Here is a 72,089-nt window from a genome sequence, read left to right on the forward strand (position 1 = left end):
TGGTGGACTGACGACGCGGTTGGGCAAGCATGCTCATGGGAAACAGAGGAAATTTTTGCCATCCACACCATTGCAAGTTCTGTCAATGGTGGGCCCACAAAAATTTGACCATGATAGCAATGTTTTCTCTACTGGAGTTCAGTCGTTAACTATTTCTCAAGCTCGGAGCCTGGTATCTGCTTCTGTTTGTACCACTTCTCATTTCAGCTTGGAGGCGCAGTTGGGCAGGCTTGCGCGTGATGGACAAAGGACGAATCTGCAATCATCCCTTATTATTTTTTCCTCTAGACACTGACTATCTGGTTATCAATCTTATTGCGTTTAATGCTAGAACCAACCTAGCAATCAGATACATGGTGCTTAGCTCCTCGGTTTCGCGTCCTCCCCCTATATCGTATTATGTCTTTGAGGTTTTTTCTTCTACCAAATCTTTTGGTCTTTCGCCAAACGAGATCTCATCCAGTAGTCTAGCACGAGGTCAGGGTAGCCACCTGTTTATGCCTTTGCTTCAGCAGCATCCTGGTCCACAACCCCTGGGTGTCACAGTTGTCGATGCAGCTAAGTTGTTGGATATCTCTCTCTCCTCTTCGCAGCTGCAAGCTATAGCTGTTGATATGGATTCTACGATTTCAGCTATCTCTGTTATTATTGGGGACTCTCTTTGCCACTCAGGTGGAGCAGACTGCGAGCAGTTGGGCATTTTCGATGGTCACTTGAGGCTGTCTGTCAGTGCTGGTGGTCAGCAAAAAAGAAGGAGGCCTTCATCAATTGTTTCGGCTACCGATGCTAGGTCCCCAAGAAGGTCGTCTCGGTGCCACCAACCCCGGGGTTTTCCAGATTTTGTTTCATGAAGACTGATTGTTGGAATGTTAGGGGCTTAAATTGTCCCACGAAATGCCTATTTCTGGCTAATTGGGTTAGGGAGCAAAAGCTCGACCTTCTTGCTTTATGTGAAACTAAAATGAAGGTCATCATGCTCGTGGTCGTCTCTAGCATCTGGCAGAGAGCTGACTATTTCTTTAAGCCAGCGGTAAATCATGCAGGAGGTATCCTTATCTTGTGAAAGCGGTCTTTAAATTTATCTCAGTTGGATGTTGGTCTTTTCTCTCTGTCTGTTGCTTTCAATTTGCAGGCAGTTGATAGAATGATAGTGGTTTCTGTTGTTTATGGCCCTAATCTTGCTGTCATGAGGTCTGCAATTTGGGATGATTTGGATAGGGTTGTCGTTTCCAGTGCAGATTGTAACCTTCTTATGGGGGATTTCAATTGTTTGCTATTTATTCATGACTCTAATAAGCTCGTAATTCCTAATCCCTCTATACAAGGTTTCCAAGACTTTGTTCATCGACATTTTCTCTACCCTATTCCTTTAACCGAAGAGCGCTTCTCTTGGTCGAATAGGCGGTCTCGTACGTGTTGTAGGGTCCTTGATAGAGTCTTTGTCACCCCTAATTTATTGGACCTCATTCTCGACATTAAGTGTGTGTTGTCTGCTCTCTCTATCTCGGATCATGGGCAGATCATCACTTATTGGGGGGATGACTTTCAACCCACCAGGAGCTTTGCGTTTGAAGAATGGTGGCTTTAGGAGCCAAATTTTCTCTCGGTTATTGCTAATTCTTGGAACAAACCTATTGATGAGCATTGGGCCGCACTCCGGGTTCAAAATAAGCTTTCTCGTCTAGCTAAGGATATCAAAGCTTGGCTTCATAGTCGTAAGGTGGAGAAATTTCAGCAAATGGCCGCATGGGATCAAGAGATTTCTATGTTGCATCAGTCTATGTCTTCTCCAGGCTCTTTTTCTGTTTTGCAACTTCTCAGTCTTCAGGCCAGATTCTTAGAATTAACTATGCTCTTGAAAAGTTGGAGGGTCAAAGAGGAAATTCGTTGGAAGCAGAGGTCTAGGGTGAAATGGCTTGCGGTTGGTGATGACAACACTAAATGTTTTCACTCATATGCTTCCCATCGACATAGGAGGAAGGTCATTCCTTCTATCTCCATTGAGGGTGTTTCATATCTCAATCAATACGTTAATCTGGCAGTCTCGCTATATTTTAAGGACTTATATTCTGCTTCATTAACTGCGGAGGGTGTCTTTGGTAATATCCTAGTTGGGTCAATTCAATCTGAGCAAGCCAGATCTATGCAAAGGAGGTTCTTTGACAATGAGATTTTTAGGGCCATTAAGGATCTGTCGGGTTGGAAAGCACTTGGCATTGACGGGTTTCATGTCGACTTTTTTAGAATCTTTTGGGACTGTGTTAAATCAGACGTGGTGAGCATGTTTGATGAGTTCCATTGTAACTTTAGACTGCCTTATCATTTTCATGTTGCAATTATTTCGCTCATTCCGAAAGATGATAAGGCCACTGATATTTCATGATTCTGCCCAATCTCAGTTATGAGTGCTCTCTATCGGATGTTTGCCAAGGTTTTGGCGAATAGGCTGAAATCAGTAACTAACCAAATTTTTTCAGACTCTCAGTTCACCTTTATCCGTAATAAGAGGGTCCAACACTTGTTCATCATGGCGTCCGAGGTTGTTCATTTCTTGCAGCATAGCGGTCAACCTTACTTTGTCCTTAAATTAGAGTTTCATAAAGCTTTTGACTCTGTGCATTGGTCATTCTTATTTCAAATGTTAGCAAATTTCGGTATTGGTCATTGTTTTTCTGGTTGGGTGAGAGAGTTGGTCTCAAATGCTCAGGCCATGTTAAATATCAATGGTGTTAGAGGAGACCGGTTCAAGCTGGGGTGGGGTTTGCGGCAAGAGTGCCCCCTATTGCCTTTGTTGTTCAATACAGTTGTTGAGGGTCTTGTGGTCTTGCTTAAGCGGGCTGTTGTATCGTGTTTCATTGATCCTTTGCAGGTTTCCGACTTCTCGGGTCATATTCTTACTTATGCTGATGATATGATCATTTTTGGTCATGCAAATGTTCAACAGATGCTTAGGTTCAAGCTTATCATTCAATTCTTTCTCTTCCTATCTGGGCTTTCTCTAAATGAGACCAAATGCTCTATTACCATGTTCAATGTTAATGCCAATATGCTTGCAGTTGGAAAAAGAATTTTTATTTACACTATTTCTGACTTGCCTATTATGTACCTGGGTTTGCCATTACAAGTGGAGCACCTCTCTTCTGCTGTTTGGGCTTCGATGCTTCAAGAAGTGAAACGCAAATTGCTTTTGTGGCAGTCGTCTTATCTCTCCATCACTGACCGTCTAACCTTAGTCAGACTTGTTCTTTCAACTATTCCAGAATTTTTCATGTCTATGTTTGTGATGCATGTGGGAGTAGAGAAGTAGCTGACACACTTGCTAGCAGGTTTTCTATGGTCTGGGTGTCAACTCAAGGGTAAGTGTCACTTGATTGGTTGGCGTTCGGTGGTCTTACCTTGGCGTATGGTTGGTTTAGGCATTCCTGCGCCCAGACTAAGAAGCATTGTTCTTGTCACCAAGCAATGTTGGTTGGCCCACCAACCGGATAACCCTTGTACTAGTTTGCTTCTTGCTAAATATGGGACTCTTGCTCTTATCCTGGTTCGTCTGAGAACCCAGGGTTTGGCGCTCTCGCACTTGCGTAAATCATGGTTGAGAGCTTTAGCCTGCTTTAGAGACCATTTTGAGGACTCCGGAAATCTTGGTCAGTGGTTGCAGTGGGCGTTGGCGCCAAGCAAAGAGTTCCTCACAAAAAAATCTATAGATCGTTGCTCCCCCCGGGGGCTGATTGGTTGCCCGAGGATGTGCTTTGGGAGAATGGTCCTTCTCCCCGTTCTCGAGTCCTGGCTTGGTTAATTTTGCATGATAGGATCTAGACCCACAGTAATTTAAAGAAGTGGGGCATTCATCTCCCGAGTTGGTGTGTGCTTTGTCAAGCTGTAGAAGAATCTACTTTTCACTTGTTCTGGTCTTGCCCAATATTTGTGGATCTCTTTAGCAGGACCTGGAGGCATCTGAAAGTGTTTGTTAAGGAGGAGTCTTTTGCGCTAGATCTGATCTTGGGGCCGGTTTGTATTAGGCGCAACAAGAGGTGGAGGTTCATCTGGCGGACATGGTTGCTTACTTCTTGGTGGTTTGTTTGGATGGCACGAAATGATGTTTATTTTCATCAAATTCCGGTTAACATTAAAAAACTGCTGCATAAAATCTTGGTAGATGTTTATGCGATCTTGTGTATGCATCTTAGTGATCTTCTGCTCCCTTCTGCTGACGCTTTTTGCCGCAATCTGGGCAAGCGGCTCCAGCGTGAGCCCATTTTATCTGTTTGGTGTTCTTTTCTCTTCTGCTTTCTTTATTTGTTTTGGCTTTTGCTCTTGTTCAGTTCATGGGTTCAACATTTTGTTGATCTTCATGAGTGGTAATGTTGAATTACTTTCGGCTCTCTCTCCACATTGTTCAAATTAAGACAAAGATGCAATTGAGTTCACTTTCACAATACTCTCTCTCTAATTTTGGTATGGTCGTGGTCAAAAGAAAGAGATCAATTGGTTCTTTCTTTTCTTTTCTTTTCTTTTCTTTTCTTTTCTTTTCTTTTCTTATGCAATATGAAAGGAAAGAAAAAAAACCATTGTTGCAACTGACAATAAATTACATTGTCATCTTATACCATCATTGCAACTCAAGAATAAAATTTGAAGGCAAAAATATCTATCCTCCATGGCAAAAGAAATATTCAAGCCCTTTTTTAATATAAACAATTTGAAGTGCATATACAATGGATTCAACGATTTGATTGACAACAAGAAACCGACTATACTAGTGCCAAAGCTGACCAATTTATTCAATGTTTTCCATCTGCATGGATGAAGTCTTGTTGCTCTATTCTCTTCTTTTTCATTTTTTGCAATAAGGAAAGCTACTTTAATTTTTTGGGAAATTTGTATTTTTATTTAAAGACCCACTCTTTGTCTGATATTCTAAAAAAGGTTTATTTTTTCTTAAAAAACATATTGAAACCCAACTTTTCACTGAAACTGCCAAATAGAGACCTAAAGTTAAAACTTCAACGTTAAGATTCATATAAAATATCATTTTTAGACATCGGGATTGAAAAGGGTTATTTTTTTTATTTTATTATGCAATAGCGGCAGTTTTAGTAATTTTATTATGACTGGCTCACAGATAACATACTCCAACTTTGGTCTTTGTTTGATAGTTTCAGTGAAAAGTTAAGTCATGAAGTATCTTTTCAGAAAACATAAAGCTTCTTTTGGAAAATTTCCCTAGTTTTTTCCTTATTGAGGAAAGGGCACACTTCTTCCAGCATGGGCTTTTACAAATTCACCTTCAAAGAATTATAGGGAAAACCATCAGTTGGTCAGCCGGCGACTCCAACATTCCTTAAGAGGGTGTTTGGGAACTTCGAGTCTCATAACTAAGGATCAGATGCAGGATGGAGCTGGCTGATGGCGCATGGAGCCCACGGTAAGATCTAATGTTTCTCCCTCATATAAAGAGAAATGAGATCTTGAATCTGATAACAGATGGGAGCATTGGGCATATGGGTTTTTCCCAAATCTACAAGAAATATAATTAGCATGGTGATGGTCCACATTACTTTTAGAGGCACTCATCGATTCTCTTTTTTTCTCAGAAGAAAGCGATCTTATTCGGATGGGTGATGATTACGTGGGATGACTCACCAACTCTCTCTCTCTCTCTCTCTCTCTCTCTCTCTCTCTCTCTCTCTCTCTCTCTCTCTCTCTCTCTCTTGAAGGTCGTGGCTCACCAAATTTTTTTGAACTCTCAGTTTGCTTTTATCTACAATAAGAGGATTCACCATTCATTCATCTTGGCCTCTGAAGTCATTCACTTCTTACATCTTAGTGGTCAGCCTTATTTTTCTCTTAAATTAGATTTTTATAAAGCCTTTGATTTTGTGCATTGGCCCTTCTTATTTCTAATGTTATCTAATTTTGGCATTGGTCGTCATTTTTTTGGGTGGGTAAGGGAATTGGTCTCTAATGCTTAGGCCATGATTAAGATTAACAACATTAGAGGTGGCCAGATCAAGTTGGGGCATGGATTAAGGCAAGGCCGCCCTCTCTCACCTCTGCTATTCAATGTCATTGCTGCGGGTCTCGTGGTGTTGCTCAAGCGTGTTGCGGAGAAGCGCCTGATAGATCCTCTAGATGTTCCAGATTTCTCGGACCATATTCTTATTTATGTTGATGATATGATTATTTTTTGGCGAGCAAATGTGCAACAGATGCTTAGATTCAAGCTTATTCTCCAGTTCTTTTTTTCTCTTTCTAGGTTTTCCCTAAATGATAGCAAATGCTCTCTTACTATATTCAATGTTGAGTCTTCTATGCTTGTAGTGGGTCAATGGATTTTTAATTGCCCAATCTCTGAGTTGTCGATGGCGTATTTGGACTTGCCATTACAAGTAAAGCGTCTCTCTTCCACTGCTTGGTCTCTAACTATTCAAAAAGTGAAAAACAAGCTTTTTTTGTGGCACGCATCTTATCTCTCCATTGTTGGTTGTCTGACTTTAATCAGATATGTTCTTTCTTCTATCCCGGAATTCTTCATGTCAATGTTCGTGATGCTTGTGGGTGTGGAGAAGCGGATTTGTCGTTTAATGGCGGATTTTTTTTGGTCTGGGTGTCAACTTAAGAGTAAGTGCCATTTGGTTGGTTGGCGAACGGTGGTGTTACCTAGGCGTATGGTTGGCTTAGGTGTTTTTGCTCTAAGACAGAGGAGTATTGCTCTTGTGGCCAAGCAATGTTGGATGGCCCATCAACCAGGTTCTTCATGTGCTCGTTTGCTTCATGCTAAATATGGTGCTCCTGATTTATCTCTTTTTCGTCAAGAAACCCGGGGGTTGGCAATCTCTCACTTGCAAAGCATGTGGTTGAAAGTCTTATCGTTCTTCAGAGATCAAATTGGGGATGCAGGAAATTATGATCAGTGGTTGCAATGGGTGATTGCACCAAATGGTGCATTCCACACCCACAAAGTGTATAGATCGTTGCTCCCCCTAGGGGCAGATTGGTTCAACATTTTGTTGATCTTCATGAGTGATAATGTTGATCTTCTCTCTCTCTCTCTCTTTCTCTCTCTCTCTCTCTCTCTCTCTCTCTCTCTCTCTCTCTCTATATATATATATATATATATATATATATATATATATATATATATATATGTATATATATATATATACATATATATATATATATATATATATATATATACAACAACAACAACTACACCTTCATCCCAAAACAATTGGGATCGGCGATATGAACCAAAAAAAAAATCATTTTGGGTCTTCCATATGAATCCTTCTTCTCCAATCATTTTTATCCAATGTCATGTCCTCGGTGAGGTTCAAAGCATTCATATCATTTCCTATCATCTCCATCCATGTCTTCCTAGGCCTACTTCGACCTCTTTTAACTAATATATTTTCTCATTTCTCCATCCTTCTAACTGGAACATCATTAGGCCTTCACCGAATATGTCCAAATCACCGTAAATGATTCTCTCTTATCTTATTTTCAATGGGTGCAATGCCTACCTTCTTATGTATCTCCTTGTTCTGAATCTTATCTTTTATTGTATTTTCACACATCCATCTAAGCATACGTATCTCAGCTACACTCATTTTTTTAATATGATGTCTCTTGGCAGCCCAACATTCCGTACCATATAGTAAAGCGGGCCTAATAGTCATCCTATAAAACTTTCTCTTAAACAACAATGGCATTCTACAATCGCACAACACTCCAGTTGCACTTTTCCATTTCATCCACCCAACATTTATCCTATGATTTACATCTCCATCAATTTCTCCATACTTTTGAATGATAGATCTCAAATATTTGAAACAATCATCCACCAGTATTTCTTGCTCACCAAGCTTCACTACACTCCCATCACTACTTCGTTGCTTACTAAACCGACATTTCATATATTATGTCTTACTCTTACTCAATTTAAAACCTCTTGCTTCTAATGTTTGTCTCCATAATTCTAACTTAGCATTAACCCCAGCTCTAGACTCATCAATCAAAACAATATCATCAGCAAACAACATACACCACGGCACATTTTCTTGAATTGATCTCGTAAGCTCATCCATCACTATAGCAAATAGGAAAAGGCTTAAAGCAGATCCTTGATGTAACCCAACCGTTATAGGAAAATTTGTTGTCACCCCTCCACAAGTGCGAACATTGGTTACTACTCCTTCATACATATCTTTAATTATACTAATGTACTTGAGAGAAACACCTTTCTTCATTATTGTCCACCAGAGAACGTCCCTAGGTACTCTATCGTATGCCTTCTCCAAATCAATAAAAACCATATGCAAATCTTTGTTCCTCTCTCCTAAGAAGATATATAGCTTCCATAGTTGATCTTCCAGGCATAAAACCAAATTGATTCTCCGATGTCATGAAAACCTTCCTCAACCTAGACTCAATCACCCTCTCCCAAAGTTTCATAGTATGACTCATGAGTTTTATACCACGATAGTTTGTGCAATCTTGTATATCACCCTTATTCTTATATAGAGGCACCAAAGTATTCTTCCTCCACTCATTAGGCATCTTATTTGTCTGCCAAATCTTGTTAAAAAGATTTGTCAACCATTCTAAACCTTTCTCTCCCAAGCATTTTCAAGCCTCAATAGGTATACCATCTGGGTCAACTGCCCTTTTTTATTTCATTTTCTTCAAAGCCTCTGCGATTTCTTTCTTTTGAATCTTGCGCATGAAGTCATGATTCATCTCATGAAAATTAATGGAGAAGTCTCCAAGATCCTGAGCATGACTTTCATTAAATAGCTTATCAAAATAATATTTTCATCTCTCCTTAATCTCATCTTTGACTAAAACCCTTTATGTTTCATCTTTGATACATCTAACCATGCCCAGATCCCTCGATTTCCTATCTCTCATCTTTGCAAGCCTATAAATATCCTTCTTGCCCTCTTTGGTATCCAACTTGTCATAAACCTCCTTATATACCTTATCCATCGCGTTTTGAACTACTTTTTTAGCTTCCTTCTTTGTTATCATATACTTCTCCAAATTCTCATTATCACGACTCTTACTTAGATTTCTATAACACTGTCTTTTAATCTTAATAGCTAATTTGGCATCCTCGTTCCACCATGATGTATCCTCACCTAGTGGTGCACCGCCTTTAGACTCACCCAATACCTCCTTAGCCACCTTTCTCATGCCATCCGCTATCTTATTCCACATTGATTCTGAATCTTCCTCGAGACACCAATCAACTTCCTTAACTACCTGCTCTACAAACATTCCTTGTTTAGCTCCTTTCAGTGCCCACCACTTAATTCTAGGATCTATCCTATGTCTATCCATTTTGCGGCATTGTCTAATTCTAAGATCTAAAATTACGACTCTATGTTGTGTAGCTACACTTTCTCCCAGTATAACCTTACAATCGATGCAACAACCCCTATCTATCTTTCTAAGTAGGAAAAAATCTATCTAACTTGTATTAACCCCACTTTTAAATGTTACTAGGTGAGACTCTCTCTTCCTAAACCAAGTGTTTGCTAAGATCATATCATAGGATAAACCAAAATCTAAAATCCTTTCTCCACTTTCGTTTCTTTCTCCTATATCATAGCCTCCATGGATAATCTCAAATTCATCCCTACTAATGTCTGCATGTCCATTAAGGTCACCGCCGTTGAAAAGCTTTTCTCCATAAGATATCCCTTACACTACGCCATCTAAATCTTTCCAAAATTGACGCTTAATGGAATCATCTAAACCTACTTGAGGTGCATAAACACTAATAATATTAATAATATTCGTACCTAATACTAATTTAATAAGTAAAATCCTATCACCCTTCCTACGGACCTCAACTACATTATCTATAAACTCACGACTAATAACAATCCCTACTCCATTCCTATTCTTATTTATTCATGTATACCAAATCTTATATCCCCAAGGTTCTATCACTTTTGCTTTCTCACCTACCCATTTGGTCTCTTGTAGACATAAAATATTCATCTTTCTCCTACACATAACATCTACTGACTCTACCAGCTTATCAATTAAAGACCCTATGTTCCAAGTGGCTAACCTAATTTTATGGTCTTGAACTATCTTCTTTACCCCCACCCGTCCAACAAAGTGAGGAAACCCTTGCCTATTTGACACCACACTCGGGCGTCGGTGTGATGCATCGCTTCTGGGTGACGACCTAGCAACCCTTGCCCATTTATCACTGCCTTCGGGCCTATAGAGTACAATGTGTCACTCAGTAGGGAACACCCCAACGAAATTCTCATATTGGTTCATATTCATAGAGTGTGACTAAGTTTTTATGTTGGTTGTCACTAGCCTACCGCAACCCTCCTCCTTTATCTGGGCTTGGGAACGGCAGTGTATAACTAAACAGTTATACATTGGCGAAGTTTCTCTCTCTCTCTCTCTCTCTCTCTCTCTCTCTCTATATATATATATATATATATATATATATATATATATATATATATATATATATATATACCAGCACGGTCCTTATAGGCTTAGCCTCTCCTGCTCTCTGTCTCGACCTCCTCAGTCTTCCCCCTAGAGGTTTGCCTCCATTCTCTCTCTCCTGCTTTGTTCCATTGAACACTCGAGAACAACAGATGAACCATTGTCGTGTTGAACTTGATTTGGATAGGATCAACAAATCAAATGTGACGTGCATTAGGAGGGTTGAACCTCTAACCTTGTGAAGAGCACATGCTCTACCTTTTAAGTTATTTTATTCATCTCCGCATGGTGGGATTCCCTCAATCATCCTCTTTAAGCGTATTTTAATCTTTTCTATTCTTGTCATGGCCATAGACCTTTATATAGGCATTTGTGGAGGATTGATATTAAATCCACCGATAACATGTAAATAATGCTCCTTTAATTCTATAACTATATCCATAACTCATACTAAATACTATAAATCTAACAATTAAATTAAATTAATTAATTTTAATGTACCCACCATTTTTTTGGTTCTTAGGGCTCCATTTGTGAAACCTTATGACCACATTAAATCTGATACTTAGATCCAACATCTCTCACTTGGCCATACAAACAATTATATCACAAATGGTTCATTATGGATATCATTTCATCATAAAAACATTCATCAAATTAAACTTGCACAATTCCAAGGGTAATATCAATATCTAAGTGATGTTTTTCTCATATACTATGGGTTATTTCTTGCATAGTCTATGTAAATTTTTTCATCGTTCATTTTCAAGTTTTCTCTTTACACATGTTATAAGTTATTTTTCACATCACTATATGCATTTTATATTATTATAAAAACCATAATTCTTTTCACATATATTATAAGTTTAACCATGATATCATGAGGTTTTACGTACACTAGCTAGACTTTTCCTTTATGATATATATTTATCATCACGATATTCACAAATTAGGCTTATTTTCTTTTATGATCTTTTCATGCACTCATTTTAGATAACCATGAGTTTTTTATTATGTCAAATTTTCAATTATAACCCTTAATGTGCAATGTCATGCAAAAATTTTATTTTTAATTTTCACCATCCATTGCATCCTCAATTATGCAATCTATAATTCAATAACAAACTATGATGAATTATTTTACACATATATCGTAAGGTTGTCATGTTCATTCCAATAAATCATAATGTGGATCTCACTTTCTTAGTTAGTTATGGGATTTCTTATTGCTCTTCCATGATCATACCATAGAACTTCATCATATGCTACTAACCTTGCACAAAGTACATATGCACATTTGTGAAATATTTTAAATTTTCATTAATTCATATATTCATGATAAATTATGATTTGTTAAACATGATAAATTCTACCATTTTTCTATTTTCCACTATAGATAATACTCATGTTATTCACGTGCATCATCATCACGTGCATCATCATCACATGCAACATGCTTTAACTTTCATCAGGTTAACCACCACCTGATTATTTTGGATCGATATATCCATACCCAAATAGTCACTAAAAATGTGAATACAACCATGTTGCATGCCATGCATAAAACTTTTAAAGCATAATGAAAGTTAAAGCATGTTGCATAGACAATACTTTTATTATTCATGTGCATCATCATCACATGCAACATGCTTTAACTTTCATTAGGTTAACCACCACCTGATTATTTTAGATCGATATATTCATATCCAAATAGTCACTAAAAATGTGAATACAACCATGTTGCATACTGTGCATAAAACTTCTAAAGCACGAAAAGATGTCTTTATGCATTCATACAAGCAAACTAGAAAGTATGAATTATGATGATTATTTTTTCATCATATGCAAATAAACATCTTCTTACAAGTGCAAATTATAATCCAGCTCTCATTTTATTAATGTATTGCAATTAAGCAATATATGCACATTAAGATCCATAATGTGCATTAGAAATAAAACTTAAGTCCTCAATTTAGATATGCACCATATCCATATTTAATGAGAGTTATCTTTTTTTCATATCTCATCAAATATGCCAAACATGATAAGCTCATTTTTTTTCAAGTCTTTAATCTTATCGAAGATAATATCTCTTTAATTTTGTAACCTCATCCATAACTCATACTAAATACTATTAAACCTAATAATTAAATTACATGAATTAATCTTAACGAGCCCATCATTTTTTTTTTGGTTCTATGACCACACTAAATCCGGTACCTAAATCCAACACACCAGATTTGGACGTTGATCATTTATCTCATCGCCACTTGACTTTCATCAGGTGATGGCTACTGATCACTGGTGTTTGCCCCACTGGCAGTCTGATTCCCCTTTTTTTTAAGTTAAGAGTGCTTCTCACCCCCAAAATCTTGCATGTTATCAATGGATGGCTGGTGGTCTACCGCCCCAGCAACTGCCTAGCAGCTGGCAATCACATATATAGATAGATAGAGGGGGGAATAGGCCGGTTGTTCGGCAAGTACCAGGCAGTCGGTTGGCAAGTGTATTGTGGGTGCTCAAAGGGAAAATAGGTGGCAGAAGTGGGCGGTGCAGTGAGGGAAAGGGGAACCATACGAGATGGGGTGGCACGGAGGGAGAGAGAGTAGGCAAAGAGGGTCTGTCCGATTGAGATAAATCGGATGGTAGAAAAGATCTAGACTTTAGACCGTCTAAGCCATGGATGGTCCTCTCTCTCTCTCTCTCTCTCTCTCTCTCTCTATATATATATATATATATATATATATATATATATGATTGGATGTAGTAGTTGATGCCCAATCTCCGGATGTGCGGTCGAACACACGCCTCTTGCATCCATCTAATGCAAAAAAAAAATGGTTTTGACCGCCACTAAATAGCTGGACGGAAAATGAGTTTTTGTGGCAATCACGATTGCCGCAAAAGCTCATTTTTATTATCAATGCACGCGCGTCCGACTAACGGTGGACGAAATGCTCGTCCACTGTTACTCCCTAGTCCCTATATAATCCAGTAGAAAAACTCCATTTTTTTCACATTTTTGTGAATCTAACCCTATAAATATCATCTGTGCAGTTTGTTTAGTGAAAAACAAGTTTTGACCTTGTCAAATGCACAGACTTTGGACATGGGTTAACCAAGATAACCGACCTATAACCATCCCATATTCCTCGGGGAGGGATGGAGATGATCAAGTCCAAGGACCATGGACGGAAAATTGTCGAAAACTTCTTTGATCAGCCCAAGCTGGGTGAATCCTTGAGGGCAAGGGATGCACTGCTGGTTTACACCGTCTGAAAGCATTCGTAAGTACGGCAGGCTTGGACAACGTGACTAGGTCTCTGATCCCGAGGGTGGTTTCCTCATCCTTCAAGGAAAAAAAGCTCAAAGATTTTGGTTTTGGTTATATCAATATGCAATCCACAATCCAGGTAATCCCTTTGAGTTGGAATGGGAGGACGTCGTGATGCCTACATACACAGTCATCACTTTACTGATTGTTTTTTTTATGATGAGGAACCTTTGTTGAAGCGGGGCCTACAACCACCTTGCCATACGTGGCCCACCTCTGAAAGCTAAATGCATACCCATGTGCCAGCGAGGTTTGATCCAGGGTCTTTAACTTGGCTATCTGATTGTTATTCTTTTTATTTATTTATCATGGAGAAACCACAGCCATGGTTTGGACATCTCCAAACGGGCTGTCACATTGATAGTGGACCTAGTCAGTGTCCTCAAGGTAAAACTCCATGAATACTCCCCTTACCCACCGGTGATGGTTTCTCATTTGGCTTAGGTATTGGCAAAGGATGTGCACCCCCAAGGGAAAACTGGGATATGTAAACTAACAAAATATATAGACTAGAATGAACCTATATACAAGAAGCGAGGACATGTTAAGGACAACTATTAGTTTAAAGATAAACCCAAATACAATTCAAAAGCACAAAATAAAGACAACATAGTAATCAAAGTAAAAAAAAAAAGGCAAGAAAGCAATTTACTGAATGAACAAGATAAAACGCTTCTATTGGCAGCATTAGCATGTCTGAGTTTCAAACAGAGTGAATAAGGAGTATGGTATATTAATTCAAGTGCAGCAAGCCATGGTGACGTGAGTAAGTTCTCTAAGTTGATTTCATGTTTTAATAGTGTTTTTTTGGCAAATCCAACCCTACAGATGCACTCGGCGTGGTCCATTTGCTTGGAATAGGCTATTGAATCATCCTAATCGGATCAAGAATTGTGTATGCTTGAATCTTTACAAAAATTTTGAGTTCATTTTCAAGCCTTAAAAGATCCTTCTTATACATTGTAATCGGATGATCTAAACGTCTATTTCTATAAAACCAAACATCTAGATTGCATCCGTACGATACAATTTTAGAAAAAAAACATAAAAAACCCTAAAAAATGTCAATGCATACCGGTTTACATTACCCCACCCTCAAGTATCCAACTCACAAGCTCCTTCAGTTTGAAAGCCTTAAGCCGATCCACCTAACACGTGTGCAGAGCCCTTGTGGACCATTGGATTGTTATGCTTGATAGCCTCAGGAACACGCTAGAAATTCAGACATTAGAGGAGAAAGGCTCTAAATGTGATGATAAAAGTCAGAGTAACTTTCAGAATTCTCAAGATTGGAAATTAACTAGGGGTGCAAATGGGTCCAGGATGGAGGCTTTGCAATTTTTGGCTGTTTATGATCGGATTCCGATCTGAATCTCTATGTAATAAGCTGTTTCGGATCGGAACCACTTGCATCCCTATAGGCAACACATGAGAACAAAAATGTAAAGATCAGAACAGTGGTGGACTTGGGACACATTGGCAAAGTAAAGTGGACGACAACCTACAAGAATGCAACTTGCATGTCTTGAGCAGGCAGGTATGTATCTACTGCCAATCCAACACAGTGTCGGCCTTGATGATGAAAGGAGTAGGCTTGTTGTTCTACATAAGGGTAGCGGGGAAGCAACCTTCAAAGTGGTCCATCTACCTGCAAATTATCAGCTGTCACTGATTCAGTTGTTCAAAGGGTTGCCTACATTGACAAGACTTGCCACTTGTATGATTAGATCTAATGCTTTGGTGGCTAGATGCATGCAGACAAGATGAGTGTAAGTGTACCACCGTATGGCAGAACCACAATATTGTTAAAGATCAAAGGGTGGTGGTCACCCCTAATGAGAAGATCCAAGCTGTCATTATTCTAAGGAGATTAGAAACCCAACTGAACAAGGAAAACAGCCCAAAGGTGATGGTGATAAGGATCCTATCCATGTGAAGAAGGAAACTCCTTGCACACTAGCTAAGAATCCTAATGTAAATAGTCTTTCTAAATTAGCTGGACTTTCCAATGTAATTAAGAGAGGTACTCTTCCTCTCCAAGCTGTAGAGAAACTAATATAAATATAAGGCCTCTCTTTCTTGTTGAGTGTTAAGAGTGAGAGAGAGAGAGGCTAACCGTGAACGTAGATCCATTTGGATCGAACCATGTTAAAAACGTGAGACAATTTCTTGTTTGCTTGATTACTGGGCACGTCTGGTATTTTCCATAGTATCACAGCCACCATCATCATCAGCTTAGTTCACGCCAATGGCGACCTCCAGCAGTTAGTCCAACTCCTTGAAAGTACTACCTGCTCCTAACAATTTCTTATAATTTTGTTAGTACCAAACTTCCAATAATTATTTTCTGTGGGCTTCTCAATTTAAGTCTCTCTTGATATCCTATGTTCTTGATGGTTTCATTGATGGGTCTAAACCCAAACCTGAGGAGTATATCGTCCAAGGGGGGCAGAGAGTTTCCAACCCTGATTATTCAGCGTTGTGTCTACATGATCAGTTTTTGCTCAGTTAGATGATATCTTCCCTATATGAATCAGTCCATGCGGACTTGAGATACCGTTTGATGTGTAGAAGGCCTAATTAAAGGATGTCTATGCTACTTAATCTCATGCCAGAGTGATGCAACTAGAGGAACAACTTCAGGTTATAAAGAAAGGCAGTGAAAGCATTCATCAATTTATTTAGAAGGCTAAACTTATAGCCCATCAGTTTGTTATGGCCGGCAAGCCCGTTTATGAAGAAGATCTTATCATTTACATATTGAGAGTATTGCCAGTCGAATATGATTATTTTAGAGTTTCGATTTGTATTCGTCATGACCCCACAACCATAAATGAGTTGCATAATCTTCTTTTGTCTCAAGAGGCTCATTTAACTAAGCGAGATAGGAGCAAGAATGAAGCAAGTCTTGAGGCCAATTTTGTTCAAAAAAACAATCAAAACCCTTGTCGAGGAAACTTTAGAGGGTCGTGGTGGTTAATACATCTGATTCAGGGACGACGGTCATGGTCAGACTACCAGTAAGCCCTCATACCCAAATCAGGGTGGTTGTTCTACTAGTCCTGGTGATTCTTCAGGTGTAGACACCACAATTTTGACCGAGTCATTGTGTGTCAAAGTTATTCACCAATATCTAGCCCCTTTGGCCTATTTTTAAAAAAAAATTGCTTTAATCAATTTTATTTTAGTTTTAAAAATAGCATTTTTAAAGTTTTTGTCTAAAAGATTAAATAAACTAGAGGATTTCATCTTTCAAACAAGACAAAAATCAGGTCAATTTAGCATCAAAGTAAAAAATTATGACCAAAATAAGGTGACTTATTCAGTAAAAATCTTGTTTTTTAGGTAAGGCCCATTTGAGCGGATTTTTTACTCTCAAAATAATCAAATTTGGTTTTCACTTAATATATTCAAGTAGAAGATGTTAGCTTTTCAATGCAACAAATTGTTCTTTGATCTCACATGTGGATAGAAAGTTATGGCCAAAACAAGTTAATATGTTGGATTTGTTTTAGTTTGTCGCTAACAACAATCATAGATTGTCATTAGTAGGTCTTGAATTATGGTTAGTAGTTCTCTGATGTAACATTAACAGAGTTCAAAAACCATGAATTATCATTAGGAAACTCCAATGTGTCATTAGCATTTGAAGTGTCGTTAGCACTTTCTTAGTGTCATTAGCACTATATATAGTTATCATCATGTGTCGTTAGCATTTGTAAACACCCCAAATTTTTCAAATCCATTTCGGATCCCCCCTTTTATAGATGCCAAACCCCTTTTGAACTCCTGATTCATTCAGGAGTATATTTGAATCAATTCGTGATCTCGAGTTCGTCTGATATCCGAGATCCAACTTCATTTCTTAAGTTTTGATCTAATATCTAAGATTTGTTTCCAGGTTTGATCCAATATCCAAATCCAAACTCCATCATAAGCCTGGAGATTTCATTTTTATAAATTCATTCCCAAGGTTCAAACCTAATTTAAACTAATTTCTCTCATTTTGATTTGTAATCGAGATCCAGATCCAAATTTGACTTTTATTCAAAACCTCGGATCCATGTCCTTTTCAAAATTCAATTTTTGCTCTAATTTTAAATTCTTAAATTTGAAATTCAAATCCATCATTTTGCAAAAATATTTTAAAAATATCATGGATCCAGTTTATAGTTCGATTTGGATTTTGAAATATCAAAACAGATTCAGATCCACTTTCAAAATCCAATTTTTATCCCCAATTCAAAAACAATTCTTGAATTTCAATCATAAATTCAATACTTTTGCAAATCTTCTTAAAATTTAATCTGGATCCGATTTTAACTCAATTTGGAGTCGAAAATCAAATTGGATCTTGAATCCAACTAAAATTCGTTATTCCTCCTTTTTTATTCATATTTTATTATAGATTTTTAAACCTATTAAAATTCATTTTTAAAGAAAAACTGTCAACCCTATACGAGCTCATCGCTGCCTCAGCCCTAGACCCTCCAGAAAAAGGGGAAGCAAAGGAGGAAGAAACAGAGGAAGAAAAAAAGGAGGAAAAGAGGGAAGAAAATGAGCATAAAAGATGCAGGAAAAGAAGGATAAGAAGAGAAAGGAAGGAAAAAGAAAAGGGGGGAGAACATTCAGCGATTGGGGGTTAGTAGTCTCTCTCTCTCATCTCTCCTCTTCACTTGGAGTTTACGAAATTTGGAGAAGTTTTCAGCCCTTTCTTTCAGACACCTTCAGCCAAGGTGAGTATTCTTCTTCTATTTCCTTTAAATTTCTTGTCATAACATGATTAATAGATTAGAATCTGAGTTTTCATCTTCCTATTTGCTGCATTTTAATCTTTGTTTAACATATTTTCATTGAGCCAAAAGAATTGAAGTGATTTGATCTTTTTAGATCAAATCCTTCTTTCAAATGGGCTACAACAAGTTAGATTTGTGCCTCAGCCATTTTGGTTTTCTTTTAATGTATTTTCTATCTTAATTTTTCATCATACATGCATTCATTCATGTTTTAAGGCATTAGATCTCATATTTGAACATCTACGCATGTGTAGTTTGCTTTCATCATGTTCAATTGCTTTCTAGATTATACTTTAAATTCTGGTGCATTTTAGATCTATCGATTTGTATGTAATCAGAGCTCATTTTAATCTAATTTTTTTACTGCAACTTTATGCATATGTCTTCATGCTCTCCACCAAAAATCATATCATTCTGAGTTTGTTTGACCCACTTTAAAAATTGAGATTTAGAACCTGTTATTTTGCACCGTCAGGATTTTAGCAGAATTAGCACCAACTTGTGTGAGAGATTTCTCCCTAATCAGAGATGATCTTTCTGATCCGTAAAAAGGAGTGTTTTTTAAATTGAATTTAATTTGTTCATGCCAAATTTCAACAATTTATATGGTATTTTCATATGAATTTTGGGTCAAAAACCACAACCCTGTCACCCTGTGTTATTTTAACGGCTAAGATTTTGATCCATTTTGTCAAAATTTTATTTTTCTAATGGGAGAACATTTTCAATTTTTTAAAACAAGTTTTCTTTTTTTATATGTCTAGTTCATTCTTGTAAATTTTCAGAATTTTTCATGGTTAATTGCTATTTTATTTTGATTAAATACCAGAACCCTGTATCCAATTTTTGTATATGTTTTGATTTTGGCTCCCATGTCATGACTATTGTAGCACACCTTCAATAAATCGCCATATGATTGGCAACATTCTTCAGCAAACCGTTGTCCAGTTTTCAACTAGTATCTATAGTATTTTTGGGTCTCCAACGAGCCCCGCAATGATTTGCAGTGTTGTTCAGTCATCCTACAGCGATTTGTAGTGTTGTCCGGTCTTTTAACTACAATTTATAGTATTTTCGAGTCTCCAACGAGCCCGACAGCAATTTGTAGTGTTGTTCAGTCAATCTATAGCGATTTGTAGTGTTATCCGATCTTTTAACCACGATTTGTAGTGTTTTCGGGTCTCTAACGAGACTCACAGCGATTTATAGTATTGTTGGACCTCACTATAGCGATTTATAGTGTTTTTCGCTAAACACTGCTGCGATTTGTGGTGTTGTTTAGTAACAAATCGTTGTAAATCGCTACCCAAATTAGGACCAATTTGTCAGGGTTATATCTCCCTAACCAGAGATCGGATTTCAAATCCGTAAAAAATGGTGTCTTTGTTATGAAGTTTAGTTTATTCCTGTAAATTTTCAATGATTTATATGGTCATTTGATGCCCTATTTAGATCTAAAACCAGACTCCTATTAGTCTGCCTTATTTTAGTGACACGGGTTTTTAGTTCATTTTGTAAGAGTCATATCTCCCCAACGAGAGATCATTTTTCAAATCCGTAAAAAGGTTTTTTTTCCTCTGTGTCTAGTTTATATCTGAAAAGTTTTATAACTTTCTATGCTCATTTGATATTTCAAACCTGTTGAAAACCAAGACTGGTTATAAAATTTCAAATTTTGTAACAGGTTCATTTCTTGTTTGGAAACACTGACTTCTCGAAGTCTCCATTTTCAAACCAAAATTGATTTTTCAATTCTGTAAAGTGGGTTACCTTTTTAATTGAGTTAAGCAACGTTTCCCTCAAATTTAGGAGAAATTGGGTCTGTTTAGTTTGTGTAACATCCAGTTTACTACAATCTATCTGTTAAAAATCCAATTTCCTCTTTCTGAAATTAATGCTCTAATGTTTTGATCATAACTCTAGTTTCAAAAATGATTTTGATATTCTGTAGCAAGGAAATGCTTCATTGTTGTGTTGTGAATCCAGGGGTTCATTTTGAGTTAAAATCAAATCGTTTAAGACTTCTGTCCACTTAGAATGCTCTGACAGGTTCACATGCAAAATACTGATTCTGTAAAATCTTGTCTTATCTGGATAAGAGAATCCAAATTCGGGTTTTTCTCAGATAATTGCTTGGCATTTTTAATTCTACAATATTCATCACATTGTTAAGCATCTGCATATCATCTTAGAAATTTCTAAGATCATTGATCATTCATTCATTGCATCTTTCAAAATTGATTTTATAAAAGGGTATTGCTTTGTTAAAATGAAGTTAAATTGGGCATTTTATCACTCTTAAATTCAAATTTCAAACGTGATTCGTATATTTCATAAATTAAAAACGAATTTTATCAAGTTAGAATGCCTTAACATTATTTCAAACAAACTTTTGAGTTTATTTGCCTTTATTTCAATCATTTTTAATATGTTTTCCTGAAAATCTCAATTTAAAGGTTAAATTCACTACGAATTCAAGCTTCCATAAAAGCCTACTTTTATTTCTAACAGGTTTGCTCATTTTGCAGGATTTTTTGTTTTGTTATTTCTTTTTAATCATTGTATCAATTCAAAGGTTGTAATAAATCAATTAATGAGAAGTTTACTTTATGCTTAGTTTAGAATGAATGAGCATGTAGTTTAACTTTCTATTTTTCATCATCAATATGTTGCATTTTTATTTTCATTTTTCAATAACACTATGGTGAAACATGAATGACACAAGCACCATTCTAATAAAAGGTGATTAAATCCTAAGTTAACGATTTGCATTTATGATCATAGTCAAAATGTGAACAAAACTTAGGGTTTTCATCTTTTATGGAATAACATCAGGTCCACACTGGATCTCTTTCAAAAAATCATCATGTTTTTTCTAAATATTGTCTTCCTTTATCAGAGTTTAATTTAAAATTAATTCAAAACATATATAAATGGTCATAGTCAGGATATATGGAGAGTTAATTTTATTTTAAACTCTATAAAGACACCAAAATGTATTTTATTCTTCAAATGAATTTAAATATGATTATTATATAATATATTTTATGGTCATAGTCAGAAATGTATTATATCTTCAATTTTATTTCAATTCACTTAAAGAATGAAATATGCTTTTCAAAACCTAATTTCAAATTTCTTTTAATGCATTCATCATTTAAGATAGAATTGCATCAGCATTTTTCACCTCTTTAAAACCATTTTCAAATTTTCAAGTGAATTTTGAAATAATTTTCAAAAGATGTTTTTCATTCCTAAATTCTAAGTCATTATTTTATTCTACTTCATAAACCCAATCTTATTTCTCAATTTCATTTTCAATTCCCTTTAACTTTAAATCCTATTTCAAATACCCATTTTTTATTCCCAATTTTCAATTTTATTTTTAAATTTCTATCTTTGAATTTTATATTCCAACTTTGAATTTTATTCTTTATTTCTCTCAAAACCCCAATCTCGATTCTCAATTCAATTCAGACCTCAAATTCCAAAAAACTTGACTTTGAAATCGATTTCCAGATCTTTGATTTCAATGCTTTAAAATTCATTTCAAATTCTTGAATTTCAAAATCACTATCTAATTTGCGACATCCTTCAGTAAATTGCTATTACAATTTATCGTGTCTTTCCATAAATCATTGTGTGATTTATAATGACTTTTAGCAAATCATCATGCGATTTACGGTGTCGCGATTTATCGCATCTTTCAGAAAATCATTATGCGATTTATAATATCTTTCAGAAAATCACTATTGCGATTTACATTATTCTTTAATAAATTTTAAATCAATTTCTGAACTTTCGGGTCGTTCCTTAAAGGATGTTTTCAAACTTTATTCCCAAAATCACTTGGAAAATCTTAAATTTTCTGAAACATTTCTAAAAGTATGCATGTTTTCAAGTTCAAAATCATAGCACAAGCATGATTCAATGTGCATTTAGGACTTAGAGTAATTCCTTAGATAAATTTGGGCAAAGCAAAAGCCTGAATTCGACCCTTGGTTCGATTACCCCTGGTAAAGGCGCCAGAAACGGTTGAACTTCGTACAGATGAGCAAATCTCGTCTCTCCATTTTCTCGCAAAATTTCAAAACGGAGGCGAGTAAATTTTCAAAATCTTTTTCCAAAGGTCAAGTGAGACCTTGCAAAAAGTTTTCTCTTTTTCCCCTAAAAAGGTAGAAGAGGAAAAATTTTGCAATGATCACAGAAGTGGCGACCGTGATGGGACTCGTCTTCGTTCGATCAGATTTTTGCCTTTGCTTTGCTTTGATATTTTCTAAGTATTTATTCTTCAAATGTCAGCTTCATTTTCATGCAAACCTTAGGAGCTCAGACTCTGTCCTAGCTGACATAAATGCATATAGGATTTAAGTATGGTTTGGTAGGACCATATTGGGGAGATTATTCCTTGCACACTTAGACTTAGGTCTGAAATACAACTCTCCTCAATTCTAGGGATTGAATGTAAACAATGTATGCAAGTGTATGCTTCTCTTTATTTAAATTCTATCTCTTTAGGACTTGCATTAGAGCCATCTGATTTCTTGCATGCTGAACATGTTTTTGAAAACATCCCTACCTATATTGTTCCGGTCTTCACGTTGCTGGGATGTCTCACTGAACCATAGTTCGGGAGAGAACCTCACAACTGGACCACTTATTTGGGTTAGCGCCCCCCTACCACGTACTTAAGGGCCATAGTCTGAAGTATATCGGTAGATGCTCAAAGATGTTGGGAAGTCATTACCTTAGAACCGGAGAAATATTTTATATGCTACGTACTTCAAGCTTCGGCTTGAGTATATTGGCATATCTTGATTGAAATCAGATGATCTAAAACCCTAGGGTTAGGATTAAGGTCCTACCAGCCTTTTCAAATATTTCATTTAGAGTCAGCTTGTAGAGAGTGTTATTCTGTGCATCATTGCTTGTATAATTTGACTCTTTTTTTATATTATCTTGTAAAGTCATATTTACCTCATCTTTCGAAACCCAGGATTATGTATTTCTTATTTCTTTATTCTTTCAAAATTTTCTTAAACCCTGGACATTCTTTTAAGTCTTCCTCTATCTTCCAAAAGTTTAGGTGTATTTTCCTCTTTTCTTTTATTTATTCAATTATCTTTGATCCTGCCTGCAATTTTCAAAATATTCAAGATCTTGTCATTCATCTTCAAAATACTCTTTTTCGCATATTCTATCTTCTTCATATAAAATCTTTTTTTGTCGGGAGATCTCTTTTCAAATCTTTTAAATTTTTCCTTCACTATCTCTCTTCCTTTCAAAAGTTCTTTGATCTGAACCCTTCTTTTATTCTTCAGAAAATATCGACATTCCATCATGGTTCAAACAAGAGCAGGAAAAAGGGCAGCTCAACAACACAATGACAGTGAGGTGGAGGAAGTGAACTCTCCCAGATTGTCCCGAGGACATGATTCAAAAGAGGATGATGTTGATCCAGCATTGTATAAATTGTTCTAAAAAATGATGACAAAGATGATATCTGAACAGGCTAGGGAAAATCCAAAAAAAAGTGTCTTTCAAAAGCAAGATCAGAAGGAAGCCTGTGAAAAGGCCTATCAAGATCAGTAAAAAGAAAGTCCAGCAGGACAACACCTCTGAGAATACGGAATCATTTGAAGAGGATTCCGAAGAAGAAGAACTTATGTTTATCCCAAAACATCTGCAGCAGTCCAAGAAGGTGGTTGAAGAGCCCGAATCAGTAAAAAAACCAGACAAGGGATCCCTGCAGAAGACCCAGTCCAGGCACTAACCAAGATGGTCAAGGACTTACAAGTCTGAGACAAGTGTAAGAAAGTATATACCAGACAAGACTTTTATGTTGGACTGGATGGGGACGAAAGCTTGGAAAACCTCCCAAGAAAATTCATTAAATTTGATGGATCCGACAACTCAAATGCCCATCTTGCAATATTTTTCGCAGAGTGTGCCAGATTTAGTGAAGACAATCGTGCTCTTTTCTTGTGCTTCCCGCGCAGTCTCGAAGGCATGGCGGCTAAGTGGTACGTAGAACACATCAACCCCATTGAGCTGTGAGATTTTGATAAAGTTGTTAACCTGTTTGTGGAGCGATTCATGTTCAACACTGAGGCACTGCCAACCCTCAATCACTTGTATAATCTGAAACAAGAGGAAAAAGAAAAGGCCAAGATTTCATTCAGAGGTGGAGAGATACATGCAATAAAATGAGAACCCCCATCTCAGAAGAGCACGCACTTCAGGTCATCTTGAACAATTTCTCTCAACCTCTCAGGAGCCTTATTTCTACCTACCTATCAAAATCATTCATCGAACTTATTGAACGAGCTGAGTGGCTCGAAATGGGGATGGACAATGGGGTGTATGAGGGCATCACCCTCATCAAGAGCAATCAAGATTCAAAAAAGAAGGCGAATTATACCTTCTCAGCCAACTCTGGCGGTAGTAGCAGCAAGGATAGCAAGAACAAACAGACAAGGCAGCGAGAGAAACCCTTCAAGCAGAATGACAAGCCGGTTTTGGCCAAACAGAAAGAAAAGATAAAGCGGGACGGTTGGGGTTATGACCGCCAATTCACTGCTCTGGAACAATCCCTCGAGCAGGTTCTGGAGTATATGTTGAGCAAAGATATGATTAAACTTTTGAGAGTTGTTGATCCCCTGGTCCCCCTGGTAAAATGAAAGGACAAATTCTGCAAGTTTCACCAAGCATTGGGGCATGATACTGAACACTGCTTCGTGCTCAAAAACATCATCCAGGACTACATCGATAAAAATCTTTTGATAGAGGACGAAGATGAAGAGCAACCCGCTGTCCTGACCAAACCTTGCCCGGATCATTCAAAGAACTGATAATGCCAAAGTTTTTTCTGCAGTCATCTTGTAGGGGCAAGTTAGCCCTAGTCTTTTGATCTTTTTTTCGCGTACTTGTAAATATTCAAGTTTTGCTTTTAGTCTTTTTGTTTATCAATGAAATGTCAATTTCCCTAATATCTTTTGTGTTCAATTCTCATTTTTTTCGCCATATTGGGGCATCTTTTATTGTTAAAATTACATTTACACTTCAAAAAACTTTTTTGCCATCAAAATTCCTACTTTTTTCAGGATGAGGGACAATCCTGACATCATTCATGAGAGAAATGATATTACCTATGAGGGTTTTTCAAAATCGTAAAATTCTGAAAAAAATTCTGCAAAATCTTCATCATGATCACCCAAAGGTTCAAAACTTTGGTCCAATCTTTTTCAAAATCAACCCTCGTGTTGATCTTCTTTTCCAAAAAACAGGTTTCAAACCATTCTCTTCACAATCAACCCTCATGTTGATCTCTCTTCAAAATCAACCCTCTTGTTAACTCTTCTTCAAAGATCAGCTCTTGCGCTGATCATTCTTCAAAATCAACCTTGCAGTTGACCTTCTTCCCAAAATGACTTCTTACTTGTCTTTCAAAAGAACATTCTCCTCTCACTTTAAAGATCCCACGTGCAGGTAGGATCAAGCAAACTCTTTTCCTCAATTTTTATCAATTCTTTTCATTTGACAATTTTTATCAGTCTTATCATTTTTTATTCATCTTTATCAATTTTATTGATTTCTTATCAATTTTATTAATTTTTCTTGTCAAATCCTTTTTCAATTTGCCTTTCAGGTTAAGGGATAAACCTGATGCCTCTTTCCTATGGGGTATTCCTTTTTTCCTTCTATTTCCTGTTCAGGATAAGGGATAATCCTGAAACCATTTATAGAAGCAGCACAGTCTTCTATAATGGTCTTTCCAAATCCAGTTTAACATTGGTCCTTCATAAAATCCAATTCTCATATTGGTCCTTCATAAAATCCAATTCTCATATTGGTCCTTTATAAAATCCAATTCTCACATTGGTCTTTTATCAAATCCAATGTTTACATTGGTCCTTCCCAAATTCCAATTTTCTCAAAATTGGTCCTTCAAAATTCCAGTTTTTACATTGGTCCTTTAAAATTCCAATTTTCTCAAAATTGGTCCTTCAAAATTTCAATTTTCTCAAATTGGTCCTTCAAAATTCCAATTTTCTCAAATTGGTCCTTCAAAATTCCAATTTTCTCAAATTGGTCCTTCAAAATTCCAGTTTTATGATGGTTCTTCAAATTCCAATTGATCCTTCAAAATTCCAATGTTTACATTGGTCCTTCAAAATTACAATGTTTACATTGGTCTTTCAAAATTCCAATTTCTCAATTTGGTCCTTCAAAATTCCAGTTTTATACTGGTCCTTCAAATTCCAATTGGTCCTTCATCAAAATTCCAATGTTTACATTGGTCCTTCCAAATTCCAATTCTCTCAAAATTGGTCCTTTAAAATTCCAGTTTTTACACTGGTCCTTCAAAATTCCAATGTGTACATTGGTTCTTCAAAATTTCAATATTTCTCAAAATTGGTCCTTCAAAATTCCAATTTTCTCAAATTGGTCCTTCAAAATTCCAGTTTTATGCTGGTTCTTCAAATTCCAATTGATCCTTCAAAATTCCAATATTTACATTGGTCCTTCAAAATTCCAATTTCTCAATTTGGTCCTTCAAAATTCCAGTTTTACACTGGTCCTTCAAATTCCAATTGGTCCTTCGTCAAAATTCCAATGTTTACATTGGTCCTTCCAAATTCCAATTTTCTCAAAATTGGTCCTTCAAAATTCCAGTTTTTACAGTGGTCCTTCAAAATTTTAATGTGTACATTGATTCTTCAAAATTCCAAATTTTCTCAAAATTGATTCTTCAAAATTTTAGTTTTACATTAGTCCTTCAAAATTCTAGTTTTGCGATGGTTCTTCAAATTCCAATTGATCCTTCAAAATTCCAATGTTTACATTGGTGCTTCAAAATTCCAAATTTTTTCAAAATTGATTCTTCAAAATTTCAGTTTTACATTAGTCCTTCAAAATTCCAAATTTTCTCAAAATTGATTCTTCAAAATTTCAGTTTTACATTAGTCCTTCAAAATTCCAAATTTTCTCAAAATTGATTCTTCAAAATTTCAGTTTTACATTAGTCCTTCAAAATTTCAATATTTACATTGGTCCTTCAAAATTTCAATTTTCTCAAATTGGTCCTTCAAACTCCAGTTTAACACTGGTCCTTTATCAAATTCTTTTGCCAAGGTCCTTTACCAAAATTCTTTACTTAACTTCATTTTTTAAGTTGGTTCTGTAAAGTCTAGTTTTACCAATCAAAATTGCCAAAATCAAAATTTTCAGCCTGAGGTCCTATCCAAATCTATATTGAGTGATTATTTCACAAAGGATTCTCGAAAACTTTGCCAATCTGCTAAAAATGTGTTGATTCCAACATTTTACCGCACAAAAGAATCACTTCAGATTACCTCTCATATTCTTTCTAAAAAGGTGAAGCTTTTCGCGAAAAGGGGTAAAATTTAAATCTTCTCCCTGTTGATCAACCAAAAGGATAAAAGAAATATCTTTGGTATGATTAGCGAAAGAAATATTCAATGATGTTGAAAAGCCAGAAGCGAATTGATATTGATCATGGCTATGGTGCATGTTTAAAGATGATTTTCTAGTAATCAGGCAATGGAAATATCCTGAGCGATAAAAGACTTCACTCAATCCATATCTCCTCATTCATTTAAGCTGCAATCAAATATCTGCAAAAGGGATCTCTCAATCATCATCGAGTTGAAGACTGGTGGATGAGTTTAGACCCCCGGGGCCAAAGAAGATTTGGATCATCTCCAAGATGAAGGAGTTTCTGACGGATCCTTCCAGGGAAAGTTCAGATCACCATCAAGATGAAGGCGAATGTGATGAACCTCCTGACAAACCCTCAAAGATATTTGATTTCTGCTATCATCTAAAGATTTTTAAACAATGAGTCAATATCACCAATATAATTCCTGAGATAAAAGAAGGATCGGAGCATCTCCAAGATGAAGAAGTTTGTGACGTACCCTTCCCCGAAAAAGCGAGAAAAGTCAGGACATCTCCAAAATGAAGGATGATGTAAAAACCCCGAGAAAGCTCAATGTCTCAAAAGAGTGCCAGAAAGATCATCAAGGGAAAGTCCCAGGATATCAAACTGCCAAAATTGCCAGAAATCACCTTTTCTTATGTGAAATTCCTTCATCAATATCTTTTCATTGATTGCTTTTATGAAATTAAGAATGTCTCTTCTCTTCTCATATCAGGGAAATGGACAACTTCCTTGAAGAAACTCAAAAGCATTAAAATTTGAATTCGACTCTGGAAACCAGGGAGTTAACCTCATTTGGAAGGAATACTCTAGGGAATATCTTTTGCACACACGTGCACATTCTGAAGTATTTGAATCAACTACAAATTTTATCTTATTGGCAAAACCTTCTAGTCATCCAAGAATGAAATAAATATTTAATATATATTTTTGATGCAACCTAAAGTTGTCTACATCCAGAAAAAAATCAACAGAGTTATCTCATTTAGACAAGGTATTTCTTTCAGTCCCATCATGATAGGGATTTCAAAATCCAGTTTTTCATAACTGGTCGGGATTTTCAAAATCTAGTGTTTTCACTGGTCGAGATTTCAAAATCCAGTTTCTTATAACTGGTCGAGATTTCAAAGACCAGTGTTTTCTCTGGTCGAGATTTTAAAAATCCAGTTTATACAACTGGTTGGGATTTCCAAAATCTAAATCTTCATAATATCCATCCGGAAAGAATTGTACTTGAGATTCATCTCACAAGGCATTTTTCAAAAATGTCCCGTCAGAATCCTCATGTATTCCTTTCTCATTCATGTAAGGGTAGAACCTGAAATTCATCTTGGTATATCTTCGTCCCATCCAGGTTAAGGGCTAAACCTGAGTCATTCCAAAATCTAATCGCCTCACTCATGAGATATGATCAAAATTCTTATTTTTACCATTATGGGATCTTCACCCAAAGTCCCATCACAATTTCCTCATTCTCTATTATCCAGTTATATCATTTTCAAGGATTTCATCTCCCTAAATCCATTCAGGCTAAGGTGCTAATCCTAAGAATAAGGTTTTCAAAATAATTATTCCATACCCTGTTCAGGTCCTCTGACTCGGGCATTTTCAAAATTTGGAGTGTTTTCTTTGCCACAAAACTCGACTTTCCACCGGCTTAGTAGCAAAGAGGGGCATCTGTAAACACCCCAAATTTTTCAAATCCATTTTGGATCCCCCCTTTTATAGATGCCAAACCCCTTTTGAATTCCTGATTCATTCAGGAGTATATTTGAATCAATTTGTGATCTCGAGTTCGTCTGATATCCGAGATCCAACTTCATTTCTTAAGTTTTGATCTAATATCGAAGATCTGTTTCCAGGTTTGATCCAATATCCAAATCTGAACTCCATCATAATCCTGGATTTTTCATTTTTATAAATTCATTCCCAAGGTACAAACCTAATTTGAACTAATTTCCCTCATTTTGATTTGTAATTGCGATCCAGATCCAAATCTGATTTTTATTCAAAACCTTCGATCCAGATCCTTTTCAAAATTCAATTTTTGCTCTAATTTTAAATTCTTAAATTTGAAATTCAAAACCATCATTTTGCAAAAATCTTTTAAAAATATCATGGATCCAGTTTATAGTTCAATTTGGATTTTGAAATATTAAAACATATCCAGATCCACTTTCAAAATCCATTTTTTATCCCTAATTCAAAAACAATTCTTGAATTTCAATCATAAATTCAATACTTTTGCAAATCTTCTTAAAATTCAATCTAGATCCGATTTTAACTCAATTTGGAGTCAAAAATCAAATTGGATCTCGGGTCTAACTAAAATTTGTTATTCCTTCTTTTTATTCATATTTTATTATACATTTTTAAACCTATGAAAATTCATTTTTAAAGAAAAATCGTCAACCCTATATGAGCTCATCGGTGCCTCAGCCCTAGACCCTCCAGAAAAAGGGGAAGAAAAGGAGGAGGAAACAGAGGAAGAAAAAAAGGATGAAAAGAAGGAGGAAAAGAAGGAAGAAAATGAGCAGAAAAGATGCAGGAAAAGAAGAAGAAAGAAGGATAAGAAGAGAAAGGAAGAAAGAAGAAAAGGGGAGAGAACATTCAGCGATTGGTGGTCAGTAGTCTCTGTCTCTCTCATCTCTCCTCTTCACTTGGAGTTTACGAAATTTGAAGAAGTTTTCAGCCCTTTCTTTCAGACACCTTCAGCTAAGGTGAGTATTATTCTTCTATTTCCTTTAAATTTCCTATCATAACATGATTAATAGATTAGAATCTGAGTTTTCATCTTCCTATTCGTTGTATTTTAATCTTTGTTTAACATATTTTGATTGAGCTAAAAGAATTGAAGTGATTTGATCTTTTTAGATCAAATCCTTCTTTCAAATAGGCTACAACAAGTTAGATTTGTGCCTCAGCCATTTTGGTTTTCTTTTAATGCATTTTTTATCTTAATTTTTCATCATCCATGCATTCATTCATGTTTTAAGGCATTAGATCTCATGTTTGAACATCTACGCATGTGCAGTTTGCTTTCATCATGTTCAGTTGCTTTCTAGATTATACTTTGAATTCTGGTGCATTTTAGATCTATCGATTTATATGTAACCAGAGCTCATTTTAATCTGACTTTTTTACTGTAACTTTATGCATATGTCTTCATACTTTTCACCAAAAATCAGATCATTCTGAGTTTGTTTAGCTCACTTTAAAAATCAAGATTCAGAACCTGTTATTTTGCACCGTCAGGCTTTTAGCAGAATCAGGACCAACTTGCGGGAGTGATTTCTCCCTAACCAGAGATGATCTTTCTAATCCATCAAAAAAGTATTTTTTAAATTGAATCCAGTTTGTTTATGCCAAATTTCAGCAATTTCTATGGTGTTTTCATACTCATTTTGGGTCGAAAACTACAACCTTATCACCCTATGTCATTTTAATGGCTCAGATTTTGATCCATTTTGTCAGAATTTTATTTCCCTATTGGGAGCTCATTTTCTAATTTTGTAAAACGGGTTCTCTTCGTTTATATGTCTAGTTCATCCCTGTAAATTTTCAAAATTTTTTATGGTCAATTGCTATTTTATTTTAATTAAATATCAGAACCCTGTATCCAGATTTTGTATATGTTTTGATTTTGGCCCCCATGTCATGACTGTTGTAGCACACCTTTAATAAATCATCATATGACTGGCAACATTCTTTAGCAAACCGTTGTTAAGTTTTCAACTACTATTTGTAGTATTTTCGGGTCTCCAACAAGCCCCACAATGATTTATAGTATTGTTCAGTCATTCTACAACGATTTATAGTGTTGTCCGGTTTTTTAACTACAATTTGTAGTGTTTTCCGGTCTCCAACGAGCCCGACAGCGATTTGTAGTGTTGTTTGGTCATCCTACAGTGATTTGTAGTGTTTTCTAGTTTTTTAACTACAATTTGTAGTATTTTTGGGTCTCTAACGAGACCCACAGCAATTTATAGTGTTGTTGTACTTCACTATAGCGATTTGTAGTATTTTTCACTAAACACTGCTGAAATTTGTAGTGTTCAATAACAAATCGCTGTAAATCGCTACCCAAATTAGGACCAACTTGTCAGGGTCATATCTCTCTAACGAAATATTGAATTTCAAATTCGTAAAAAGTAGTGTTTTTGTTATAAAATCTAGTTTATTCCTGTAAATTTTTAGCCAGTTTTATAGTTATTTGATGCCCCATTTGGATCTAAAACCAGACTTCTATTAGTCTGCCTTATTTTAGTGACACAGGTTTTTAGTTCATTTTGTAAGAGTCATATCTCCCCAATGATAGATTATTTTTCAAATCCGTAAAAAGGTTTTTCTTTATCTATGTGTCTAGTTTATATCTGAAAAGTTTTATAACTTTATATGCTCATTTGATATTTCAAACCTATTGAAAACCAAGACTGGTTACAGAATTTCAAATTATGTAATAGGTTCATTTCCTGTTTGGAAATAGTGACTTCTCGAAGTCTCCATTTTCAAACCAAAATTGATTTTTCAATTCTGTAAATTGGGTTAGCTTCTTAATTGAGTTAAGCAACGTTTCCTTTAAATTTGGGAGAAATTGAGTCTGTTTAGCTTGTGTAATATCTAGTTTACTGCAATCTGTCTATTAAAAATCCAATTTCCTGTTTCTGAAATTAATGCTCTAATGTTTTGATCATAACTCTAGTTTCAAGAATGATTTTGATATTCTGTAAAAATGGAATGCTTCCTTGCTGTGTTGTAAATCCATAAGTTCATTTTGAGTTAAAATCAAATCATTTAAGACTTCTGTCCACTCAGAATGCTCTGACAGGTTCACCCGCAAAATCCTGATTCTGTAAAATATTGTCTTATCCGGATAAAAGAATCCAAATGTGGGTTTTCCTCGGATGATTGCTTGGCATTTTTAATTCTACAATATTCATCAGATTGTTAAGCATCTGCATATCATCTTAGAAATTTGTAAGATCATTGATCATTCATTCATTGCATCTTTCAAAATTGATTTTATAAAAGGGTATTGCTTTGTTAAAATGAAGTTAAATCGGTCATTTTATCACTCTTAAATTCAATTTTCAAACGTGATTCGTATATTTCATAAATTAAAAATAAATTTTATCAAGTTAGAATGCCTTAACTTTATTTCAAACAAACTTTGGAGTTTATTTGCTTTTATTTCAATCATTTTCAATATGTTTTCCTGAAAATCTCAATTTCAAGGTTAAATTCACTTTGAATTCAAGCTTTAAAATGTATTTATATGTTTTAAAGCCCCAATTTTGAAAATTCAAAACTCCAAAGCACCATTTTTTAAAGTTTTGCAAAGTCATACATCATTCACTTTTATTTTATTTGATTCTCTTTATTTCTGAGGCATAAAAGGCTAATTTTGGATGCATTCTTCAATTTCTCAATAATTGAAGAAAATCCATAAAAGCCTACATTTATTTCTAGCAAGTTTGCTCATTTTGCAGGATTTTCTGTTTTGTTATTTCTTTTTAATCGTTATATCAATTCAAAGGTTGTAATAAATCAATTAATGAGAAGTTTACTTTATGCTTAGTTTAGAATGAATGAGCATGTAGTTTAACTTTCTATTTTTTATAATCAATATGTTGTATTTTTTTTTTATTTTTCAATAACACTATGGTGAAACACGAATGACACAAGCACCATTCTAATAAAAGGTGATTAAATCCTAAGTTGACGATTTGCATTTATGGTCATAGTCAAAATGTGAACAAAACTTAGGGTTTTCATCTTTTATGGAATAACATCAGGTCCACACTGGATCTCTTTCAAAAAATCATCATGTTTTTTATAAATATTGTCTTCCTTTATCAGAGTTTAATTTAAAATTAATTCAAAACATATATCAATGGCCATAGTCAGGATATATGGAGAGTTAATTTTATTTTAAACTCTATAAAGGCACCAAAATGTATTTTATTCTTCAAATGAATTTAAATATGATTATTATATAATATATTTTATGGTCATAGTCAGAAATGTATTATATCTTCAATCTTATTTCAATTCACTTAAAGAATTAAATGTGCTTTTCAAAACCTAATTTCAAATTTCTTTTAATGCATTCATCATTTAAGATAGAATTGCATCAGCATTTTTCACCTCTTTAAAACCATTTTCAAATTTCCAAGTGAATTTTGAAATAATTTTCAAAAGATGTTTTTCATTCTTAAATTCTAAGTCATTATTTTATTCTACTTCATAAACCCAATCTTATTTCTCAATTTCATTTTCAATTCCCTTTAACTTTAAATCCTATTTCAAATACCCATTTTTTATTCCCAATTTTCAATTTTATTTTTAAATTTCTATCTTTGAATTTTACATTCCAACTTTGAATTTTATTCCTTATTTCTCTCAAAACCCCAATCTCGATTCTCAATTCAATTCAGACCTCAAATTCCAAAAAACTTGACTTTGAATTCGATTTCCAGATCTTTGATTTCAATGCTTTTAAATTCATTTAAAATTCTTGAATTTCAAAATCACTATCTAATTTGCGACATCCTTCAGTAAATCGCTATTACAATTTATCGTGTCTTTCCATAAATCATTGTGTGATTTATAATGACTTTTAGCAAATCATCATGTGATTTACGGTGTCGCGATTTATCGCATCTTTCAGAAAATCATTATGTGATTTATAATATCTTTCAGAAAATCACTATTGCGATTTACATTATTCTTTAATAAATTTTAAATCAATTTCTGAACTTTCGGGTCGTTCCCTAAAGGATGTTTTCAAAATTTATTCCCAAAATCACTTGGAAAATCTTAAATTTTCTGAAGCATTTCTAAAAGTATGCATGTTTTCAAGTTCAAAATCATAGCACAAGCATGATTCAATGTGCATTTAGGACTTAGAGTAATTCCTTAGATAAATTTGGGCAAAGCAAAGGCATAAATTCGACCCTTTGTTTGATTACCCCTGGTAAAGGCGCAAGGAACGGTTGAACCTCGTACTGACGAGCGAATCGCGTCTCTCCATTTTCGCGCAAAATTTCAAAACGGAGGCGAGTAAATTTTCAAAATCTTTTTCCAAAGGTCAAGTGAGACCTTGAAAGAAGTTTTCTCTTTTTCCCCTAAAAAGGAAGAAGAGGAAAAATTTTGCAATGATCACAGCATTCTATTTGGTTCAAATTCATTTGTAGAATGAAGATAGGCTTTCAAAAATCTCTTAATCCTATCTCAAATTCTCAAAAATTCTATACAATGAACCTAACCTACATTCTGAAATTTAAAAGACTATCTTGCCTATTTTCTTATCCTAGAAACCTTAGCCCCTAAGCTAGGTAACCTTAGCAAATATGAAGGAATCCTATCAATGAACAACCAATAGGATCTTGCCATACCATCTACGGGCATATTCAAATCTTTAGATCTTGAATCTATAGGATCAAGATCCATATCCAACAGAAAAACTATAAATAAGGACTCGCTCTTCCCAGATCAACACCTAGAACTAGAGTAAAGAAGCCTTGTCACATTGAGAGCTTAACCCAACCTAAGTGTACTTACATTGTTGAACTTACTTATCAATTCTAAGTCAAGATCACTTATTCTATATTCCATTCTACTCAATCTGAACCTTCTTGAGCTTGTGCCTTGCAGAGGTGTTGTCAAATTCATCGCTCATCATTATTAACATCTTAGGAGGGCTACCTAAGCTTGTGGTGAGTTTACTTTCCTCTTATTTTATTTAATTCATTTTATTTAATTATTTACAATGTGTTTGACTCTAATTTTTGTATATTTGCTTTTGTGTTTTTTCGAGCGTTGGTGGTGCCCATGCCATTAACCTCAATTTCTTTTAAGATCCATGTTCAAGATATGAGTCACTTGCAAACTAAAGCCTAGCTATTGAAGGTTTTGAAGGATGATCCCTACTCAATAGAGGAGGAAAGGCATGCAACTTGAAGAATGAACCTCAAATCTTTTGCTTGTCTCAAATTTGAATTTGGTTTTCGAATCCAAAACTTTTCAGAATACCCGCATTTTGCTTTTCAAATTTTGGGGATCTACAACTGAACAACAAGTTATTTGCCAGTTCTTCGATGAGCCGAATCATTCTGTCAAAACATGTTGCTTTATTGTTAGTGAAAATCAGCAAGGTGCTCCTCTTCATGCTTATCTTGCTACTCATGTCATTACTGAAGATGATGCATGGTATCTTGATTCAGTCTGACATCATGTCTCACTAGATTTGATTGCATTATCCATTTAGTCAGACTATCAAGGCAATGATTCAATGAGAATTGGAAATGGCGCAGGCTTAAAAATATCTTATATTGTTAATTCTGCTTTTAAAAGTTCAATGTTTTCTTTAAATAGTATTTTGCATGTGCTTGACTAAGAAGTTGCTTTCTATAAATAGATTCATCCAAAACAACCAAATAGTGTTTGAATTTCATGACACATTGTTACGTGAGGGATGCCAAGAGTGGAAAGGAGCATCTACGCAGAAAGGTGAAAGATGGATATTATTCAGTTGATTTTTCTAATAGTGATAGTAGTAAGATAGCTTTTATTGGTGAAAAAGCTAGCATGGGTAGATGGCATGATAGACTTAGACATGCCAGTTTAAAGATTCTTCAAAAAGTTATTGATCATTTTGCTTTGCCTTATAAAAATTATGATTTGCATATTTTTTCTATTTGTTAAATTAAGAAGCAACATAAGCAACCGTTCACTAGAGTCTCTTATGATTCTATTAAACCTCTTGAGATTATCTTTTTTTGATGTGTGGGGACCAACCTCTTTCTTGGGTTTTAATGGTTTCAAGTATTACATGATCTTTGTTGATGTTTTTATAAATATACATGGATTTCCTTGATAGAAAATAAGTCTGATGTGCTGAATATTTCTTTAAAAATTCAAAGCTGTTATTGAAAATGTTGTTTGCAAGAAAATCAAATACTTGCATATTGAAGGCTGAGGTGAATACAAGGCCTTAGATCATTTTTTAAATGAATGTGATATTGGCGCTACATATGCTAGAGCAAAATGGCATATTTGAACAAAATCATAGACATGTCATTGATACAGGGTTGACTATTATGGCTCCTGTTGCTCTACCATAAATGTTTTGGACTTGTGCTTTTCTACAATTGCTTATCTCAAAAACATAATTCCTATACTGAATTTGGGTTTTAAAAGTCCTCTTGAAACTCTCTTTAAAAATCGGCCTGATGATTACAAGTTTCTAAAGACTTTTGGTTGTTCGTGATATCGCAATCTTAGGCCATATCACTCTCATAAGTTGGATTTTCAATTAAAACTACATATTTTCATAGGATATAATAACAATCACTATGGGTATATTTGTCTTGATCATGTGACTTTCAAAATTGTTGTTTCAAGAGATGTCACCTTTGATGAGAACAATTTTTCCTTGAATGGAAATGTTCCTCGAGAAGTCCCAGGTGAAAGTCCTTATATTATCACATTATTTCCTATAGTTGTGTCCACCGGTCCCACTACTCCAAACATCATGAATCTGAGTAGTTATAGCAAATCATTAACACCTACTCAAGAAATTGCTCTAGATTCACCTCACCAAACCACAAACCATACCGTTCACTTGGTATTAAACCAACCACTATTCATACAGTACTCTCTTTATTTCTCGTGGATTTGGTTGGCCAGTGAGACAGTTAGATGTCAACAATGCAATTATTAATGGTACATTTAAAAAAGTGTATAAGGTCCAGCCTACGGGGTTTGAAAATCCTCAATATTTTTAATTATGTTTACAGAGTCAATAAGGTTTTGTATAAACTAAAACAAGGCCCCACATGCTTAGTACCAAGAAATCAGTAATGCCTTAATGAATATGGCTTCGTTATTTCAAAAACCGATCCATCTTTATTTGTGTTCAGAAAGATGGGATGCTATTCTGGTGTACGTAGACATATCTTGGTTGCTGGTAAATCATGTGACTGTTCAAAATATTGTCGGTTCTATTGAAAAAAATTGCTCTCAAAGATCTTGGTCAATTGCACTGTTTTCTTGACATAGAAGTTAAATATTCTTGCCAAGGGCTCTTTTTGTATGGAAGAAAATATATTTTAAACCCATTGAAGAGGTCAAACATGCTGTAAGCCAAACCAATGTCAACTCCAGAGTGATTGGTGCCCGCATGTTTTGTAAGCTTAGTCAGACACCCTGATATTTCGGTCTAAGCCCTTTGGACCTGATGGTTCTGAGCATCAACAAGGCTTCTCTTTTTACGGGCTGCTTTCTCTTGTTTGACCGATGCACCTCGTCGTTGCCGGCGGCGGCATTGATGGTATCTGTTCTGTGTGACACGCGGAGCCAACAACTACAATTGAGGGTTTTCGGACAGGAACCAATAAATGTGAGTCTCAATCGCACCTCTTCGAGGGAGACGACCTAAAACCAACCACAGCAGCAGCAGCAGCAGCAGCAGCAGCAGCAGCAGCAGCAGCAGGACCACCACCGACGGGACTCTCCCACTCAACCCTTTGATGGTCGTTGCTGACATGAATATGATGATGGCTGATGGGCCCTGGACAAGCCGCTAGAGCTTGGACCATATTTGCGGGTCACTCTCCATGTGGGGAAACTTACATGATGGGTAAGTATGGGTCGGATTCCAGACTGCACCTAACCTATCATGATGTGAGGTTACGGACTGTTGATCCTGGACAGGTATAGATTGGGATGCGAACGGTTCAGATTTCTGATCACAAAAATACTGATCGAATCAGATCCAGGACTGCTAAAATTTGCAAAAGCTCCATCCTGAATCCAACCAGTTTGAAACCCTACATATAGAGATTGATATTATGGTGACATTTTCATTAAAAGAGAAAAATGATTGGCACTGAAATCACTAGCGGTGTCAATGGGTTGGGTATTACCCAATCCCGACCTATATATACACTGACTGATCCAATAGGATTGGGGTTTGCTCAAGAATTCGTGTCAAATTCATAGCATCTGATTAGCATACGGAGCTGGGTGTAGTTTATTAAATTTCATACCAAACCAGATCCTCCTGGGAGTTCTGAAAACTTTTCAATGTAAGAAAAAACATTAAAAATTTAGTTTTACTGGGTAGGGAGCAGGTCGGTTTCTGTAATCATTATACGACCCAAGTATGGTTTTCACTATGGTTGGTCTGGTCGGACCCAGTACTAGCACCCATAGTAGTGACAAATCTCGCGAGATTTATGAAAATATGGCGAGAAATTACTTGGAAGTTTCAATTAAAGGCACAATATTAATCAAGGAAAAAGTTAAGACTATGATAAGATGATCAATATTCTGAAAAAGAGCTGGCTGTGGCTTATTGTTTACATGACACCCGTCATGGTTTTATCAAGATATGTACAATTTTATTGGCAAAATCTCAGGAAAATAAAAAAATCAGTTCACTTTCTGGAAATTTATTCATGCTTATTTCTCACAAGCTGTTTTAAACTTTCTCTCACTAACGTTGGCACTAGATAAATCCCCTTAGGAGCAACGACATTCAAGTATATATATGAATCTGATTTGAGATATAAAAACAGTTTTCTTGAGACAAAACTTCATATTTAAAGCTAGACCCCATCAATGATATTCAATATCTGCGATACTGATCTTATCATATATATATATATATATGCACTAGACTCTGGAAGATGTAATCTGAGGTTGTATTGCACTACTCACGATCCAAATCCATCCCAATCAAACCTCTAATAAATACAATATAAGTCAAACATGAATTGGGTGACACACTTTTCCATGGGGCTGAAATTGGGACGTGGACTTGCCTGCGACCCTTGTTTTTGAGTATAGGGCCAACAGTTGAGGTGCTTGAGTAGAAGAGGTTGGGCAAGGGCTCCATCCAGAACAAAAAGGAAATTTCGACAAAGATACTGATTGGAACTAAAGCAACTTAATTGAGTTTAGTAGCACAGCCACCTACCATGTTTTCCTTTTTTTTATATGGTCAAGCTGGGTTAGGCAAACCCCTACCTGTTCATTGAACCAATACTTGTTTTGATTTTTATACAAAAATTCACCCTGTTGTCAATGTGTGCTAGTCTTGGGGTGTTCCACTACAAGAAAAAACGTTAATTAGTGACGGACTCTATCCGACGCTAATCCATCACAAATTCAACATTAAACGGATTTGTGATGGATTAGCGTCGGATAGAGTCCATCGCAAATTCTTGGTAGCTAATTAGCGACAGACCTGATATGTTGCTACTTTAGTCGCTAATTTGCAATGGATAATCGACGGACATGATCCATCGCGAGTTCGTCATTAAATTTGGTTTTGCGACAGATAAATATTCGTCCATAATCCATCACTAAATTGGTGATGGATATTAGCGACAAATAATACCCATCGCTAATCCGTCATAAAATTAAAAAAAAATCATTGCTCTTTCCTTTTTTCGTTTAAGGTTTAGGGTTTTTGGTCTCAGCCCGCGTTGTTGCCTCTGGATCCGCCTGCATCGATTCTCTCACCTCACGGATTGAGCAATTGGCCTATCCGCCACGGGATCCCGGAGACACCAACGATCTAAAATGGGTCACCGACGACCTCAGGGAACGAGCGAAGCCGAGAAATGAAGACGGATCATCACCAATGGACCTCTCCAACTCGGTGGTCTTGCTGGAGAAGTGTTCGTCGAGGAGCTGCTCATTGATCTGCAGTAACAAGGGAAGCAATGGCCAGCCACAGAGGTGCGACGCAGGTGCGTTGAGGCCTGCAAGGCATCGGCGAAGCGGGCGGAGATGATCGAGTGGTGGTGGAGGGAGCTCGATCAGGACTAGCGAGAGCTCCTACCGGCAGGTGTTCTCAACCTCATTGTCATCGTCGGTGAGGGTGAGGGGTTGCGATCATGGCCGATACAGAAACTCGCAGAGCCATGAGATTGCCGAGAGAGCAGCAGCGGGTCTGGCTAGAGTACAGCCATGCGTAGGCGCAGTTGCGCTTGTAGGTATGGCCGGAGGAGAGGATGACGGGGTCGACCTTATGCGATCGAGACACCAACGATGGGGAACCAGGAGATGGGTGATGTACTTATATAGGTTTGAGATACATGACGCTTTGTGCTTTGATTGGTAGAACGTTGCTGCACACAGATTGCCAATGTGGCAACCAACTACAAATTAGCGACGGATTTTGTGACGGATAAATTTTGTCTCAAAATTCATCGCAAATTCGTGACAGAATTAGCGATGAATAAATTATGTTGTTAATCTATCACCAATTAGCGACGGATTTTGAGACAGAATTTATCCGTCACTAATTCTAATTTTATGAACGACTAGTTTTTTTAGCTAATCCATCACAAATTTGTGACGGATTATTTCTGTCATAAATTTCGGTCGCTAATTAACAATTTTTTTGTAGTGTTCGTTCCAAGTCTTGGTCATTCGCTCACTTGCTAACTGTGTTAGGTTTTTAACCAAAAAATGAACTTCACACCGGCTATAGTTTATGTTAATCCTATCGAAACTGTAAAAATTAAGTATGTAACTCTATACGCAACTCTCCTAATCCACCTGCCATATTTTCATTTCACATGAAAAACCCAAATTTTAGCTTGGTTAATCAAGTTGTGCATGCATGTCATCCACCGTGAATTTGAGCTTTACTCATGGCTGACCTAATGATCTTATTCAAGCGCAAAGATGTCTCTTTTTTTATATAGGCAGGCCCCTACCAGTTATACAACTATACCATTGGGTTTTGAACCTGCAAGGGCCCAACACAAGGTGACGTTAAGCGCAAAGATGTCTCTTTTTTTTTAATATAGGCAGACCCCTATTAGTTATACAACTATATCATTGGGTTTTGAACCTGCAATGTCCCAACATAAGGTGACGTAAACTAGCTGCTCCTACCAGACAACCGGAGCCCCCTTTGGTAGCGCTAAGATGTCTCTAACATGATGAGAGAGCAAAGAATTAGGAAAAGAGGCAGACCATTGAAGATTTTGGAGGCAGCGAAAGGTGATATATGAAAGATTGTAAGGTGGTCGAGATTTGGATAAAGCTCGATAACGATTGACCTTATATTGTGCAAGATTAGAGCATAATCCAATGAATCATGCCTTGATAACTGCAGACTTGGAGTAAGAAAAATGTAAGGCTGCAAGCCATTGATGTGTTAAGTGTGGCAACATGAACTTGAGCTTTACCTAAGGCTGACCAAAATAACTTTTTTTAAGTCAAAATGGTGTCTTTAATTAACATGACGCAAAGAATCAGGAAAAGAAGCAAACCATTGAAAACTTGGACGCAAGAAGTAAAAGTGATATGAAAAGAAAAATTTACAAAAACACACCTAACTTTTGAAATAACACGATTACACGCTTAGCGAACAAAGCAATTCTCAAAAGTTAGGCGTGTATTTGTAATAGTTTGTAAATAAGCTAAAATTAAGTGTGTGTTTTTTATTTTTCGATAAAAAATTATAGTCATCAAGATTTGAAAAAGTTCTCTAATTTGAAAGAATCAAACCAAATTCAGTGTGTTTATGCCTTAATACTTTTTTTTCTGAAGAAACTACATCCAACACAAAGACATGGACGCACCGGTTCAGCCTGCCGGCCATACCTTCAGTCGACATGCCGGCAGCTTAAAACTCCGAGACTAAGACCCCCACCCCAGGTGTGATAATTTTTAGGGTAAAACTTTTCATACATAACACTTATCATACATAATGCATTGACAAGAAGGGTGTCATAACTGCTGTGAGCCCACTCTTTCGTGAGAAAGCCCTAACCACTTTGAAGTTTGCTCATGGTCAAGTCTGAACATGGGAAAATGCAGTGGCATTTAAAGGAAAAGGACCAACCAAGAATTTTGGTCTCTAGGGCATGAAACCCTAGAAAGGGCTTTATGAATGGGGGGAATGGGATAAACCGACACCCGAGGAAGGTGGGAGAAGGGCATTGTCCCTGTGGGGTGATAATGGTTGCCCCCTCATGTTTTCTTGCCTAGCAAAGGCCGAGCAGCCCTCGTGAAGAGGTTCGGCTGACGTGGCCACCTAGGCCCCACATCAGATGCTGACGTGGGACGATTGTGCCCTCTGGCCCCTTCAGGGTTGGCTTGCTTTGTCTTCTTTTTAAGATGAATTTACTGAACTAACCTTCTAATGTGCACCGACGCATGGATGGGTTCGGACTTTGGACCACAGTTCCCATATCTTGGACAGAGTTGAACCATTGTGAATCAAGTAGGGCTTGGACATCAAACTCGAAATCATGTGCTTTTTATAATAGATATGCACGGTTTCTTGATTTATGCTCGGATCTCGAATTTGGATTTGATCCCCTTCTATCAGGCTAGAGCTACAATTAGAATCTCTAGTGAAGCATCAATTACACATTTTGACTTTTGAGGGAGATTTGAGATTTAGTGTTTATTTACATCTATTTTTTGCATAATCCACATGCCAAATTCAACACATGGATCTAAGATCTTAGTTATCCACATGCTAAATTCCACCTCCCTCCCAAACGAAAGATCTTAAATCCGAGGATCTAAGATCCTCATTTTAATGATTTTTCCCAAATCCACAGATCTCTAGTTTGATGATAGGGTCCAACTAGAGATCCTAGGTCTCAGAACCAAGGATATCTGACTGGTCTGAAATCCCTCGATTTTGAGATCCAAGGGAACCAAAAAAACCCTTAAACTAAGTGGGCCAATGTCAAGCAGTATCAGGATTTGATAATCATTGATGGTCACAAAGTCTGACAACTTGAGATGCGGATCCAAACCCATCGCCGGGTACCAAGGGCACATATGTAGTTTGACAACAAAGGCTATTTATCAATGGAAGAAAAAACATAATAATTAGAAAGGATTGTTCTTTCAAAATTTTGTCTTCTCTCACTCTCATTGTTCTTTCATAATTGTCCTCTCTCTCTCTCTCTCTCTCTCTCTCTCTCTCTCTCTCTCTCGGCTATATATTTAATGAACTATGGCACCTTGCAGTGTCTTCTGGAAAAAAGAAAGTCCCAGCTTTCCTTCTGAAGCCAAAAAAACAATTCATCAAGGCTCTTCTGTCAACAAAGTGGGGGAAAAAGAGAAGGGCAGAAAGAAAAGCCGCCTTTAGAGATTCCTCCAGATGAAGACTGCCAAATCAATCATCTTTCTACTGCTCCTCTTCATAACAGCCCAAGGTACACACTACTGTACCAAGAAAGGGAAAAACAAATGTGAGAGGTGACTTCTATTCACATATATGTCAAGGATCCTCCTGACATCCCTTCTGTTTCTTCTTTCTACAGGAATACATCTGAATCATGAGTTGATAGCAGAAACCCCATTGAGAATCCATGTGGGTGCAATCCCTATAGTTCTATTCTTGTTTTGTTAATGCTTTCCCAATTATTAATATGAATTTTTTACTCAAAAGTTTTGTTGGAAACAGGTGAGGAAAGATGGGAGTTTAATAGAGAACATAGTTGATGAGACTAGTAGCCATGGGAGACATGCTCTTCAATGCAGAGACTCGTCATGTTTAGGTGCCAACTCTAGGCCTCTCAAGAAGGTTCACCAAAGGCTATCAAGCTTGATTTCTGACTACTCTGGACCTAAGATACATGACCCAAAGCATCACTATGTGTGTGTGCACTGGGATCAATCTGATGACCACCCAATCATTTTTTTTCCAGAAAGCAACTCGCAAAGAGTAGATGTCTCAATGCATGAAATAGTAAAGCAAGCAGCATGGGGGAACTTAAGATGTTTTATTTCTTGTTGCAGGAAGAAGTAGAAAACTACTTACCAACACGCTCTCTTCCACCCAGGTGGGTAAAACTAATTAATAAATCATCATTTTCAAATTCTTCAGTCTCTATTGTGAGCTAGACCCGTCTTTCTCTGCTTCTAATTTTCTTTTTCCTATGTTGGTATCCTGCAGCTTGTGGGTGCGAGGGGTGTGGAAGCTAGGATGAAGGAGGCAAGCCACGAAATAACGTCTTCTGATCAAACCCCTGACATTTCAGACATTGCAGGGATGGACTATTCTTCTCCAAGGAAGAGCACTCCAAACCACAACTGATTCCAAAAAGTAATTGGACACAAAGATTAGTTAGGAAGAAACCTCAAACCATTAACAAAAAACATGCCATTGCTTTCGTGAGAGGCATATTTGTATAGTAGATTTTCTTATATTAGTTTTATTCAATGCAACATAAAGTACAATCTCTCTCTCTTTAGCGATATATATATATATATATATATATATATATAAGCAATGGACAACCAGTATCAACGTGGTTCGGTGTTTTAACACCTACGTCGACGGTAGAGGATTTTCTCTCTCAATATCACGAGAGGTTTCATAAAAACAATATTTATATAAAAGTGAAGATAAGCTTTTTCAACAAATAGTCAAGCTATCTCTTACAAATTAGCATTTCATTTAGTGAATCATGGAAACGATAATTTTGTTTCCTAAATTCATTTGATTCTCTTGATTTCCATCGTAACAGTATTGACCTCCAGCAGGCTTGATCTCACTTCCTTGTTGAGATATGGTAAGACCATCTTTCTTGATAACTTTGCTATTTGGAGAATCCGTTGCCACTTCCCTACTTTGTTTCTCCATCTAACTAACATCCCTCCTCAAGCTCATCGTATTTTGAATAGGATTGAACTTGACTAAATTTAGTTTGCTCATCATGATGATATGTCGCTGCTTCAATAATGGTTTAGTAAGAACATCAGCAACTTGATCCTTTGTTGAAATATAATGAATAATCATCTCATTCTTGGCAATCTTTTCCTGAACAAAATGTAAATCAATCTCTACATGTTGGTGATAAATAGGATGTGACGATAAATATGAAGCTCCAACATTATCACACCAAAATATGAGTTTTTTATTTATGCCAAGTTCTTGGGGAAAAAATTGGATCCATGTAATTTCAGCAGTGGTATATGCAATAGCTCTATATTCTGCTTCTGTACTGGATCTCGAAACAACTTTCTATTTCTTCGAACTCCAAGAGATGAGATTAGATCCAATAAACATTGCATATCCCCTCGTGGATCGCCTATCATCAGGGCACTCTGCCCAATCAGCATCACTGTATGCGGTAATTTTCATTGAAGAATCAAATTTAAGAAGAAAACCATAATCTATAGTATGCTTTAAGTATCTTAATATCCGTTTTACTACACTCCAGTGAATGTCAGTAGGTCGATGCATATACTGGCAGACCTTATTAACTACAAAGGAGAGGTCTGGTCTGATCTGGTCATGGTGATGTACTGTAGAGCTCCCACAATGCTACTGTAAAGGGTAGGATCATGAAAGTCTGAGCCAGCATTTGTCGTTAAAGCAAGAGATATTGCCATGGGAGTAGAGACAGTTTTGGCTCTTGCCATGTTACTCCTTTTGAAAATCTCGAATATATATTTCTTTTGTGAGAGAACAATCATTTTTTTACTTCATCTAGCTTTAATGCCCAAAAAATAATGGAGCTCTCCCAAGTCCTTTATAGCAAACTCTGAACTGAAGATAAAGATAAGCTTTGATATATCTTAATTTGAATTTCCTATAACTATAATATCATCAACATAAATTAACACATACATCTTTATGCTATTCTGATGAAGAAAGAAAAGAGATGTATCTGTCCGGGCAATTTGAAAACCTAACTTGAGAAAGAAAAAACTGAGACGTGAGAACCAGGCCTCCGGCGCCTGTTTTAGCCCATAGAGTACCTTTTGTAATTTACAAACATGATTTGGAAATTTTGTATTTTCAAATCCAAGAGGTTGTTGCATGTAGACTTCCTCTGTTAAATACTCATGCAAAAACACATTTTGAATATGAAGCTGATGAATTTTCCAATTTTGCATTAAAGCGATGGATAGCACTGCACGAATGGTTGTAGGTTTTACAACAGGGCTAAAGGTCTCTACATAGTCAATACCTTCTCTTTGACTATATCCTTTTGTGATGAGGCAAGCTTTGTATCTTTCTAGTGTTCCATCAGACTTCCGCTTAATTTTGAACACCCCATTTGCAGCCTACAATATGTTTTGCTGACTGAATATGAACAAGTTTTCATGTTTGGTTTTGAATAAGAGCTTGATATTCAAACTTCATGGCTTCTTTCCATTGTTCATGTTGTAGGGCTTCTCTATAGTCTATTGGTTCTAAGTCTTCAAGAAGAATGGATGCAAAGGCCTTTGGGAAAGGATGTTTACTACAAAAGTATGTCTGAAAGTCATTGAATTTGGGATTTGGCTTTATCACTCCTACTTGTGATCGAGCAATCATAGGGTGAGAATGTGAGGGATAATTGGACTGGTTCTCAACTGAATCTTGTTCAAATTCATGATCCAGTTCAGATTCATGATTAAGTAAAGAAGTCAGGTCATGTTCAACATGATTATCGGATGGAGAACCATTGTTGGGTTCGAACTCGGCTTGGGTATTGACGCCAATATTTGGATCAACATGAGAGGGGAAATGTAAGGTGACATTGGGATTGTCAAAAAATAGCTCCTTGTAGGGACTAGTCTCTTATGAATACAACTCTTTGCTTATTTATGTTTTGAAGGGAAAATTTGACTCATCAAAATTAACATGTCGAGAAATAAAAGCCTTTTCATCTTTTAAGCCCATGCACTATTATCCCTTGTATTGGGGAGCATAGACAAGAAAAACATATTTTTTAGATTTGAGGTCCAATTTATGTTTTGTATAGGTTCTCAAATAAGGGTAACAAGCACATCCAAAAACTTTTAAGGAGTTGTAATCAGGCACCTCTTAGTAAAGCTTTTCTATTGGAGAAACAAAGCCAAGATGTTTGGCAGGCATCTTATTTATCAAGTATACTACAATAAAAAAAGCATAAGACCAGAATTTTTGTCGTAGATTTGCTTCAATCATGAGAGTCAAACTTGTTTCCACAATGTGTCTATGACACCTCTCGGCCATACCATTTTGTTCGAGAGTGTGTGGGCAGAAAATTTTATGCCCAATGCCATTTTCCACAAGATATGATTTTAAAGCTTGAAATTCTCCTCCCCAATTAGAGTGCAAGAATTTTAATTTGTGGCTTGTAATATTTTTAGCAAAGGATTTAAAAGCCTGGAAGACTTGAAGCACGTCTGATTTATTTTTCAAAAGATATAACCAAACATACTTTGAAAAAGCATCCACAAATATAATGTAATATCTAAAACCATTGAAGCTAATAGTAGGGGCTGGTCCCCAAACATCTGAGTAAACTATCTCAAGAGGAGCTTCAACTTTACGTCTTGAGTTTTGAAATGGTAGTCTATGACTTTTTGCTTTTTGACATGCTTCACATAAGGAATCTGAAAAGGCCAGACCATAAGGCAAACTTATTGAATCAAGAACACGTCTAACTATGGTAAGAGCGGGATGACCAAGTCTCTTGTGCCAATGATCCACGGGGTCTTTCTGAGCATTGTAGCTTTCTTTTCTTTGCCTTGTCAAATCAAGTTTGTAAAGCCCTTCACTGTTGGGTCCTTGCCAAAGGGTGATCCATGTTGCCTAATCCTTAACATAACAAACATTCGGGTGAAATTCAAAGAAAATACCATTATCTCTAGCAAATCTCTGAACTGATAGCAAATTGCGAGTAATACTGGGAACATGCAAAACATCATTTAAGGCAATTTTTTTATTAACTTTAGAGGAGCCAATGTTAGAGATATGCAAACCTAATCTGTCTCCAACCTTTAATTCATCATTTCCTTGATATTTGGCATGTATGGACAGATTATTTAAATCATTGGTGACATGATGTGGTACTAATTATCATCTCCATACTTTTGAGCTTGTATCCTTTCTGAAGCAACGTTAAAAGCTTTTGGAGCTTGACCTTTCTCTTTTAACAAGTTGGTATATGACCAGCAATGTTTAGCAATATGGCCCACCTTCTCACATATTTGACATGTTGGTTTCTCTTTACCTTGGTAGTTCCTATTTTTGCCTTAATAATTAGTTTATCCTCAGCCTCTGCTATAATTCTAATTTTGAATAAAATTTGATTTGGTCACCATGTTGGCAGTCGGCATAAGTGATTCGGATCATCACATTCCTTTATATTGGCCTCTTGCATAAGCAAAAGACCATGCAACTCATGTAGAGGAATGGGCTCCTTTCGAGTTTCTATGTTGATGCAGAAGGCATGATATTCATTTGGTAACCCTATGAGGATATGAAGTATTAAGTCATCATCATTATTAAGTCATCATCATCAATCGGCTTAGATGCAATAGCCGATTGATAAGCAATGGCCTTGACTCTATTGATATATGCATCCATAGAGGACGACCCTTCTTTTAGGTCTTGTAACTAGCATTTCAATTGCATAATTCAAGATCATGAATGGGCAGTGTAGGACTGCTTTAAAGCATTCCAGACATTAGCATTTTAGCCCAATGATATGAGTGTGTATTTCTTCAGACAATGACGATTTGATCCAGCTCAACAAAAGTTGATCTCATAAGAGCCAATCAATATATTTTTTGTCATTGATCTCAGTTGTTCCTTCCTTTAGCATAGGAGGCGCTAGTTTGGATCCATTGACGAATCCCATTAAATCAAAGGAAATCAGTATGTAAGTAAATTGTGGCTCAGATATCATGTAATTTTCTGTGGTTAACTTAACAGAAAGAAGTTGATGAAGATTGTTGGGATATTGCAACAAAGAAGAAGAAGAATAAGTTATACCTGTGGAGTTATTGGTATTGTTGAAGCTTTCAGAGTTGGACGGCATGTTGTATGCTAGAAAACAGGAGTCACAGCTTAAAACCGATAAGCTCTGATACCATAAAAGCAATGGACAACCAGTATTAACGTGGTTCGGTGTTTTAACACCTACGTCCACGATAGAGGATTTTCTCTCTCGATATCATGAGAGGTTTCATAAAAACAATATATATATATATATATATATATATATATATATATATATATATATAGAGAGAGAGAGAGAGAGAGAAGTGAAGATAAGCTTTTTCAACAAATAGTCAGGCTATCTCCTACAAATTAGCATTTCATTTAGTGAATCATGGAAACAATAATTTTGTTTCCTAAATTCATTTGATTCTCCTGATTTTCGGCGTAACAATATTGACCTCCAACTGGCTTGATCTCACTTTCTTGTTGAGATATTGTAAGACCATCTTTCTTAATAAATTTGCTATTTGGAAAATCTATTACCACTTTCCTACTTTGTTTCTTCATTTTATACTAACAATATATATGAGAACTTGAAAAAAAAAACATGTATTGAAAATCTCACATTTTTTGTGAGTTTTGAATGAAATGCCATCTCTCTCTCTCTCTCTCTCTCTCTCTCTCTCTCTCTCTCTGGTTGATGGCTGAGAGGGAGAGGAGAATCTTTCTCTAAATAATTATTTTTATTTTCTATTTTTTGTTATTGTTTATATTCATCTTTTTTTTTTTAAATTGCCGAAATTTGCTCAAGATTTTTACAAAGGTTAACTTTTTGCAAAATCTTTGAGACTTTCCTGTCCAAAAAATTCTCAAGAACGATATTTGTGACTAGGGTAGACACCCACACACACATAGGGGTGGCAAAATCTGACACGACCCACTAGCCCGCTTCTTAGGCGGGTTCGGGTTTGGCTTAGGCAGGCGGGTCAACCCGTTAACTCGCAACCTGTTTATATATACGTTGCAAGGAAGATAACTCAGATGCGGTTTTCGAAAAGAATGTTTTTGCTTCTAAAGGTGCAGCAGAGCAGCTCACCATCTGGTCTTGTCTATTTAATGGATAAGTTCTTGGCTCTCAGCTTTTAATGACATAATAACTTATGATATTTTGTGCATTGAATGGGTTTTCACATTTCCTTTTTTTTCTCTGCATTAAGGGTACTTATGTAATTTAGTGAGTATTGAAGGTTCATACTTATGAGTTTGGCACCTAGGATCAACATATTTTGACTGAAAGAACGTTTGACAGGGGATAGATGATGAATAGTTTGGGATTTAAATGTTTTTGGTAACCGTAATATCATTGTTTGATGCAAGAAAGACATAGGCTTTTTAGATTGAAAAGTTGGAGGCAAAAGACTGACGCACGAGGTTGTTCTTATCATTGAGGTTGAGTGCAATGCCATCATTGCCTGAATCTCTGATTCTTTCTTGTCCTTCAGTTTCTGGCAGAAATAATAAACTCAGGCGGCTCTGAGCATTTATGGTGACCATCTCTTGCATCATCAACCTATCTTGGTCACTATTTATTTTATTTTTTTATTTGAATGCTACTAACTTTTGCCGTGACGGAAAGGACCTACAATGTTTCATCATTACCAAAGCAATTTAACAGCCATCATTTCTTGAAAGAAGATAGAATAGAATACAAATGGAGGTGTAATCGGGTCGTGTCGACCTTACCCATTTATTAAACGGGTTAACCGTGTCATGTCGGGGTACCCGTTTAATTAATGGGTCATGTTCGTGTTTGTCACATCCGACCTGTTTGATAAACGGGTCGTGTTCGTGTTAAGGTATGCTGACCCGCTGACCCGCCGACCCGACCCGACCCGATTGCACCCCTACACACAGAGTCTGTCTCGGTAAAGAAATCACAAAGTTAAAATTAAAGAAAGCAACTAATGCCAAACACTCTAAAGGACCTCAAGAGAATCCTAGCTTGTTTCTTGTTTGGAACGCACTGTTTATAAAAATGGACCATGTAATTCTTTTCTTACAAATCACAACTGCTCACATATATACCTTTCTCACCGCAAAAGTATTTCATCGCCGGAATCATGATAAAGATCCTGGCCTCATGCATTAAATGCCACTCGTACAGGCCCACTTGGCCAATTGACCCCACTTTGTGCCCTCCTCTGTACCTACACGACACACATCAGCCTTGACAGTGAAATTCAAAATAGAGAACTCATGTGAAACGGCGGTGCAACCCATGTGCTTCAATACTAATTTCTATCCAACCCACGGCGCAATCCCCACCTTTCACGCTACACCACACCATTGCATGAGCCCACCAGCACACGTGTAGGCCCATCAGGGAACTTGTGAGCCCACATCAATAAAAGACCGACCTTCCTTTCCCTCTCGTAGCCACTCTGCCGCTACTGGGAGCACCTTCCCAAAGTCGGCCAGACGGTTTTTCAATCACGTTTTCAATATATAATTCACTAGAGGACTTCATATATATATATATATATATATATATATATATATATATATATATATATATATATATATATATATAGAGAGAGAGAGAGAGAGAGAGAGAGAGAGAGGTGCTTGAATATTAGGTGTTTGTGATACATGTGTTTTATGAGTTTTTTTGCTTTTTCCGTGATTTTTTTACAGTTTCAAACCCATAAATGGATTGGGCATGGTCGATTTACAAGGAATCCACATCTGGATCATGTGTTTTCCATGAAAAAATGATAATTGGAGCCTCAAAAATTTACAAAGATTTTGGACCGATGATTTTTCAAACCTTATAAAAACTCACCTATGTGTCAGAATCTAACACTTCAAAAGCTGATCCCTATAAAATTAAGTACATAGATCACATCTATATGATTAAAATGAAAAAATACCTTAAAAACCCATCAAGCAGTATCGCACCTAATGTTCAAGCACCTATGCTATATATATATATAGGAAAAGCAGTAGCTGCTTAATTCACAGGGCCTTAAACGAAACACTTGTGATGGCAGTCCATTAGACGGTCAGTGCACAAAAAAAGCAAAAAAACTCACAAAAAACACTAAAAAGTGCAAAAACATACTTTTAAGGGCGCTTCAAAATGCTGCTAAATGCCTAGCAGTGGGCATGCTCGGTATTGTAGAAATTGTTTTTAGCGGTACTTCTAAAAGCATTTTTGTTTTTTCTTAGCATTTTTCTGTGTTTTTTGTATTTTTTGCATGCTGACAATCCATCATGCACACGCGATGAACGGTCAATGTGAGTGATTTTAGTTTAAGCACCTAGAGATCAAGCACCTACCATTCTCTCTCTCTCTTTCTCTATCTCTCTCTCTTTATATATATATATATATATATATATATATATATATATATATACAGAGAGAGAGAGAGTAATGTGTTCGTGCTAAACCCATTTGGTGCTAAATCGCATGCTAAATAGGTTTTTCAGACTTTTTTCATATATCGATTTTATAAAAAATAGTACCATAAAAAAATAAGAAACCAAGAAAAACATATTTCTTCCTCATATTAAGAGGATCATTAGATTGGAACTCAAAGGCGTGAAAATCTTTTATCCTCAAATGCACGTCACCTTGTGTTGGGACGTTGGAGGTTCAAAACCCAATGGTATAGTGTCTAACTGGTAGGGGTCTGCCTAACCCCAGTTTGCCTTCCAAAACCAAATTGTTTGATTTGCTATTTTCATCAATTAATGAAGTCGTCTTCAATGTGATATTTTGGGCGTTCAAGCCATTTTACCATCCTTATTTTCATGGATTGTAGACGCCGATATATTGGTCAATTTCAGTTGATTAAATCTAGAGATACAATCAACAAACCATGTTTTCTATATTCGCACTTATAACTTTCACTGACTCTTGAATCATCTGATTGCCATGTATAAAGCTTGAATTTGATGCCTCGTAATTTTCACAAATATTCAAGCACTCAAAACTCATCTTTTTTGTTGAAAAAACACGATTCAATAGTCAATTCTTAACAAATGGAACATGCCCAATGCATCTGCTGGGTCAGAATTGAAAAAAAAAAAACAGACATGCCTAGTTCACACTTTACTTCTCATATTGTAGTGGCCTCATATATATATATGACACTAGAATATGAGAACTATCATGGTGTCAACAGCTCGGGTTTGGTTCGGACCCAAGTGAGATCAAACCCATATTTGGTTTTAGATGCTAGTACCAGGTCCAAACTCAGGTCCAATGGGATCTACTATAAGAGAAACCATACCCAGACCCTATAAAGATTATATGAACCTAACCCAGACCTGATAAAACAATATTTTTTATCTTTTTTACATTGAAAAGTTGTGGATACAACAACAACAACAACAACAACTACGCCTTCATCCCAAAACAATTGGGGTCGGCAATATGAACCAAAAAAGAAAATCATTCTGGGTCTTCCACATGAATCCTTCTCCTCCAATCATTTCTATCCAATGTCATGTCCTCGATGAGGTTCAAAGCATTCATATCATTTCCTATCATCTCCATCCAAGTCTTCCTAGGCCTACCCCGACCTCTTTTAACTAATATATTTTCTCATTTCTCCATCCTTCTAACTGGAGCATCATTAGGCCCTCGATGAATATGTCCAAACCATCGTAAACGATTCTCTCTCATCTTATTTTCAATGGGTGTAACGCCTACCTTATTACGTATTTCCTCATTCTAAATCTTATTTTTTATTGTATTTTCACACATCCATCTAAGCATACGCATCTCAGCTACACTCATTTTTTGAATATGATGTCTCTTGGCAGCTCAACATTCTGTACCATATAGTAAAGCGGGCTTAATAGTTGTCCTATACAACTTTCCCTTCAACCGCAATAGCATTCTACGATCGCACAACACTCCAATTGCACTTTTCCATTTCATCCACCCAACCTTTATCCTATGATTTACATTTCCAGCAATTTCTTCATACTTTTGAATGATAGATCCCAAATATTTGAAACAATCATCCAACAGTATTTCTTACTCGCCAAGCTTCACTACACTCCCATCACTACTTCGTTGCTTACTAAACTGACATTCCATATATTTTGTCTTACTCTTACTCAACTTAAAACCTCTTGCTTCCAATGTTGTGGATCTTATTCAGAATTTGGATCTGACCTGGGTCCAGTATGAAATTTCATAAACCATACATGGCTCCATGTATTAATCAGATCCTTTGAATCTGGCCTGATTTTAATCAGATCTTTTTGTTTATCACCAAACCCTAACCCATAGGGTTTGGTATGGGTTGGGTTTGGGACCCATTGTCACCCATAGTATAAACCATGAATTTTATGTCGTAAATTCAAGTATATGGATGTGATTTATATGTTTGGTTTTATAGGGACAAGATATATGCATATATAAGGTTTATCAAATATTAAACTAGTTATGTTTAACATTGGCTATATTCACCCTTAATAAAAATAACTAAAATACCCATAAAAGAAATCATTGAAAAATGCATGATTACTTTTTGAGGTCAAAAAGGTAACTTTGATAGATTCATTTTTTGATAAAGGTATTTGACTTTTCATTTCCCTCCAAACCTTGCATTTTTTCAAAAATATCATTCTTTTAAGGATAATATAGGCATTTTAACATGGCTGAATCTAGCTAATGTCAAACACTAGTTTTACGTTAAATAAACCCTTATATGTGTAGGGTTTTTTTATTTTATTTTTAAATTTTGACCGTACATATCTGAGGATCAACTCTTGGAGCATTCGATTATGACACATAGGTGGGTTTTTATAAGGTTCAAAAAATTAACAATGGAAAATGTTTGTAAACATTTTAGGCTCCAAATATTTTTTTTTTCATAAAAAACACATGGTCCAAACATTGATTCCTAGTAAGTCAACCATGCCGATCTATGGGTCAAAATTGCCAAAGAAACACCAAAAAAGCTGAAAATCTATTATATATAATCAATTGTAGGTATAATGTATGTGGAATCTCATAATTCTAGATGTTTTGACTCAATCTAATCTCATGAATGTGTTTAGCATGGTTGCATTTAGTAGGAATTAACACTTAGGTCATGTTTTTTCAACGAATGCTTTTTGAGTAAAATAAATCGATACATTTACAATTGCTGATTTTTGCGACATCAGAAAAATGTATATTGGCTGGGTTCTGGCAATTCAGAAACTTGTTTCCCTAAAGACAACATGCAGATCACATCCATCGGGTCATTTGCACCAAAAAAGATAAATAAATTAAAAAAAAAAGAATTTGCTAAGTAGTGTACATGCAAATGATTATAGCAACTTTTATTCCACACATGTGATTTACATGTTTTAAATTAGTGGGAACAGGCTTCTCAGAATCTGACATATATACAAGTTTTTTCAGCAATCCAAAAATCCATGACTATGAATGCGTCAATTTTCTCCAACTCATGAAAACTTATTTTTTCTTAAAAAAACATGATCCAATGACCGATTCCTACTAAATTGAGCACGCTGAACACATTTATGAGGTTAGATCGAGTCAAAACAACATGCATCATGAGATTCCAACTCAACTAGTACAAAACATAAATCATATATATATATATAGATAGAGAGAGAGAGAGAGGAATGTCATGGTGCACACTCATGGAAAAGTCTAAAAAAAATTAAAAAATTAGGAACCCTTTGTTAATGTCTGGGTCTTTGGTGAACTACTAAAGACAGGTTCATGTTAGTATGTGCCCAATTCGTAGCTGCTCAATCCTAAGAGTGGTTTGACTCTTTTTTACATGTATGTTTTTTCATTAGGTCACAAACTAGTTTGCACGAGCTATTTCGTAGGTACATCTTACTCTCTCTAATTTTTATGTCTTTAAAGGGATGTTTGTTTATGCCCCTTCCTATGAAAGAGATAGGAAGTAGAGCCTCCTTAGAAAGACTGAAACAAACATATCTATAAGAAATATGTAGTGAGACCCACATGATAAACACAGAAAAGCAGTTTGCCTATCAAAATGGGTTCATACCTCCTTTCATGGGAAAACACTTTCCCTCCAAAGTAACCCTTTCAAAGAAAAAGGCTTCCTTTGGGTGGAAGTGTGACAAACACCCCCTTAATCTAATGGCCAAACCCAGTAAGAAACCAATGTTTCATACTAACAAACTGACCTTCTAAAAGAGGGTTAAGATCGATAATTACTTGTTATGAATCTGTGTAACAAACTACCAAAAAAATAATCCCACTTTTTTAATATGTTAAAATCAAGATTATAGAGATTATAGTAAGCAAGATACCCTACATTCCTAAGGGAGCCCAACACCCTTCTAAATAAGAAATAAAATGTTAAACTACCAAAAGAATAATCCCACTTTCTCTAATATCTTAAATTCAGGATTTTAATAGGCAAGACAACCTACATTCTTAAGGGAGACACAACGCAATTCTAAATAAGAAAATAAAATGTTTTTTATGTCATCTGTTTTTGCACCAAACTACTCATGTAATGCACATGACAAGTTACATCTTGCCATTATAAAACAAGTCTGAAAACACACTGAAATTACACATTGCTATGTGTGCCGCATCCTTAACTTTAAAAGAAATAACTAACAATTTGAAGAGTGACCAGTTAAGCATGTATACAAACTTGATCCTCAAGTTGTGCATAAATACCCTCACTTCATTGTCAAGTAGTAAAAACATTATTAAAAAAAATTAAAAAAAAAAAAAATATATATATATATATATATATATATATATATATATATATATATATAAAGTAATGAGTAGCTTCTAAACAGTCTTAAATGGTTTCAAAGAACAATGTTTTAGGTTTTTGCTAATTAATAGTAACTTATAGACGTATTTTCTATAGCTTATTTGATGGAACCATATATTAAAATGGGCGTTTTCATGTTTAGATGTGTTTATATAGTGATGGAAAATCAAAAGCGCATATACTGCATCCAAACTTGATGAGATGGAAATCACAGTTCTTGGTAAGTCAATTTGATCTAAAGCATGGGTTTTAATTAATAAGCAATCATGAACACATTTGTAGGTTAAGGCTATATGCAACTGTGTTTTTTCTGGAAGTGTTTAGGATGGTTTAAGATATAAACTATTTTAGTAGCTACTCTCTCTCTCTCTCTCTCTCTCTCTCTCTCTCTCTCTCTCTCTATATATATATATATATATATATATATATATATATATATATATATATATATATATTAGACTTGATTGCTCATGATTCCCTTCTTGCTATGGCCACACCCCAGTGGCGGAGCCAAAAGTTTTTCGTTGGGTGGGCAGACTTCGAGTTTCGGGGACAATGCTATAGTCTTGAAGGACGATCCATTTATTCAGACCAGTGGCGGAGCCAAAAATTTTTCGCTAGAGGAACAGTCGTTCATGGATAGATAAAACTTAAATAAGCCTTTGAATTAAAATAACAATTGTTACAAACACATACAACTAAATTTATAAACATAATAAGATAAAACCTTAAATTGTACTTTTAAAATAAAATAAAGATTGTTCACTTAAGAAATACAAACAACTAAATTCATGAAAATTTTACAATTGGCATCTTCTATTTTTCATATTTTTGAAAACAATTCATAATTGCATCATCACTGATAGTATCAAATGTCTCCTTCTTTATGTAAGTAACCAAAGCATCATTGATCAATTCATCTCCCATTCTATTACGTAGACGACTTTTGATATTGTTCATAGCTGAAAATGCGCTTTCAACACTTGTTGTTGCAACTGGCAAAGTTAATGCCAACTTAATCAATAGATATACATGAGAAAATACAATGTGCTTTTGAGTTGCTACCATCATCTCTGCTAGCTCTGCTAAAGATTTTAAACTTGAAAACTGATCACTGTTTCGCATGTCTGCAATATATATATCCAATTGATTTTCAAGTTTAATTATGTTTACTTTAGAAAAGTTCTTAGGGTAAAGCTCAGCAAGACGAATCAACTTATCTTTATCAAAAGTAGAAAAAGAATTCTTTGGACTCAAGCATGTCATTGAAAGGAGGAGCTCTGTATTTGCTTTAGTGAAACAATCATTCAACTCTTGAAGTTGCAAATCAATAATAGCATAAAACACATCAATATGATAATGATGCAATGTGGTGATCTTTTCAACCTTACATCTTGGTCGTCCTTGAGGTGTATATGAGTCTCCTAGATTAAGAATCGGAATATCAAATCTCTTATAAAATATGGATACTTTGTTTATGAGAGAGTCTCATCCATTGTCTTTCAGACCTTGAAGGCACTGTTTTGATATAGTGACTAAACTCATAGCATTCACAATGTCTTGATCTTTTCGCTGCAGTGCTTGTGAAAGATCATCAGTTATTCTCAAAACTTTACACATCAAATATAAGCAAAAAACAAATTCAAAATCTTGCAACTGATGATATAAAATAATTACATATGAACTTTTTTTCTGAATATGTATCTTCTGCAATGAAATCTAACACTTGAATAACAGAAGAATACATACTGAGTAAATTAACCAAAGCATAGTAATGAGAACCCCACCGAGTATCACCAGGTCGTTTGAAATTTATTTCTTGATTTAATCCTCGTCCTATTTCAAGTTCACCCAATGCAAGTGCTTCAGCAATTCGCATAAATTCTGCTTCTCGAATAAGCTTAGATCTCTTGCATGAAATGGAAAAAAAAGTTGACAATCTGCCTAATATATTGAAAAACACATCAACCAATGAACTTTTTTTAGCAACACCAATTAATGACAATTGAAGTTGATGTGCAAAACAATGAATATAATATACAGATGCATTTTCATGTAATATAAGACTTTTCAATCCATTAAACTTCCTTCTCATATTACTTGCTCCATCATAACCCTGTCCACGTAAACTTGATATGCTTAATTTATTCTTACAAAATGCTTCTTCAACTGCTTATTTGAGTGACATAGAACTTGTTTCAAGAACATACACAAGAGTAAGAAATCGCTCAACCACTCGACCTTGTTCATTAACAAGTCGTAAAACAATAGCCATTTATTCTTTAGTTGATACATCACGAGAATCATCAAGTAAAATAGAAAAAAAAATATCTCCAAGTTCCATGATAATAGCATTTATGGTTTGTATAGAAGCAACCTTGACAATATCCTTTTGTATATCAGGAGATATCAATTTTTTATTTTCTGGAGCACTTTTCAATACAACTTTATTTATGTCATCATTGATCTTTGCAAATATCTTCAACAACTCAATAAAATTTCCTCTATTAAGAGATTCTTCAGCTTCATCAAGCCCTCGAAATGTCAATCATTGACTTAACAAGTATCTGATTGCATTAACAGTTGCCCAAAGGTGAAGTCTATATTCATCTTTCTATTGAACACTTTATTGATAAAGTATAGCATCAATATGTTGTTTTTGTTGCATCAAATTTTGATACTTCATTTGTGCTGAATTGTGAAAACTGCTAGAGCTTCCAACATGTTTATCAAACTTCTTCTTGTTTTTTCAGTTATAAAATCCTTCAGATACAAATGCCTCTACACTAATCTTCTCTGTGCTTTTTGGCCTAGAAAGATAACACTGCAGACAATATGTTTTATGCTTACTTGCACTATACTCCAACCAATCCTTATACTCATCATATCAAGCTGGAATGAACATTCATTTTTGGTGGTTTAGTTGAAACGTATAATCTCCAGGTTGACAAGGACCTCAGATCATATATGATCTACGAACATTATCTTGGATATTAGGATGATAACTAGAAATAGAAGGACGAAGTGCAGGGTCTGTAGGTAACTCTGATTCATCAATTTCTGTTTTTGATTATTTTCTAACTTGGTTCTCCTTATCGAGTTAGAGAAGATTTATCAAAGATTGATCTTTTTATTCTAAACTTGTCCATTCCTACACAACGAAAAAAAATATGACAATGTTATATGAGCCAAATCTCATTGCAAAAAAGGATCGAGCAAAATGAAATGACAATAAGAACAATAACAAGGCAGGGGGCGAAGGCCCCTGTTAGCAATCAAAGGAGGCAGTGAAAGCAAAGCCCTTGTCGAACAGGGGGCAAAGCCCCCTGTCGGGAAGGGCTCGCATAGGCAAGGGGATTGAAGCCCTCTGCCGGAAACACCAACAGAGGCAGGGGGCCGCCCCCTTGCTGAGAAAAAAGAGGCAAGGGACGGAACCTCCTACCGGCAAACAACAATGAGACAAGGACAGGGGGCTTCATCCCCTGCCAAATTATCAAGGGGGGGGGAGCTTCACAAGAAGGCAAGGGGCTATGATGATTGCTGGGAAACACAAGAACGTATGGGGCAAAGCCCCCTGCTGGGAAACATCAAGGAGGCAGGGGGATCCCTTCCCTATCATAAAAACATCAAGGAGGCAGGGGGGTCCCTTCCCTATCATAAAAACATCAAGGAGGCAGAGGGATCCCTTCCCTATCATAAAAACATCAAGGAGGCAGGGGGCAGAGCCCCCTGTCGGAAAACATAAGAGGGGGGGGGGGGGGCTCGCTTCCCACAGGGAAACACAAGAAGGCAGGGGCGCCCCTTACCGAGAAACATCAAGGAGGCAGGGGTCTCCGCCCCCTGCCCGAAAAAACATCAAGGAGGCAGGGGGAAAAGCCCCCTGCCCGAAAACATAAGAGGGAAGGGGCCGAGAAACAAGAGGGCAGAGCCCCCTATTGAGAAACAACACAGGCAGGGGGAAGCGAAGCCCCCTGCCGAACAACATCAAGATTCATGAGCGAGGGTGTAGGGAGGTTACCTGCGATGGTCGACGGCTAGCGATGGTTGTCGGCGAAAGGAATATGGTGAAGAAGGAGGAAGGTCCGACTGCGACACCGATGGCTCGCATCGTCGGAGCTTGCAGCAGAGAGGGTGAAGCTTAGAGGGGGGCACCGACACTGTGGGTTCACCGAAGGGAGGCCGACGACACAGTCGCTGGTGGTTGCAGAGCACAGGGGAGGAGAGCCAGCGAATGGGGTTGCCGGTGACAGATAAGGAACGCCAGAACGGAGGGGCAAAGCACAGAAGAGAGAGGGAAAATGGCGAGGGTTTTACCCCTCGCCCCTTTCAGCCCGCGTCTTTAAGACGCAGGCTCTAGACTCATCAAGAGTTCGGGTCCCGAGTCAACTCGGTTTCTCATGTCCTGAGTCGACTCGGTTTTTCGAGTCCCAAGTTGACTCGGTTTCAAATTCTAGGGTGGGCGACCGCCCACCCCTGGCTCCGCCACTGCCACACCCTTTCCTCGTCACAAAAAAAAACATAGCATCTTTTTCAAGAGTCTATATCATTACATTTATTATATAACATTTGTAGGTTTGAACAGTCTTATTTTTACCTTTACCATAAAGGTTTTAAGTGATTTTTTTTGCATGATATGAAATATGTCACGTGAAATTATACTACATTCCTGCAATTTCCTTTTTGGTAGGAAAGCACATTATGTAGGGCCACCACTTTACACAATTTCAAATTCTCTGCTAGTACGCTTGTGGTGATTTTGTATTTCACTATTTAGTAATATGAGTCTAAATTTTACGGTTTTATTTGCCCATGACCTATCACTGAATATGCAAGCACCTATTTTATGCTTGTTTGAGTAATATTAATGAGACCAACATCATGCAGAGAATAACAAGGATTATGAGCTTCTCATGGTTCAGCTTCCATAGTCTATTTGAACTTATAGGGTTGGCAAGTTGTTCATGGATTAGCTTGTATGAACTCGTTACATAGTAATAAACATGTTTTTTTTTAAAAGCAGTAATAAACATGGTTTAGATCTATTTTTTCATAACGGGGTGTAGTGTATGATAAGTGGTTAAAGCCTTTACCTTGCAATCAATAGGTCGAGTGTTTAAATATGATCGCTTTTAGTTTTAAAATAATGTTTTTGTTATGTAAATGAACCAATTTGAGCTTAGTTAAATATATTTAGAATTCAAACTCTATTACACTTTTTTTTTCGTAAACTAGCCAGTTAAAGCTTGGCTTGCAGCTCAGCTTACCATAAAATCAACCCAGGCTTGAGCTCTTCAAGCTTGGCTCTAGGGATGGCAGTGGACTGGGGCGGGGGTAGGGGACAAGGTCTCCACCCCCGCCCCGTCTCAAAATCCTGCCCTCCATCTCTGCCTCTATCCCCACACAAGTTTTGATTTTAACCTTCATTCCCACCTCTAACTGTGTTTCATGTCCTCCATCCCCGGTCCAAACAGGAAGAGGCGAGGCAGGGCCCCATTTTCCTTCTGTACATTGTCATCCCTAAGGGTATGTTTGATGTGTCGTTCCTAGCATGATTTGAACAAAAATCTTGCTCAAAATGACGGTTTCCAACAAACGTTGGACACGGTGGATGGTGTTCTGCATGTTCGCCGCATCCTTATACATATGATTTTTTTGTTCCACCCTCCCCCTGTTACAAAAGTAACAGGGACGAGAGGAACAAAATTTTTTTGACAGGTGTGCTTCGACTCTAAACCGAGGTTGTCGTCGGTGCTTCGTCCCCATGATTGTCGGATCAAAGAAGCTGCACACACTGAAGCTCTTCAAAAATTCTGAAGATTGGGATCTCCCCCTCAATTCAATCATCGTTAGGGCGAAGGGGTTGACAAAGATCCACCTCGAGCGGCTGCAGGTGAGCGATCAAGGGTTGAAGCACTACAAGAAATCTGCGGATTAGCGATGGACGCTATCCGACGATAATCCATCATAAATCTATCACTAATCCATTTAGCGATGGCTTAGCGATGGATAGTGTCCGTCGCAATTTTTTGGTTGCTAATTAGCGACAAAACTAATCTATCGCTAATTTACGACGGATTAGCGAATGTCATGATTTGTCGCTAATCTATCGCTAAATAAGGACTGGTTTGGTTTTGCGATAGATACATATCTGTTGATAATCCGTCGCTATAATTTCACGATTGATATGTTTCCATCTCTAAATTTCATCACCCAATTAACGATGGATTACATTCTATCGCAAAACATCGGCTGATTCAGTTTTTGATACAGATTAATATTTGTCCCTAATTTGTTGCTATATTCATGTTGGATATTAGCGACGGATATTATCCGTCGCTAATCCATCAAAAATTTAAAAAAAAAAATAAAAAAATATTTGAGTATAAATATCGAGAAAAAAAATTCTCGTTATACAATTTATATAACCTGTGTATAAAAAACAAAGTACACATAAAAAAACATATACAAAGCAGGTGAAACAAATTTAGCACAAGTTATAAGTGAAACAAATTTAACAACCCACTATAATCCTCGCCAAGTTCTAATTAGTTACAAGTGAACATATACAAAGAGTTCTGTTTGAAACAACAGGTACGTGAAATAAATCTAATCATCGCCAAGATTTGGAGCATCATCCTCTTCATTGCCTTGATCTGCCCCTTCATCCATGCCTCCATCAGCTCCTCTACGCTGATCATCTCCAACATCCTACAAGAGAACCGAAATGCTAGTATTGATAAACAAAATATAATGAAATAAATTATATGCAATGCACCTAATCTAAGAAAATCAAAGTAACATGGTTGAATGACACATACACTAGCAATAAAGTGAAGAACATTAATAGAATTCAGATATGTGTTTTAAGGCTAACAAAAAAATATACAGTGATTCAATCATGCAGATATGTGTTCTAAGGTTGTCAAAAAAACGTCATAGTGATTCAAGCATGCATATATGGGTTATAAGGCTGTCAAATAAATGTGTTATGTATCACAATCATGCATATATGTGTTATAAGGCAATCAAAAAACTTTTATAGTGATTCAATCATGCATATATGTGTTATACGGCAGTCAAAAAACGTTCATAGTGATGAAATCATGCTTATATGTGTTTTAAGGTTATCAAAAAACTTTTATAGTAATTCAATCATGCATATATATGTTATAAGGCAGTCAAAAAACTTTCATAGTGATTCAATTATGCATATATGTGTTCTAAGGTTGTCAAAAAACTTTTATAGTAATTCAATCATGCATATATGTGTTATAAGGCAGTAAAACAACTTTCATAGTGATGAAATCATGCTTATATGTGCATTAAGGTTGTCAAAAAACTTCCATAGTAATTCAATCATGCATATATGTGTTATAAGGCAGTCAAAAAACTTTCATAGTGATTCAATCATGCATATATGTGTTCTAAGGTTGTCAAAAAACTTTTATAGTAATTCAATCATGCATATATGTGTTATAAGGTAGTCAAAAAACTTTCATAGTGATGAAATCATGTTTATATGTGTATTAAGGTTGCCAAAAAACTTTCATAGTAATTCAAACATGTATATATGTGTTATAAGGCAGTCAAAAAACTTTCATAGTGATGAAATCATGTTTATATATGTTCTAAGGTTGTCAAAAACTTTCATAGTAATTCAATCATGCATATATGTGTTATAAGATAGTCAAAAAACTTTCATAGTGATGAAATTATGCTTATATGTGTTCTAAGGTTGTCAAAAAACTTTCATAGTAATTCAATCATGCATATTTGTATTATAAGGATGTCAAAAATTTTATAGTGATTCAATCTTTCATACCTGACGGGCACCAGAGCTCATGTTGAATGCAGACAAAGTTCTCCTGTCCCAAAAAAAGTTGCACAACTCATTATGGACAAGGCTGAAAACGATTTCATGTAAAAAGTCACACATTGTGTCCTAAAGAAGCTGGTGGATACCATCCCAAGAAACAGCAGGGTCGATTGGACGGTGGGAGTTGATGTTGGCGGGCGAACTTTGAGAGCCCTAACTGCAGGAGGCAACGACGGTGTAGTGTTCATGTTACTCCCAAACCCGAACACACGACCCTTTTGGGGTTCACCGGTTGTAGTCACATATGCTGCAAGATCAAAAGGTGGATACTGAGTGGAGTCATCGTCATATCGCTCTACCATCTGTTGCTTGTATGACTCCTATAAAGTAATGATTACAATGAGAATTAATAATTAAGAATTACAATATTTATGATAATATAATTCATGGTAACTTGTATATTACAATGTTTATTAATACAATAAATGCATATCGTTGTCGCTCTCGCCTTCTCTGATACAAACTTTCATGTGCTCTTACGTTTATGTGTTTGAACAAACACATCCTTGTAAGGCACAATGCCTCTTTTTTTGGCTTCCCGTAAGGTTAAATGATAAAAAAATCAAATGGAAATTATACATAAATACTTATAAATTTGACAATATATATTGATGAGTTACCATTTTCTTCTGGTGGCTCCCAAAAGTCTTAGAACCACATGTGTGTAGATGGGCATCGGGCATCTTTGCTCAGTTTTGCACAACCTTTGTTGAGCTGTTTTAAAATTTATGGCTCGTCCACTTGTCGCACATTGCATCCCAATAATCTGTCCTGATAGTAGAAGGGTCATGGCCCTTCCACTGCAGTGGATCATCTATCCCACCAGCTGCTTTTATTGTTGCAGTCTTCATATTGTGCAGCATGTCGGCAAATCGATTAGCAGTCACCTTCTGCCACACTATCCCCGTATATTGCTCCTCATTTGCAGTCGCAAAGCGATTTGAATCGTATAAATAATTTCAGAAAGTTAGTGCACATGACTATAACAAAAAATTATATATGAAACACATTAGCTATGATAAACGGTTGTATACCATGAATGAGGATCATAATCTTTCCAACACCTCCTTCGGGTACTCTTTTCATTGAGCGACCAATCCTGGTAGATGCTGAAGTAGTGACTTCTTAATTTTTCGTATTACTTCTTGTAGCTCGAACCTCGTGCTGCATATGAATTGGTACACATTAATAATCGACTATCGATATATACTATTTATAAGATAAGTATTGGACAAGTGACAATATAATACTTATGGTTGACTATCGATATACACTATTTGAATTAGTCATCGTGTGTCAAACTGAGAAGACCCTGCATCCGACGGTGTCTCGTGATGTGAATGAGTAACTGGTGTAGGTGGGTCTTGTGCAGGCGAAACATCATCTACAGAACAATAAGTTAGAAATTCACGCAATGCACATATAAACTAATCAATTGTACATTTATTTAAATGATATACCTATTGAAGGATTACGTGAAGATGAAGGCTAAGACTGGCTATCACTGAGTTAGGATCCTATAAAGATGATTAACAAGTAACAATTTTTATATCAACATATTAGCAAAAATATAATGAATTCCTATATTTAAATATAACACAAAGACATCTACTTAATGATGTCCCATGGCCTCCACTTGGTCCTCGACCACAGGGTGCTTGACCACTGTGACCTCCATAAACCATATTCTAACAAATAAAAATATTATTTGGATCAGTTACATAACTCTTGATCTTAGCATGAACATGACATATGCATGAAATGTAAAGATTTAAACATCCTACATGAATCAGTTTTATAACTATGCATGTACATGCTAAGTATGCATGAAATGTAACATGATATGCAATTTAATGAACATGGATACATAATCAAATCAAAAATAACTTTATGCAAGCATGAATACAATCACGTCAAATATTGCAATGCATTCAAATCCCGCTAACTACAACCATGACTAGTGTGGACTCCGAACTACAAAAATAAGAGCATATAAGAAAGTGATATGGTATGTATTATAAGATGTATTTCACTAGCTCGAGTATGCTTACTCATCACTTGTTTGACTTTCATATTCTTCTTCCTCTTCCTCTTTGTCTTCTTCTTCTTCATTGGGCGCACATCCACTTGTTATATCATTTGGATCACATTCTTCCATACGTATGTCATCGGGCAATGAAGATGTAACATGCAAACCATGTGTGACATCGTGACCATAAGAGAAGTCATACATATCATTTAATTGATAGTAATCACCCTCTTCAGCAATCTTGTCTTCTTGTAACTGATCATACTCGGCGTATAGTTTAGACTTAACCTTACAAACCGCCCACCATTCATTTCTATTTGACTTCCTTGTATTCAGATATGAAGTATAGTAAACTTGTCAAGCTTGCGAGGCTAATATGAATGGTTTATATGTTTCAAACATTGATTTATGATTCACCTCCACAATGCCTGAGGCTTTATCGACTTTTGTTGTTGTGGGATCAAACCAATGACACTTGAATAAAGTTATCATGTTATTTATGCCTAAGTAAGTCAACTCCATTATTTTTTCAATAACATCGTAGTAGTCGAGTTCATTTTCACTATAACTGCTACTCTTGACACACACACACACTATTAATCATCATTGACTTGTTTACACTGTAGTCTTTTGTATAGAATCGATAACTATTTACAATGTACCCGTTGTAACATTGCACAACTTTGGTCAAACCATTTTGTAAATCACATATTTCTTGATCATTAACATCATCATGGAAGACCTACAAGCATAAACAATAACTGCAATTACGACCAATTAAGTAACATATTGTTGTTTACACGAAAAAAATGCATGTCATCATCCTTACCAACTCTTTGAACCATGCCCCAAACTTATTTTCATGTTCTTTTTGTACTTCTGAATCAGTGAGATGTGGAAGTTCTCTTTGCAACTCCAGATCAAATTGTCTGCACTTAATAAATAATTATATTATCAAACCATATACGTAGAGAACTTAGTGTAACATATTATATATACTTACTCGATGTAGGGGTCAATCGCTGAGCAATTTAAAAGGATATAGATTTGTGTTGCGTCTTGCTCTCGATTTTCCAAGAGTCTTGATTGACAACTGCCAAAGGCATGCCCAAGTGGTTTAAATATTGATAGTTTGTCAGCCACAGTAAATTGTTCTCCATCATCATTACAAGGTGGGCAAATGTAACGTGTTGGAATATGATGTTCAAAGTACATAGATGAGAAATTTGAAATCTCTTCTAAAGTGTACGTCTTACAAATTAAACCCTTCACTCTTGCTTTATTTTGAACCTTTTTTTTGAGGTCAAGCATGCATCTGTCAACAATATATATTTTATAATACAATAAATTCTCAATAGCATTAGAAAGAAAAGTATAAATAAAAATATATTTTTCAAATTGGTACATCTACTGATATTGCACAGGACCACCAACCCTAAGTTCATATGGTAAATGTATGATCACATGTTCTATAACATCGAAAAATGCTAGCAAAAATATTCTCTCTAGCTGACAAATAGTAGCGACGATAAAATCCTTAAGATTTTTTACCTTGGTTACTAAAACTTCTTATGCACACAATGTTCTAAAAAATCTACTCAACTCGGATAATACCCCCCATATAGGTTTGTGTAACATATCATGGAATGCTAGGAGAATCAATCGTTGCATAATGACATGACAATCATGGCTCTTCAACCCATATAATTGTCCTTCGTCTATCTTCACAACCCGAGCAATGTTAGAGACGTATCCATCTGAAAATCTCAATTGTCTCAACCACTGACATACTTGTTTTACTTGATCTGGTCCAAGCACGTACCTTGCTTTTGGTTTCAATATTTTGCCATTGTACTCTTGGAGTTCTAATTCTGGTCTTTTACATATTACTTTTAAATTCATACAGGCTTTCGAATTATCCTTCATTTGGCATTCATTATTATATTGAACACATTATCAAACACATGTTTCTCTATATGCATCACATCCAAATTATGTCATATCAATAAGGTCGACTAATATGGTAGTTCCCAAAATATAGATTTCTTTGTCCAATTGTGATCCTTCATAAATCCAAGGAAGGGCGTCAGACTACGGGCATCTGTTAATCCATATGAAAAGTATCACAATCGTCTTAAAATCTCTATGCCAGACAACCGTGTAGATTGACCTTCTATTTCAGTTGTGCCTGCTCGGAACACATTCCTTTATCGTCTGAACGGATGGTCGCTGGGTAGAAATCAATGGTGACAATCAAACCAGCATGGCTTCCTTCCATGCGTCAATCTAAAAGATTTGGTATCCTTTTTGCAGTACAGACATGCCAACCTCCCATGTGTGCTCCAACCAGATAACATACCATACATAGGGAAGTCACTAATTGTCTATAGAACAACAACCTTCATATTGAAGTTTTATTTTTTATAGGCATCGTACGTAAGAACACCATCATCCCATAGTATTTTAGTTCATCAATCAATGGCCTTAAATATACATCAAGATTTTGGCCAATAGAAGTCAGACCAAGGATCACTAGAGACAAGAAAAGATTTTGATGCTTCATACACAAGCTCGGAGGAAAGTTGTATGGGGTAACAAATACTGGCCAACACGAGTATGAGGTTGATCTACCCCCAAATGGATTAAATTTATCTATACATAAACCTAGCCTAACATTTCTCACTTTTATTGTGAAGGTTTGATGAGTACGATCAAAGCAGGATGCGTGATCTTGTCTTCATCATGTCAAACTTTATTTGTATGTCATCTTATGTGTTTAGCTATCCTAAAAGACATATATATAATCATTGCAATCTATGGGTGAGAGGGAAGTAGCAGAGTGACTTGTATGACACTTCTTTTGACCTCGTGCTAGCATTGTCTCTTGTCTTTGGCTTGAACCGAGGATGGTCATGTAATGAACATGATCTGTTATTTTCTTGATCTTTGAAATACAACATGCAGTGTTTTGGATAAGCATTTATCTTTTGATACCCCATACCTAGAGCGTTCACCATAACCTTCGCACGATAGGAATTTTATAACAATTTCTCATCTTTGGGCAACATAGTCTTCACAATAGAGCACAGACGGTCAAAACATGATTAGACTCTAGCTTCAAATTCAGTAATTGAAGAACTGCAGACAAGATAGTGTGACTCTCACAACCATTCCACAGTCGCTCATCAGTATCTCTAAGTAAGTCATAAAATCTACTAGTTGCATTGTTTGCTATTTCTTCCTCTACCCCAGTTAATACATCACTAAGGCCCAGAACAGAACCCAGTTCTGGTCCTGCAGCATCAAATATCAAATCCACATATGGATTATCGTGCACCACATCCACCCGCACGTCAAAATTATTCTAAAATCCTTCACCATGAAGCATCCAATTCTAATAATCACTCATAAAACCCTTCTTGTATAGGTGATGTCTAATGCCATGAGGTTCTACAAATCGATTGTTCTTACACATCGTGCAGGGGCACCTGATCCGACTGATGGGATCCACTCTATTAACATTTCCCATTGCAAATTTAATAAAACTATCAACACCATCAATATATTCAAGCAACACCTTATTATCAACTATCCTACGGTACATCCATTCATGGTTTGCAGCCATTTTATCCTATAATGTTACGGATATTATCTTCACCAGTTAAAAGATAATCACAATAATGTGTCGATAAAAAAAAATATCAAATTTATCATGCATTGTTGATGGATATAATGATTTGACACACACACACACATTATATATATATATATCACAAAGATATTTAGAAAGATGAAATCACATTCACAAACACGCTACATTCAATTTAAGCATATCTTTATAATACAATTTTACATGGAATGCATAATCAAATCGAAAATAACTTCATGCAAGCATAAATAGTCATATCAAACATTGAAATGCATTCAATCATTTATATCACAACAATGTCAAACATGTACCTGCAACAAACACACTCTAATATCCCGCTAACTACTACCATGACTAGCATGAAATCCGAACTACAAAACTAAGAGCACTTCTATTCTCATATATTCAAATCATGCTCAGCATGATCTCCAAACTCCAGCAAAACAGTCTTAGATATCCACAACTAAGTGAGTGTGTGAGCAGGAAAATATTACATCTAAGAAAGTAAATAACATGTGGTGCGCTTGCATCACTTACTCACCACGGGTATTTACCCGATTTTCATGCTTTTGCATTTGCATTTTTCTTGTTTCTTTTCGCATGACATTTTAAGCCGCATGTGATGCTTAGCATTAAGCATCATGCATTTTGCTCTGCTACACACATTTATATACGACAGGAGCAGCAACCCATCAAGAGGCGGCAGGGGCTCTACCACCACCTGGCAGAGAGAGAGGCGGTATACATGTAGACTCACCGGCGTGGGTCAGGGAAGATTTTTAAAAAAATGGTTGATATTTGCAAAACTGTCTCCTCCCCTCCCTGCCCCAACAACTTGACAGAAAAAGGGGGCAGAGGCGTAACCCCTGCCTTCCTGTCAAAAGGAAAGGAAGAGAAGAAGGGGCAGGGGGTTGTCGCCCCTCTCCTTTGTCTGCTTGTCTGCCTGAAAAGGGAG

The 72,089-nt window shown here is 36.2% G+C and overlaps 1 protein-coding gene across 1 annotated transcript; it reads left to right on the forward strand.

Annotated features, from left to right (window-relative positions):
* Positions 1 to 44,167: 44,167 nt before the first annotated feature.
* On the forward strand, positions 44,168 to 45,291 carry LOC149835373 (uncharacterized). Its single transcript, XM_090010511.1, has 5 exons — positions 44,168 to 44,280; positions 44,389 to 44,438; positions 44,532 to 44,625; positions 44,867 to 44,910; positions 45,024 to 45,291. The coding sequence occupies exons 1-5, from the start codon at positions 44,226 to 44,228 to the stop codon at positions 45,162 to 45,164; spliced, it is 384 nt and encodes a 127-aa protein (XP_089866637.1). The 5' UTR covers positions 44,168 to 44,225; the 3' UTR covers positions 45,165 to 45,291.
* The last annotated feature ends 26,798 nt before the right edge of the window (positions 45,292 to 72,089 follow it).

This window comes from Nuphar pumila, chromosome 6 (genome assembly GCF_984573655.1).
Source record: "Nuphar pumila chromosome 6, dmNupPumi1.hap1.1, whole genome shotgun sequence".
NCBI lineage: Eukaryota > Viridiplantae > Streptophyta > Magnoliopsida > Nymphaeales > Nymphaeaceae > Nuphar > Nuphar pumila.

Bases quoted from the DNA above. Each gene is read 5' to 3' on its own strand.
- LOC149835373 (XM_090010511.1), top strand. From the start codon at position 44,226: ATGAAGACTGCCAAATCAATCATCTTTCTACTGCTCCTCTTCATAACA. The intron at 44,439-44,531 runs GTGGGTGCAATC...TGTTGGAAACAG, and splicing joins AAACCCCATTGAGAATCCAT to GTGAGGAAAGATGGGAGTTT. The intron at 44,911-45,023 runs GTGGGTAAAACT...GGTATCCTGCAG, and splicing joins ACACGCTCTCTTCCACCCAG to CTTGTGGGTGCGAGGGGTGT.